Source organism: Myotis yumanensis, unplaced genomic scaffold, assembly GCF_028538775.1.
Source record: "Myotis yumanensis isolate MYYU_CA2020_CCGP unplaced genomic scaffold, mMyoYum1.0.hap1 SCAF_2, whole genome shotgun sequence".
Lineage (NCBI taxonomy): Eukaryota > Metazoa > Chordata > Mammalia > Chiroptera > Vespertilionidae > Myotis > Myotis yumanensis.
The window spans coordinates 86510265-86582353 of record NW_027223753.1 but is presented as its reverse complement, the minus strand read 5'-3'; positions in this window follow the sequence as shown (position 1 = coordinate 86582353).

Here is a 72089-nt window from a genome sequence, read left to right as displayed (position 1 = left end):
CTGATGTCCTTAGGTTTCCAGACAGTTGGCTAAATTAATTCTACTCACCTCATTCTCCACCTCCCCAACTGAATCAGAGTGGTATCCATGGAGAAGAAGCTCCTGCACCATACTGTGCCCATTTTCCAAGTTGTACTAAACTCAAAAGCAACTAGTTACACATTATGCTTCGGTGGATTCCAGACAATATGAAAGTATTCTGAAACTGTGTGTCCAGAATCTAGGGCATCATGTAAACATGATAAATATTGAATGAGAAAAAAACACCAGCTCCTCAATGCATCAGAACTACATTATCAGAGGTCCATTATCTCAGTAAGATGGCTTTCAGCTATGAACAACAAAACGGTCATCCAAAAGTATTGACCAATATGTGCATTTAATTACCTCATGTAAAAGGAACCATGGGATAGGTAGAAAGAGATCATATGCAATGGCTCAACATAATGGGGGGCTGGATGAGTTTCTCTCCTATTTTCTCCCTCTAATGCTACAAAACATCTTCAGAAGCTGCCAGCATCAATGAGTGAGAGGAAACGAGTGCGAGAGTGGTGAGAGGGGATTTCCTTCTTGCTGTATCCCTTTTAAGAGGAAGGGAGCCTTAACCGGTTTGGCTCAGTGGATAGGGCGTCGGCCTGTGGACTGAAGGGTCCCAAGTTTGATTCCAGTCAAGGGCATGTACCTTGGTTGCGGGTGCGTCCCCAGTGGGGGGTGTGCAAGAGGCAGCTGATCGATGTTTCTCTCTCATCGATGTTTCTAACTTTCTATCCCTCTCCCTTCCACTCTGTAAAAAATCAATAAAATATATTTTTTATAAAAAGAGGAAGGGAGCCCAAGCTGGTATCTTCTTATATATCACAGCCAGACTGGGTCCATGACCACCCACAGTGCACGAGAGCCTGGGAAAACACCTACCATTTTCAATCATTGGAGGTGGCATCACCAGCTAGAAAGACAGAAAAGAAGAATGACAGATGCAGTGCCACCAACAATGTCCACACAACATATAACCCTGCTTCTATTGTAAGGGTTAAAGCCTTAAATTAAACTAGGAAATGACAATGGTAAGTAAAGTATGCATTGTCATTTTACTTTTGCAGACATAGATGAAGAAAAAGGTAATGTGATGTTTTTTATTAATGTAGTGGACTACGTGGTCCAGGAAATGGGACCATTAATCAGAGTTTTTATAGCTTCTTATATCTAAATTTAAAGATTACCAGAGAGAAACCCTGGTAGGGAATAATCTTTAAACTGAGTTAATTGATCATCAATAGCACTAGAAAAATTAGACATGAAACTTAAACCCCAGAGGAAACACTATTTAGAAAAATATAACCAAATTAACCTGTATAAGAAATAATAGGTACATGGTCACATACCAAGGCATAAAGACACTAGAGTATAACTGAAAAATCTTCTGAGAGATAGGAGGGAGCATATAGAACATGGGGGGCTATGGGAGATCAATCATAGACATGGCTCATTTCAGCCTCAGGCCTAGAAAAGAAGCAGGTGCAAATTTCAACTGAAAGGCAAACTAGATTGCACTCAATATGCAGTGGTTCATTTTATTGCTGGTGGAGAGACAATTACCCAATACCACCACAAAGAGCAGCAGCCCATCTGATCATCTTCCTATCAGCATAGACAGATGAGGATCCCATGAGCCAGTCCCCATTATTCCTGCCCCTTGGTTTTCATTCTCTATATGACCCTCCTGGAGTGTGGGTGGGACCCATGACTTGCTTCTAGTCAACAGAAAATGGAAAATGTGCAGGGATCAAGTTAATCAAGTGAAAGATTATGCAGGGAGGTCCTGACTTAATCAGGTAAAAGCCATAGGGGTTCTCCCTGAAGTGAGAGACTCCCCGGTGGGCTTCGTAAAGCAGTGGCCATGATGGTGCAGAAGCTCTACTGCATAGGACTACGGGAGGCCTCCAGGAACTGTGGGCAACCTCCAGGCAATAGCAGGCAAAGAGCCTGGCTCTCCATCATACAGCCATAAGGAAATGAGTTGTGACAACAACCCGAATGGGCATGTAGGGAATTCTTCCCTATTAGGCCTCCAGATGAAAACACAGCCCAGCCAATGCCTTGAGTACAACTTTTTAAGATCCTGGCCAGAGAACCAGCCAATCTATGCCCAGACTCCTGACCTATAGAAACTATGGGTTTTTTTAAGTGATATTTTCTGCTACTAAGTTTGTATAACTTGTCATGCAGCAATGGAAAACTAACACATTGTGTTTATTCTTCTTTTTCTACTACTAACATCCTATTTTCTTACTGCAAGTCTTTTAGTTACTGGCAATGTTTCCTGCCCCTACCAAAAACAAACAAACAAGCAAACAAACAAACAGGAAGTTGTTTTAATCATTAAAATAAAGCTGGAAAGCATATAGTTGTGGAGGATAACAGAGCGAAAGAAGCCTCAGTTATAATATTAGCTAGCACCTATTGAGCATTTACTATATGCTATAAGAAGTTCACCGTTACTTTTTTTTTTACATACATATTTGAACTCATGAAAATAAGGTCAGTACTACTAGCTCCATTTTACAAATAAGTATTTTTATAGGAAGGGAGGTAAAAAGAGTTTGAGAAATTTATCTAAGTTTACTCAACTTGTAAATCAGAAAGTTAATTTGTTTGAGTTTAGATATTATGGCCCAGAGCCTGTATTCTTAGTCACCAGGATTTATTCCTTCTCAGTAAAAATAGATGGTCATGCTTTGGCCACAAATAATAAGGTAAAGGTGCCAGTCAATAAATGTGTACTTGTATGTGAATCATTGATAAATAACTTTCAGGGATCTTCCACCATCGCGATTCTGCTCTTATGGGCCATTCTGTGGCTAACTTAGTTAGCTTTCCCCCTCTGTGGCATCTTATCTTTACCCCACATCCATCCAGCTCTCTTAGACATGCAAGAGGAACAAACTTTAAAACATCAGATTTTAAGAACTAAATGCAAAATGCACAAACTAAAGTCTTCAGGTCCATCTAAAGCCAACCAGGAAGGTAGGTATCATGCTGCAGAGGAAAGAGAGCTGGATAGAGATGCAGACAAACTAGTTGAGTGCTGGTATATAAGCCATCTATCCACTCTGAATTTCTGCTGTCTAATCTGTAAAATGAGGTTAATAATATCATATCATAAAGTTGTGGTAAGCACCAAATGAAAAAAGAAAGGTATAGGACGATTAAGAGATTTATAAACTGAAAAATTCTACAAAAATAGATGTGGTTAGCCTATTGTCATGGGAGTGGGCACAGACATTATTTTCTCTGTATTGTGCAAAATAATTCTGAAGGGATAAAGTTGGAGAACTCGGGAAAAACTGTTTAACATAAGGACTTTATATTTAAAATTCCCTGAGAAACAAACAATACTATTGTCCAACCCAGATGAGTAACATTTTATTCTGGGAAGAGTACAGATACAATATTGAAATATTAGATATTTGGGGTTGGTTCCTTGGGAAAACTCTGCCATTCATTTTACAGTTAGGTCTCAGGATATGTTTAAATGATGAAAAGTAAATATATATTTTTGGTGATTGGAACTACCCTTCTGTTTTCTGAGATTGTATGTGCCGATCTATTTAACCCTTAGGAAGGGATATGAAATAAAGGGACCCTGGGTGTATGGTGAGAGTCTTTTCTAAAAGGCAACATTTATTTTCAAGTGTTTAGATTGCTGAGACAGGATTTCTCTCCAACGTACAATTCATCATCCTCCTTACTCACTGTAAAATCAATCTGTTCTGTTTGTATGACATAAACAACAAGTCATTTCTCAGGAATGAGGCAGACCATATGTGAAGGTGTTTTGGAAAAGCACAATAGGGAATACGCCAATCAAAGTAGCATCTGCATTTTATTTCAGCGTCAAATCACATGTGTGTTATAAAAAGAAAAGTGTATCATTTTATTAAAGAACAACTTTCCTGTTGTGATGTTTATGGTTAACTCATACCTTCCCTAAGCAACAAATTCAGGTCGGTCTCATAAATCATTGGCTGAGAACACACAAAGATCTCACTCTGTGTGGCCAGCAACATGTGTGTTTTGCAAACATCTTGGCATCTGCCCACTCCCCACCCCCATGGCAGGAGAAAACACATTAATCCATTATTTGCATTTTCTCAAAAATCAGCACTTTCTCATCATATATTGATAAATACCAAAATAGCTTACAATTGAGACACAAACAGGAAACCATAAAACACTAACTGAGTTCTAGGGAGCATTTATTTTTTATAATTGGGACTGGATTGAGATGGAAAGGAGGTGGGTTCTATGGTTATTTCCATTACTTATTAGTTGTATGACCTAAGGCAAGTCACTTAACTTCTGTAGGTCTCAGTTTTATATGTGTGTAAACCGACAGGGCTGAACGAAATAATCCCCAAGATGCCTTCTTGCTCCAAAAGTGTGTGATTCTCTGGTCGCTTACCCACCCAGTTGTATTTGAATGGTAATGGAAACGTTTTAAGATTGTCTTGTTACTGAACCTTCTCCCCAGTTGGGAGTTAGGTACAACTGAAAAGTATGTTAACTTCTTTAAACCACTGGAGTGATATCTACAGTACGAAGCATTCATTAGCACTACTTCCAGAGGAATTTCACACATAATCTGACTTACTTCTTTAGAGAAGCCACTGTGCAAACATTAAGGTACTGCATTAGGAAAGAGAGAACCCAATTCACTCCACAGGCAAGGAGATCCTATAGTTCTGTTTATCCAAGCAAATGAGTGGTTATTTATGTAAATAACTGAATGGACATTGTAAAATTTCTCACTGAATTTCTTCCCCTCATAGGAAAATAAATTTAAAAAATGTCCCTGTGGACAGTATCTTTTTTACTTAAAATATATGTTCTCATGTAGGCATATAATTTTATCCATATAGACCCATCATTAATGCGAATTTGAGTAATCTCTCTGATGCAGCTTTTATTGGTTTTTCTTTGTATAGAACAGAATACATGTCACCTACAAAGCATCATGAGACTTCTACATCTCTTTGTTTTAAACAGGCAATAAATGAAAAATATCAACAAGAGGAGATAGGGGGAGTAGGAGTGGTAAAAAGAAAGGGTGGCCAGGGCCACAAGGAATATCAACCTAAATCATTCCAGATTAAGACTGTGGAGAGAAGAACGAATTTCTATTGCCAAGTAACAAAATATAAAATTCTGGGATAGGGCTTAGGCAGCCTGGTTTAGTTCATGCCCAGCCCTGAACCAATCATAGTGGTCTTAGAAACTTAATATACATCACAGCCCAAACCCTTGGGATATGTGCTGTGGGTAGGGTGCTCTGTTATCAGAAAAGGGGATGAGGGGAAGAATTCTTAGGGGAGAAACATGCTCACCAGGTAGAAACAACAAGCCCAGTGCAAAAACTAGCCCAAGACATCTAAAGTTAAGTTTTACACCATTGGTCTTTTACCCAGATCTTTCTTCTGAAATGTCAACATTCTTATTTTGCCCCTCACTTTTTAATATATTAATTTAATAAATATTTATTAAGTGCTTGTAATTTATTAATCATTGTAGAGGGTAGATAGACCAGAAAGGACATGACTGACTTAATCTCTGTTCCTGTAAAATGTACAGTTAAACTTACAGTCTGATGAGGAGAGCGGGATACTGAACACCCAATCTTCATATGTTGAGTTGCACACACAAAAAAATATGTGGGTATCATGGGAGCTTAAGACAGATGGAAATAAAGCATCTACTACAAAAGTATTGCGGTATACACTTTTGATAGCTTGTGTTATCTAAAATGTTAGCAAAAGATAGTCATCCTCTATCGCCATTATATATATCTAAAAAAAAATTTAACATCCTTTGGCCCAGAAAAGATGGCTATGATTCCAACTCTACCAGGAACAGCCAAGAGGACCCTTGCCTATGATTACCAGACACTGCTGGCAGCAGGCCCACCCACATAAAATGTTCTGGAATAATGTTCTCATTTACACACTCAGAGGCAACTCAGTTGGGTACCTTACTTTTTTATTGAATTTATTGGGGTGACATAGGTTAATTAAAGTATATAGATTTCAGGTACACAATTCCATAACTCATCATCAGTCTATTATATTGTATGTTCATCACCCCAAGTCAAGTCTCCTTCCATCACCACTTAACCCTCCTTTACCCTCTTCTACCTCCCCCCCGCCCTTTCCCTTGGTAATCATCATACAGCTGTCAGTGTCTGAGAGTTTGTGTTGTTGTGTTTTTTTGGTTTTGGTTTTTTGTTTGTTTGTTTTTTTGTGGTTTTTTTGCATAATCCCTTCACCTTTGTTAAATATAATGAACAAAATAAAATAACAAACAAAATAGAAACAGACTCATAGATACATAGAAGAGACTGACAGCTATCAGGGGAGGGGGTTAGGGGGACTGGGTGAAAAAGGTGAAGGGATTAAGTTGGCTATCCTTTTTGTTGAGAAAATGTGACAGTGTTAAAATTATATTTTGGAAGTGTTTTTTTTATTATTATTTGTAGCTACAAATGAGATAAACTTACATTTGACTAGCTAAAGGTCCTATACTTTTTTTAAAAAAATTGGAATCTATGATTTACTGAATCTTTAGCAGCTTACCAAATTTACCCAAATCAGCAAGTTCAATTCAGACATGTATGGGAGGAGGGTGAAGGGAGGAAATGGACCATATGAGAGAGAGAGAGAGAGAGAGAGAGAGAGAGAGAGAGAGAAAGAAAATGCATGCTTTTAAGTTTGCTGCACTGGAGCACATACTTCCCACACAACATCCTATCTATATCTTTGAAGCTGGGTAGTACAGTATTCTGTGTGAAAAGTATTTTATGGGGATTTGGACAGGATTTCAGTAAGGGATGCCCCAATAAATGATTTACCAGCTCTAATAAAACATCAAGGAAATTGTTCAGATTGTATGTCAGACCATTTAAAACTTGAGTTTATAGAGGTCTCAGTAGCCCCCATATCCTCAAACTTGGTATAAGAAGAAATGTTTCTAGTGGTTAATTATCCCATATTATTTTTTTAATGGTAGCAATCTCAAGAGAAGTAAGAGATTGGAAATAAATAAATAGGTATGACAGCCCAGGGAGTTGAGAAAGAGAGGGAAGCTGACTGGTCACTCAGTCATACTTTATTCATTCCATATTATTTACTGATTTCCTATTATAACCAGCATTCTATAGCGAGGGCACAGAGACCCAGGAGTAAGCAGACAAGACAGGTTCCTGCCTACCTGAAGCTTCTATTTAGTGAGAGAAAACAGAAATAAACAAATAAATAAAATAAATATAAAATTTAATTTAAATTGCGATGAGTACTTTAAAAGAAATAAACAAGGGGATGAGAAAGTAAATAACCAGAAGAGGAGTGGGTACTACTCCATGCAGGTTAGATAGAAAAGGACTCACTGGGGAGGGAAAGTGATGCTGAGATCTGCAATATGTGCAGCTAATCACACCACTGAGAACTGAGGGAACATCCAGAAGAAGGAGGCATCAAATGTGAAGGCCTTTGTGTAATAAAGAGCTTATTGTGTTTGAAGAACAGAGGGGCAGTGGTAGAAAGTGAGAAATCATTCTAGAGTGACCTATGCCCTCTAATTTAACCTTGGAAAATACATTTCCCTCAAAATGTATTATTATTAATGTTATAAAATGGGTTGCCTTTGTTAAAAATCTACATCTTCCAATCACTACACAGGGTACTTTAAATACATTATCTCTCAGCTTTCACAAAAGCTATGAAACAATCCACAATATAGGCATTATTATTCCAGTTTGGTAAGGAACAAAACAGCGTCAGAAAATTTAAGCAAATTGTTCAAGGTTACAGAGCAGTGGCAAAATGAATACTTAGGTCTATCTATGAAGCTGACAGTCTTTCATTTATTTTAGCTTATTTGAGAAATATTTGTTGAACACCATGCTATAAGGTATGCATACAGAAATGAATGAAGCAAAATTCAGTAGGTAATGTTTCAATATATTGAAACCCCCCAATATATTTCTTCCCAACATGCTTATTTGCAATGTCACCTTTCTACTCTGGCATCAAGAGGTAGAATCTATTCCTCCTCTTTCTGACCCTGTGACTTGTTTTGACCTACAGAATATGGTGTAAGTCATTGTGTAACTTTGAAGGCTTGGCTTTAAGATATCTGCAGTTTCCACCTTCTGGGTTTGCAAAATGCCACTTGGAATCCAGGCTCCATGCTGTGAGGAAGCCTAAGCATCAGTGGAGAGAGACCCAGGTGGAAAAGTGAGGATCTCAGTTGACAGCAAACCCAAGGCCCCAGATATATGGTCCCAATTAAAGACCCCAGCTAACCGAGCCACCTTAGCTGAAGCCTCCAACATGGTGGAGCATGAATCTTCCATGATGTATCCTGCCTGAATTCCCAATCCACAGAATTGTGAGCAAATAAGATGGCTGTTTCAAGCCACCAAGCCTTCAGTGATTGATCATGCAGCAATAGAAAACCGAAACACATAAGGAACCTGACCTGGTGAGGGAGACAAGCATATTTATATTTTAAACATAATGTGGGTGTCAGGAGAAAACAGAGAAACATCTAATTCTGTGTAGAGCAACTGTGAGCAAACTTTTTGGTAAAGAGCTAGGCAGTAGACATTCTCGGCTTTGTGGACCACATTGTCACTGCCTTAACTATTTCATTCTGCCATTGTGGGGAAAGAGAGCCAAAGACAATACAACCAAGTGAGTGTGTCTGAGTTCCAATTAAACTCTTTTTTACTAAAACAGATGGAGGATAGAATTTGTCCTTGGAGCTGTACTTGCAGTCCCTAGTCTTGACTTTGAGAATGGGGAAAAGTTTACTAAGAGTAACACCTCAGAGTTGCACCTTAAAGGATCTATCAGAAACCGAATCTCTGAGATCCTTATAAACTCTTAATCTTTTAAATCTATGTGTAAAATAATAATGCTATTGTTAAATTGCATACACTAGGTCATCCCAACCAATGCAGGCCAACAGAGACCTGTGTCATCAGAGAAAACCTAGAGAAGCAACAGGGACAAATGGAGGAGCTAGAAACCTACGAGCTTAATTGAGCTGCTTTGCCAGTCCAGGCAAACCTCAAACAGGGTTCAGGAACTTAACACATGACTGAAAAGAAGCTCCATCTCTCTCATTTGCACACCATAGTCAGTAGCTTGCATCTGCTCTTACTGTTATTTTACTGAATGAAATTTAATGTGTGTGTACTTGTCATCCTCTCCCTAGAAAATATTACAAACCAAGATTTCTTAAGAACAGAGAGATTGTCTTTTTCTTACTTGAAAACTGCATTAATTGTATATGTTTTCATTTTTAGAAGAGACATGCATATTTCTTGTCCTCTAGGCTCTTGGCTCTCCTTCCTGCCTGATATTCCTTAAGCACAGGCCTGCATCTCTTGATCGCAGGAACAACTCACTGTTTAACCTGAAGATCACACTTCAGCTGCTAGAGGAAAGCTTTGGTTAAAATATTTAGACTTTTAAATTTAAGTGAAAACCAGTAGGACTTATAAAAAATGTGACTGGATAAACAAAACTCGAGCTGATACCAGGTCCTCTCAATAGTGGTTCCAGGATGGAAGCGTAAGAGAAAACTCCTTAGGAAGCAAGTCTACCTTATTTATTTATGAGGTAGATAAAAGGCCAATGGAAAAACCATTCAGGGCATGAGTCTTGAGGTGGGCAGTAGTTTAGAACAGAAGATTTTGACTAGCTACTCCCTATTCTCCTTTCCTCCACACATCCCTCACCGATGTTCCTTCCCCAACCACTGATGATTCCCACCATTGTAAAATCCTGTAATCTTTACTTCTGAAAAACTCCATTGCTCAGTCTTTCACATATATTTTCATATTTGTTATATGCATGCTTTCATAGACAGATATACCTGTATACACACCTCTAGGTAAAGAGAGCAATAACTAGGATTTGCTTAGATACACAAGTGAAATCATGTTTACAGCATGTGTCAACCCTAGCCATGCTTTTCAATTCCGTCTCCAGATACTGTCCACACAAAACTGTCGCCATTTCACCACTGTAGTCTTCTCTCCAAGATTTGACTTAAACTTTTTCTGAGAACTTTTCACTATTCTTAAACAATTTGTTGATCATTTTTTCCATGTGTATATGTGACAATATGTGCAATTAAAAAGTAAGATTATCACATCATATTATTGTTTTTAAACATCCATATACTTCATTGGACTATGAACTTTCCCAAGTCACAAATTGTATAGCCTGTAATAAGCATGCAATCAATATTTGTTGAATAAAGGAATACTGAAAGAATAGAATGAGTAAAGATTAATTGAATTCAAAAAATGTAAATTTAAAATAGAAAGATATAGTTACTCATCAAACTGAAAATCTATGTTTGTGCAGTTCCTCTAAGTAAGATATATCCTGTGGATCACCTTCAATTTCTCCAGTTCTCCAAGCAGAATTGTCAGTTAAGCTTTCTCCCTTATCAGTGAAATTTAAAAAATGGGAAAGAACGAAGTATTTTAGGAGATTGAAAGTTTATATTCAGTGATACCTTCCACAGAATGACTTATAGAATCATTGACCATACAGAAACATAATTAGCCATAGTTTCTTGCATTGAAATTATTGCTTTACAATCCAGATTGTCTCACTGAATTCTCACATCTATGATGGCAGCCTGTGTCACGTACATGCTTGTCTTATCTCACATGAAACAACTTCTATAAATGTTGTTAGAACTAAAAAAAACGGGGCCATCGTATTGGTATTAAGTCAAGAATATTGGTTGCAAATAAAGGAATTTCAGCTTGAACTAGTTTTCAGTAAAAAGGAAATTGAAAGGAAGGTTTGAACTACCAACCTATGGAGAAGGCAGGAAGGCAGCTAGATTTCAGGAACATAGGAGCCAGAGAATTGAAGGCTACCAGGACTCCTTGGCAACCTCTGCTCTCTACTTTAACAGGCCTCTTCATTCTAGCACTGCCACCCAAGTTCCTCAGTTTCACAGCCTGTGACTCTCAAAAACATAAATTTAAGCCCAAGACTATACAATGTCTGTGGAGCTAATTTACTGGACCTTGAGAGAATTGTGCGGCCCAGGTTGATGAGTCCAGAAAACACATTGTCCCATTGAAGAAACAGCCCTGCAGTTCTACAAGGGATTCTTGGGAGTCCTGCTACAGTAGGAACAGAGAATTGAGCAGCTAACCTAACTGAGCTTTTCTCCCGCTTCCACCAAAACAGTTCAACTTTCAACTGTTTATATGTTGAGAGTTCCTATAAGATTTTATTACAAAATGCTACTGCAAAATCATTTGAAAACCACTAGCTTGCAGAAGAAGAAAATTAGGCATGACTTGTATTTATAAGATCATTGTGTTAAAACTCTCTCTTTTCTTTACATCCTTCTCAAATGTTTTTAATTATCATTAGCAAGAGGATAGTTGCCTGGAATTCCTTGATATCAGTTCACAGATGATTTTTCACAAAAATGTAGCTGAAATATTTTGAAATTGCAAAATGTTGCTTTGGATTCACAGGCAGGTTATAGCAGTCAGGAAAACCTTAGAGTGAAACACAGGGGAAGTAATGTGTCATGAAATCTCTAGAGCCCGCAACCCAGGCATGTGCCCTTGACTGGAATTGAACCCAAGACACTTGTCCACTGGCCGATGCTCTATCCACTGAGTCAAACTGGCTAGGGCTAGTGTAAGTATTTTTTAAATGGCTTAAGTCACTTTATTTTTCTCGTATAACATTATGTGGTGGCCACAGCTGGAGCCCGGGTCCTCTGCACAAAAACTTTTATTTATTTACTTATTTGGTGTGGATCTTTACAAGATGGTCAGTGAGTTCCTGATAGGGAGACTTAGTGAACATGGTCTCTTTCCAGAGGTCGGGGGTGAGATAGCTGTAGGTCTTGGAGATGGCTTCAAAGGTGGCCTCGGCAAAGTTGCCCAGGGAGGCAGTGCAGCGCCTGGCCGAGGGATAGCAGCTGTGGATACCGGCCAGCAGCAGCAGCTTCTTAGGCACAGGGGCTCAGTGGCTCTGGGGGGAGGGATGAGGCCACCAGCACAGAACCACAGTGGCCAGTCATCTTGCAAGGGACCATGTGGGGCTTGATGATCTTGTTCCCCTGGTTGCCTTCCTGCACAGGGACAACAGAGAGCTTGGCCAGGATGGTGACCAAGCACAGACAGCAGTGACACCCAGACCGACATGTCCATTGTGGTCCCCAGTGACTTGAAACGGGTCCTCTGGCCAGGGTGGGTCTGCTTCTGCATGGGCATAATCTTCTAAACCTCATCCTTGAGCACTGCCCCCAGGAAAAAGTTAATGATCTGATTCCTTGCTGATCAGGGAGGAGACAGATCTCCTCCAAGGACTTGACTTTCATGTCTTTGACCTGGTGGCCCAGCTTGGTGACGGGGATCAATTCTTGTCTCCGGCCTTGCCTCTGAGAGCTCTGTGGCCTTGGCCCTGGCCGTCACTCTGCCTGCAACCTTGGTCAGGATGCCAGCTGCCCAACCTTCATAGAAGCCTCTGTGGCCTCCCATCCCAGGGCCCTGGGGCCTCTGGGCCCTCCCACAGTACCAGTGCCACTGCCGTTTGGTATTTTCTCAGGAAAGAATCCAGTGTTAGTATTTTTAATTATTTGATTCCTGAATAAATAAAAAATTCTTTTAAAATATGAGAGCTTTGAATTGTCTAACTAAATATACTTGATTTACATAGCTTCATGAGTTGTTCAGATACTTTATTCAATACTAGAGGCCTGATGAACAAAACTTGCGCAAGAATAGGCCTTCCTTCCCTCTGGCCGCCTGGGACCCGGACTTCCCTCACAGCCCCGGCCTCTTCCAGAAGGACATCCGGAAGGACATCTGGTCTAATTAGCATATTATACTTTTATTATTATTGATCACTGTATAGAAAATTGAAATTGCCACCGAAAATTGCACCATATATTTGTTTTACCTAAAGTTCCTAATTTGTTAAAGTATAGCTGTTTCATGATAGAGTGCATGAATTTGCTTTCTACTTGTTTCATCTGTGTGTATGTGTCTTTATTATTCATCTAAATTCCTGGTGGAAATGGGATGCAGTATATTTGTCTATCTTTCACAACATTTAAAATGGTAATAAGCATATAATAAATACTCAAAAATAGCTATTAGAGGTATTTCATTAAGTACTTATACCAAAATAACAACAATGAATTCCATCTCCAGTTGCCTAGTCACAAATAAAAACACCTGTGGATTCTAAAATTAGCCAAAATTTTATGAATCTTTTGATTTTTTAAAGAATATCTTAATATGTTAAAAAAAATCCTTCAAATAGATGTTTTAGAAGACATAAAATTATTAAAACTAGTTCATCTCCAAAGAAATGAACCTAAAGAGGAACAAAAACACAAAGAAATGTAAGTTTTTAATCCAAAAAGGAGGTGAATATGTTCAGGAAAATTCTCATGGGAGTCCTGCATGTGGGAGCCTCTTCATGCGAAGTAAAACAATCTGCCAACCACAAACTTCTGTCTTGAATCTACACCTGAGAATAACACTTTAACTAGGACATTGTCAACATTTAAAAGATAGAAAATAGATCCATTAGAATTCTAAGTCCTCTTTATACCCTAAAGCCAAATAAAATCATCATTTAAAAAAACCAGATTATTTCAATAGTACTGTTTTAGAAAAATGAATACCTATATTTAAAAGAGAAATTGGTGGTGCAAATTTTTTCCTGAACGTCACATTTTATATACTATGTCTATGACTGCTCAGAGTCTGACCCACTGAAGAAATCAACAGGAAATATTCAAATGTAAACTGATAAAATTCAGACCATAATTTTCAAGATCATGAACTAAAAACTTGCTTTATGAGGCTTGCCATTATTATACAAAATTGGTAAAAAACAAACAAACCAAAACCAATTAATTAGCACTCTTTTAAACACAACATAAAACGAGAGGCAAGAAGTGTTTTATAATTCTTTGGAAACTAAAGAGTACAGTGTTGCAGTGAAAAGGGCCAATAAGTGATGTTTGGAAGACATGCAAGTCTACTCAGGATTTTTGCAACTTATATTATTTAAAATCCATGAACTTAATTTTTTTATCTGAAAATGAAGATAATATTTTTTTCTACACAGATCATAGGATTTTTATGAGGACAAACTGAAATAATAGCTTCAAAATATTCCTGGGAGTGGGAGTATAGCACTTAATGCTTTAGAATATTAAGGATATAAGTAGCATCTGGTAAAATGCATTGTATGTAACATGGGTGATCAATGGAACATTTAGCATCCTTTCTTGCACATTCATTACAGCATTTCTATGAAGCTGCTAAGTAGTAAACATTGTAAGAAGACAAAATATATTTAGTCTCAAAGCCGTGCATCTCATGACATGATAAGCCCATTTAATTTTGTTGTGCAATAGGAAGCAAAGCCTGGGGTCCCTATCCTGTTCAGAGTTTTTCCCCTTGACCATAATTCTTTCCATGGGCCAATCAGTTAATGAAGAAGAGTGATAATGATGGAACCCATGAGAGGGTAAGTCTTTGTGTGAAGAAAGGCTTGCAGCTCACAGGCCAATGGCAATACAGTGGAAAAGCAATATGGTGCTAGCATAATTAAGCTCCACTTAGCAGTGGCATTTTCCCCAAACTCTTACAGGATCTTTATGCAGGGCTCTGTGGAGCACTGTTCATCTGCCCATCTGGACAGATGAAGAGCAAGGGGATTCTTTCATCAAAAGAGAGAGCCTTAGAAAGAGGAAATAGTGACTAAATGGCTGAATCCTGAGGATTACTTGTGCTTTTGAACTGCCCTGGGAAGATCAGAAGTCAGCAGCATGAAGCTTTAATGCCTGCCCCAGTAATGTGCACTTTAAAAAAAAAAAAAGCACAGGAGGAAGGTTTGGGGTGGGGGTACTCTGCTAAGAAGCTGTGTTAATAAGATCACAGAATTGCACGTCATAGATAACAACAAACACCAGGTGCATCTGAAGTATCAAAGCAAATAAATATGACATCATGTTCAATTCCATCAGTGCTGTTATTATCATCCAAAAAAAAAATCATAGCTCCAAATTAAATCCAGCCTAAATCCTGAGACCATCCAACAAGAATACTAGTTCTTCTTTATTTAATTCATGTCTGATGTGTTTACCAAAGAATTTTTCAGGACAGGCTTTCCATTGCAGTATCCAGAGGTATCATACCCTGTCTGTGTAGCTCAGATTCACCTGGAGAGACTCCTCAAGTAACAACCCTGCTTCTGTTACTGCCCTCTAGGAAAACAACCAGCATTTCTGGAAACTTAGGACCACAAATTCCAATTGTTTTCTGGTCATCCGTTATTTGAAAAACTGATGCTTCATGTGTAAAGTGCATTAACTCTATTTTTTCACAGCCACCCTATGAATTTTCTAGGTTAGAATTTAATATCAATTGAAGATCCAAATTAATTCCTAATACCATGAAAAGATGAAAAAAGGGAAAACACTTAATTGAAATAGGGAGTCTCAGACTTAGATTTAGTAAGCATTATAATCCCCCTAGTCCATAGCACTCAGTTGCTTGTAACTTGAATGTCTTTTTGTCTCTGTCTTCCCATAACAATGAACTTACTGAGATATTCCCAACATGCACAAGCTGATTCCTAAAGAAATTCAGACTTAAGTCACCTTCTCAAAGTGCCTGACTCCCAAGGAAAAGCTTGCTTTTCCAAGCAACTGACTCACATTTAAAATATATGTATATATTATTAAAGATGAAATTAGAAAAGGGAACTCCTTAATTAAACATGTAAACTCAAAAAATAGAGTTTAGGTTTTGTAGTCTCCCTCACCTTACCCACTTTAGCCTTCCTTGTAATCCCAAAGTTTAAGGCCAAAAATTGATATGAAAATTGTACCAAAAAATATTAAAGGCTAATATTAGATCAATAATATCTTAGAGTGTCAAGGAGATATCCTTTCTTTAGTTTCCCAAAGAGTATACATAAAAGTACCTAGTACATAATATGTATAAAGTATGTGAATTTTTTTCCTTCTCATCAAATGGTCCTTTGTTTTCATATGCTAGCCCTTAAATTAATGGTATAAGATCCAAGAAGTAGAAATCATATACCTGGATGAAAGAATAAAGAAATACACAACTCTTTCAAAGTATTATTTCATGATGGGTACACATATGAGCTCTAGAAACAGAAAGGCTGGCTCAATGCCCATCTATATATTTATTAATAAGGTTTTTTTGGCTAATTTAATCCATCTCCCATTCCTTATTTTTTTGTCTGCCGTAAAATAAGGAATGAAAATAATAGTAGTATCTATCCCATTACGTTGTGAGAATAAGATGAGTCATTTGATAGAGAAGACTGAGAGCATAACCTGGCACCTAGTAATTTTCTAGCACTCAATAAATATTATCTTCCATTGTTACAAATTTCACCAAACTTTGGATTTCTAAGTTTTCTTCTTTAATACAGACTACAGTATAGAAACAAACACAGTTGTAAATGCATCTGGACATTAAAAACTCAGTCATTTATTAAATCAGATGGTTGTTCATTATTTAAAGATAAAAACAAAATTTATTTTAAAGATAACAGCATAATACTTGTCTCTATGTTTATTTTTCAGAATAATGGAGAATTAAGATAATGATTCATATCGTTTGTCTTGGAAAGGGAAGGTTGGAGGGCAATCTTTTCACTTTAATTTTCCTTCCAAGCTAAATTTTCTGAATATTTATAACTAAAAGTCACATGGTCTATGTGAATATAGATTTTGGAAATGGTTAGGTATCTAAAAACTGGATACAGAAATACCAGTAAAATTAATTTAACCAGCATTTGGAAGCCCTAGCTATGTAATTTATATAAATTTATCGAGATATTTTCTGTACAGACTTCATGGCAGCCTTGATCATGCCAAACAAAACACAGTACAATCAGCACATTTTCCAATCACCCCGCCCAAGCTGGAAAAAGGAATGTAGACTGATTAATTTTACTAACATCTTCAACAGCTTAAAGAAGTCTGATTCGGATGTAGTAAAAATTTATTGGCACTACTGATTTCATAAGCGTCAGCTGCTTTAGCATGTCCTGCACTTCAAAACCTCCTTTGAAGACCAAATTACATTCTACCTGGTAATATATTTTAAGAAATCATAGTTAATAATCAGGGACTGCTGTTGTCATGATCTTTTCAAAGCCAACTTCTACAGTCTTTATCTTACCTTATTGTGCAATTCCTGGTCCTTTTCTAAGATGCCAAGACTGCAGTCCAAAGGGCAAGAACCAATTTTATTAAAAATGCTTCCTGGGGTTAAAAACAAAAAGTACAAAAATATATTACAGATTTTCACTTCAGAGGATATGTAAGCTTACATTGCTGGAATATAAGTGCTTACATAAGACCTGACAAGTGGGGGTAAAAGAAATGATAATAAGAAGGAGACTTATAGATGTTTTATGCTCCTGGTTTTAATTCAATGTATAAACTTCAAGTAGAAGTCTACTATGGGTCTCACCCCAGCGATGCAATTGATGAGCAACAGCTGTGTCTGATCTGCTTTCCTACCCTCATCCCAGTAAGGTTCTCTATCATTAGCTATATTTCTGGGATCAAATTTTCAAAGAAACTCCTCTGCACCTCCAACCAATGATTCAATATAAAAATTCGAGAGTAAGGAGTTCTGTTCTCTGCCTGTACCCAGTGCATCCCACCTGAGATCCTTTTATTTTTTTCATATTTTGCATGACTTATTTTATATTATAGTTTCCCAACCTCAGCACTATTTACATTTTGGATTGATTGGATTGAATAATTCTTTGTTGTGAGGACAGTCTTGTGTTTTGTTATGTTAGTATGTTTAGCAGCATCCCTGGCTTCTACCCACTAGATGCTATATCACCTTCCACCTAGATCAGAAACTCCTTGCATACAAGGTATCCTGTTTACCTTTGTTTCTCCTATAATCTTGAACACAGAGATCAACAAATGTTTCTTAAATTATAAACAAGTGAAGAGAGCTATCAAAAAAGCAGGTTTTAAGCTTTATGCCTCTTAAGTCATTGACTTGACGACCCCTCATTTAATGAACCCATATGCCAAGGTGTGCCCCAGGGTCTTTTAACAAATAGCCTGGCCCAGAAGCTGCTAGAGATTGGAGTGCCTCCACAGAGCCACAGCTTTGACAAAAAGGTTGCCCCAACATCTTTTTCTTTTTAACGTATGTAAAGAGTTTATTTATTTATTTTAAATTTATCTTTATTGTTGAAAGTATTACAGATGTTTCCCCTTTCATTCCCCTGTTGACCCCCTCCATACTATACCAACCAACCCCCAAGCCTTCACCCTACTATTATCTATGTCCATGGGTCATGCATATATGCATATATATTCTTTGGTTAATTTCTTTCTGCTCCCTCTCCCCCCTTCACTCTGAGATTCATCAATCTGTTCCATGCTTCTATGCCTCTGGTTCTATTTTGTTCAACATATGAGTGAGATGCTATGATATTATTGTCTTTCTCTGACTGGCTTATTTCGTTCAGTTTAATCCCTCTGTACTGTCTCAAAGGGTAAGAGATCCTTCTTTTTTCAGCAGCATAGTATTCCATTGTGTAAATATATCACAGCTTTTTTTATCCACTCATCTACTAATGGGCACTTGGGCTATTTCTAGATCTTAGATGTTATAAACAGTGCTGCTCTGAACATAGTGATACATATATTATTTCTGGTTGGTGTTTTGGAATTTTTAGGATACATTCCTATAAGTGGGATCACTGTGTCAAATGGTAATTCCATTTTTAATTTTTTGAAGAACTCCATTATTGGCTGCACCAGTCTGCATTCCCACTAGCAGTGTACTAGGGTTCCCTTTTCTTCAAATCCTCACCAGCACTTGTCATTTGTTGATTTATTGATGGTAGTCATTCTAGCAGGTGTAAAGTGATATCTCATTGTTGTTTTAATTTGCATCACTCTGATTATTAGTGACTTTGAGTATTTTTTCATAAGTCTCTTGGCCATCTCAATGTCCACTTTGGAGAAGACTATTTAGGTCCTTTGGCCATTTTTTAATTGGATTGTTAGTCTTCCTTTTGTTAAATTGAATGAGTGCTTTATATATTTTGGAAATTAACCCCTTATCAGATGTATCATTGGCAAATATACTCTCCCATTGAATGGGTTCCCTTTTCATTTTATTGATGCTTTGTTTTGCTGTGTAGAAGCTTTTTAGTTTGATGTAGTCCCATTTGTTTATCTTCTCTTTTGTTTCCCTTGCCCTAGGAGACATATTGGCAATATATTTCTAAGAGAAATGTCTGAGATTTTGCTACCTATGGTTTGTTCTAGGATTTTTATGGTTTCACTACTTACATTTAAGTTTTTATCCATTTTGAGTTTATTCTTGTGTATGGTGTATGTTGGTGATCTAGATTCATTTTTTTTTTTTGTATGTACCTGTGCAATTTTCCCAACACCATTTATTGAAGTGACTGTATTTACACCATTGTATGTTCTTGTCAAATATTACTTGAGCGTAACGTCTTGGGTCAATTTCTGGGGTTTCTTTTACAGTACCAGGCTGATTTGATGACAATGGTCTTATAGTATGATTTGATTCTTTGTCTTCCTTTTGTTAAGTTGTATGAGTTCCCTCCTACTTTATTCTTTTTTCTCAAGATTGCTGCAGCAATTCAGGGTCTTTTTTTGGTTCCACACAAATTTTGGGGGTATTTGCTCTAGATTTGTGAAATATGCCAAATATTGGTATTTAAATAGAGATTGCATTGAATCTATAGATTGCTTTGGCTTCTCAAGTGAGTTTTACCAAACATTCAAAGAAGAACTAATACCTACTGTCCGCAAACTATTCCTAAAAATTTAAGAGGAAGAAAGACTCCCAAGCTTTTTATGAGGCCAGTATTATCCCAATTCCAAAACAAGATAAAGACACTACAATGAAAGAAAATTACAGGCCAGTATCCGTGATGAAAATAGATGACAAAATCCTCAACAAAATATTAGCAAATCAGATCCAGCAATATATTAAAAATATTATTCACCTTGTCCTAGTGGGATTTATTCCAGGGATGTAAGGCTGGTACAATATTCACAAATCAATAAATGTGATGCATCACATAAACAAAATGAAAGATAAAAAAATATAATCATATCAATAGATGCAGAAAAAACATTCAACAAAATTCAGCACCCATTTTTTATAAAAAATATTTCAGCAAAGTGGGAACAGAGGGACCATACCTTAACTTAATAAAGGCCATATGTGACAAACCTATAGCCAACATCATACTCAATGGGCAAAAACTAAGTGTTTCCCTTAAGGACAGAATCAAGACAGGAATGTCTGATTTTTACCACTCGCATTCAACAGAGTACTCGAAGTCTTAGCCACAAAGATGAGACAAAAAGTAAAAAGAAAAGCATCCATATTGGAAAGGAGGAAGTAATACTGTCATTATATACAGTTAACATCATATTGTACTTAGAAAGCTCTAAAGACTCCATAAAAAAAAAAACTACTAGATTTAATAAAATAATTTGGCAGTGTAGCAGTATAAAAAAATTAATATCCAGAAATCAGTGGCATTTTTATACACCAATAATAAACTCTCAGAAAGAAAAACTAAAACAAAACAAAAACAATCCTATGTACCATTGCAACAACAACAAAAATAAGATACCTGGGATTAAACTTAACCAAGGAGGTAAAAGACCTGTATTCAGAAAACTGCATAACATTGAAAAAAGAAATAGAGGAAGACACAAACAAATGGAAGAATATACCATGTTCATGGATTAGAAGATTTGACAGCATCAGTATGTCCATACTACCCAACATCTATTTTTTTGTATACATGGGTCATATACCATGAGCAGGTAAAGCCTTGCTTGCCTGCCCTCTTCTCTCCCTCTAGAGTTTGAATGCTGCCAGCCTTTGCCCTTTGGAACGGCCTGTGTGCACATTTTTTCATGATATTGCCAGAACAATATCATAGTCTCCATGTCTTCAAGCTTTTTCTCCCTAAAGGTGACCCAGCCAACCTCTTCTCCCCAGCCAAGTTCTTTATGGATTATTCATTTTGAACATCAAAGGTTTCATTGTATCTTCTGAACCTGATACAGTGCACTGTACCAAACTAAAGTCAGAAACCAAACAATATCCTTCTTTAGGGAAAGTCAAATGTGATAGGTACTGCTTCTTTGAGAAGCCTGACACTTCAGTATTTGAGATTGGGATCATGTAAACCATTGCAAAAAATTCCTTGCTTTGAGTCTAAAACAGAATTCATTGATGGTGCAGTTGATATGGCCAAAATTAAAATGAGAAAGGGAATAGAATAGAAGAAAGAAAAAAATACAAGCAAAATATAAGAAGATCTTTTTTCCCAAACCCTTTGCACCAATGAATCAGCTTTCAACAATTAATTTATAATGTTATTAGATTACCAGTGGCCCGGTGCACAAAATTTATGCATGGGTGGGGGGAGTGTCCCTCAGCCCAGCCTGCACCCTCTCCAATCTGGGACCCCTCTCACAATCCAGGACTGCTGGCTCCTAAACACTCACTAACCTGACTGCCTGATTGCCCCTAACCACTCTGCCTGCCAGCCTGCTCACCCCCAACTGCCCCCCGCCGCCAGCCTGATCGCCCTCCCCACTGGCCTGATCATGCACAACTGCTGTCCCATCTTGACCTGATCACCCACAACTGCTCTCCCTTCTTGGCCCTTAACCGCTTCTACCTCGACCCCGCCACCATGGCTTTGTCCAGAAGAATGTCCGGAAGGTCTCCTAGTCTAATTAGCATATTACCCTCTTATTAGTATAGATAGAGGCCTGGTGCATGGGTAGGAGCTGGCTGATTTGCCCTGAAGGGTGTCCCAGATCAGGTGGGGGTTCCCTTGGGGGGTGGGGCGGCCTGGGTGAGGGGCCTGTGGTGGTTTGCAGGCTGGCCACACCCCCATTGGGGTAGGGGTCCCCACTGGGGACAGTGCCAGCCTCGTTGAGGGGCTGGGGCAGTTTGCAGGACAGCCACGCCTCCGTGGGGTGAGGGTCCCCGCTGGGGGGGCATGGCCAGCCTGAGTGAGGGGCTGAGGGCTGTTTTCAGGCTGGCCATGCCCCCCAGTGGGGACCGTCACCCCATGGGGCATGGCCAGCCTGGGTGAGGGGCTGAGGGCCGTTTGTAGGCCCCTCCCTTGGCAGCCGGCCAGGGCGACCCAGCTTCACCCGCTCAGGCCGGCTCTGTGGCAGCTGCCCACAGGCCCCTCCTTCAGCGGCCAGCCAGGGCAGGAGGGAAGCTTGGCTTCCTCTATCACTGAGGGCAACCCAAGCCTCCCACCTGCTCCAGCTGGCTTCGTGGCTGCCACAATCTTTGTCCTGCTAATTTGCATACTTACTCCTGATTGGCTGGTGGGTGTCACCAAGTGATGGTCAATTTACATATTTCTCTTTTATTAGTGTAGATGGTCAGAAAGGGTTGCTTCTGTTATTGTATTTTGTGTATATTTATAACATTTTAGGTTTTATAGTCAGCTGTTCTGTTATTGGTGCACATAGGTTGTGTCATATATCTTTTCATAAATTATAAATTTACACTAAAATAATGTATTTTTTTACTGCTTAGATTCTTTTAAACCTTAAATACCAACTTACCTGATGTTGACATTATTTCTAAAAAACAGCTTTTATTTTTTTCAAATTTTCTGGTATCACTTAGTTCATCAGTAGGTGTTCAGCTTCTCTTTTTCACTCTTACGTATATTTACTGTAAGCACTATATAGCTGGAATTTCCTTTTAAACTCAGTGTGGCACTGTCTTTTATTGAGGGAATTATCACATTTTATATAAGTATGTTTTACTTTATTGTTTATTTTATTTTTCTACTTCTTCCTTTTCTTTTCTTAGTGTGCTGATTAGCTTGTGATAGTATTCATTTCTCCTTTCATTTCCCTTCTTAATGTTGTGTTCTACTGTGTCTCTCCATTCAGTTATGACTACTTTCTTTCTCTCAGCACTCACAGCCATATATATATATATATATATATATATATATATATATATATACATATATGAGACAAATTTAGAAGTGTACTGCTATATGTGTAGTTCTAACAAAAGAGTGGTAAGAAACCACCAAAGTGAGGGGGATCCCTGATAAAAAGAAGGATATGGAAGGGGAATGTCTAAACAAAGCAGGAAAGCGTTCCATGAAAGAGTCATATTTTAAAAAACCCAACAACTCCTACAATTATGAGAGCACCAGAGAAATAAACCCTTCTCTGCCTTCTCTCCCTGCCCTGCCCCTGATCAAATTCTGTAGGGATCAATAACCATGATTCTCAGGATGGAGAAGCATAGCACTCAGAAATAAATAAGAATCCAACCAAGTTCTGCCCTCCTTCTAATTTTTTTAGGGCCAACATGAAAGAAAGAAGAAAATAAAGACATTGAAAACATTTTTAAAAATTTTTTAGCCCTGATTAGACATATGAACCAATCATTTAAGACTGGAGGCAGGGGTGCTAATAAGAGCAACAGAAGACTGATGGTTCTCCACAAACTCCCTTTACAGATCTCACCTTATCGCTTACACTGTGTATGATATGTTCATGCTAAAAGGTAAGAGCAAGGACCACTTCATTTTTTGCTTGGATTATAAACATTTGTATAGCATCATGATGTCATTGGCAACTTTGCTGCCACACACTCTGCATTTCCCTGGGCTAAATCCAGAATATCTTAATGTATTTTTATTTTTAAAATTAGTGTGTTGAGTTCTAACTCACACTGAATAAAATGTACACATTTTAGTTCAATGAGTTTCAACAAACTGTGTGGCTCCTACTACCAGTAAAAATCTTAAACACTTTGTATAACACCCCCCAAATTTCTCCATGCCTTTAGGAGTTAATTACCCTATCCCTAAAACACACACACTCACACACACACACACACACACACACACACACACACACACACACCTGGCAACCACTCATCTTATTTCTATCATTACAGATTAGAATTCTGTTATAAAATTTCATACATATGTAATAATACAGTATTTACTCTGTTCTTGCTGGTTCCTTCCACTCAGGATAGTATTTTCAGTCTCATCACTTGTTATTGCTAAGTAATATTCCTTTTGAGGAATGCCCTAAAATTCACTTATCAATTCATCTATTAATGGATGTTTCAGTGTATCAAAGTTTTGACTGCTGTGAGGATAGTCACTGTGAACATTTATGCCCACGTGTTTTGTGGACATATGTTTTTATTTCTCATGGAAAACACATAGGAGTGGAATTAATTACTGGGTCATATGATAAGTGTTTAATTTTTAAAACTATAAGATTTCCAAAGTAGTTGTACCATTTTTACTCCTACCAGTAATGTCTGAAAATTTCTGCCAAATCATCATCAGTACTTGATGTTGTTAAGTTTTTTACTTTTAGTATATTAGGGGATGTGAAGTAGTAACACATTATAGTTTTATTTTTGTTTTTTTTAATATTTTTAATTGATTTCAGAGAGGAAGGGAGAGAAAGAGAAACATCAGTGATGAGAGAGAATCATTGGTTAGCTGCCTCCTGCATGCCCCCTGCTGAGGATTGAGCCCTCAACCAGATCCCTTACCTGGAATTGATCCCAGGACCCTTCACTCCACAGGCTGATGTTCTATCCACTGAGTCAAACCAGCTAGGGCACATTATTGTTTTAATTTGCACTTTCTGATGACTAAAGATTGTTAGGCATTATTCATGAATTATTTGGACATTCCATATCTTCTTTTGTGAAACTTCTGTCCAAATCATAACTTTTTAAAAGTGAGCTGTTCTTGTTACTAATGAATTGTAAGAATTGTATAATCTGGATACAAACTTTGTCAGATACAGGTACTCCAGATGGTTTCCCTCAGTTTGTAGCTTGCCTTCTATTTTTTCTAATGGCAACACGAAGAGAAAAGGGTTAATTTTGTTAAACCCAATGTATCACTTGTTCTTTTTTTTTAAAGTAAATAATTTTGTATCCTGTCTAAGAAAACTTTGCCAATATTATGAAGATTTCTCCTATGTTTACTTCTAGAAGTTTTGTTGTTCTGGCTAAGACTCCAAAATATGAAATGATGAGATTAGACATCCTTGCCTTGATATATATTAATCTTCCTCTATTAAACATGTCCTATATTTAAATCTTTTGAAATACATTAAGATCTAATTTCTAACTTACCGTATGATCTGTCTTGCAAGCATTCTATGTTCCCTTGAAAAGAATGTGTATATTGCTGTGTTATATGAAGTGCTTTGTATCAATTAGATCAAGTTAGTTGACAGTATCATTCAGATATTTATATCTTTTTTATTTACTTTTTGTCTCTTTGTTTTATCATTTAATGAAAGGGATGTTAAAATTTCAAAAAATGGTTAAGAATTTATCTAATTTCCCCTTTTTTGCCAGTTTGTGTTTCATAATTTTTGAGGTATAATTGACATATCACATTATATTTGTTTCAGGTGAACAATATAATGATTTAATATATGTGTATATGTTATACAGTCTAGTGAACATCCATAACCACACATAGTTATATATTTTTTCTTGGGATGAGAACTTTTAAGACCTACTTTCTTGGAAACTTTCAAATATGCAAGAGAGTATTATTAACTACAGTCACCAAAGGGCTCATGGGGAAGTCCCTATACTGACTTTGGGTTCTCCTCTGCCTACCTCCCTGCTCTCTCTACTTTGCAGATCCCAGCTGTTTCAGTTGCCCCGAATGCCAAATCTGTCTCCTTAGTTCAGTGGAACTTTCTCCACTTGAATTCCATTCCAATTCACTGCTCTACATTTAGAATACTGTGCCCAGGTAGAGAGCCAGGATTTGTCTCAAAAGTTTCTATTCTTATGCTTTCCAATAACCAATGCCCCCAATCAATTGCTTCATGCATTCTGCCCAGTTTAATGGTGGATTAGAGCAGAAGAGCTAGTCTGGCTCCAGCTATTCTGCCATAGCTAAAATTGGAAGTTGCAATATTGCTTAATTTTTTAATTAAAAAGTGGAAATGGATACATGCATTTGTCATGGACTAACTAGCACCCATGTCTATGTGTTAATAATATAAATATGGATTATTTTGAAAGTCCATTTTATTTCATGTGAACTATTACTCAATTTAATTATCAGATCCTTGTATATTGAGAAAAAGATCAAATAATTACAAATAACAGTAACCTCCTGATGCCTTTGAAATGTGTCAGCGGGGATAACCTAGAAAAATAAATGAAACAATCATATTTTTAATAATGCATGAGGTGCACAAGGAAAACACTTGTCAAAACTAACATTACAGTACCCTACCTATATGTAAATGCATATGTTTATAAAAGTGTGTTTTCCCTGAGTTGTGCTAATCTTTTTACTTGGCATATTTTTAATGGTTTTTCCAAATGACCTTTGTAAAATTAATCGAGGATCTGACACTGTCCTTTGGAGAAATACAAAGAAAGAATGCTGCTTATAATAACTTTTGCACGAAAAAATATTCAGGAAATGACAAAACAGAGAAAACATTCATACTGAAAAAAAATTAAAAGCTTAAAAGTGGAACTGACTTTTTGTCAGCAATATTTTTTGTGGATCATTGAAACTTCATTTTCTCTTTGTTTTCTATACCATTGTCATTATTTGAAATAAGATTTTTCAAAACAAGTAAAATATAGCACTATTTTTCAAGAGCTCTAACGGTGAAAATCATCTCAAATTAAAGATTAATAAAATGTACAGAAAATATGTACACAAATACAAAGACCCTTTAAAAATGCCTGCAATTAGACAAGATGGAAATCTAAAAGGAAATTAAATTTAGTTGAAATCCATTTCCTATTCTTTTCTTTGAGAAAATTACTACTGAAGTGAGGAATTCCCCCCACCCTGTAATTTAAATGTTAAGCTGCCAGATGTGTGTCTCATGCTTGAAGAGTCTAAGCTTTGCATTATTTAGCATATTAAGAATCACAGAATTTTAAAAAGGGCTCCTTTATTGCCTCGAGGTTCTAATTAAGTAAACCTTAGCCTGGTACATTTAAAACTTGCAATACAAGAGATTTTGCTCTTTTTTTCCCCCTGCAGTCAAGTCACATCTATATAATAAATATAGAAAATCTTTAAGATGATATAATTTCTCTTTTCCTTGAAGAATTAAAGCTATATATTATTTTAAGAAGTTTTTAATAGAGGCCAGCAATCTAGAAGACAACTAAGGATTCAAAATACTTTTTAATCAATGTAAGTTGCTTTCCTTATTTATACCAAAGAATATGTGTTTCATAAAGACAGCTCTATACTATCAATCTTCCCCTCTCTTCCTTACTTTCTCTGCCTTTGCTGTGGTCTCTACGGTTCTCCTCTTGTTAGACACAGGCAATTGTAAGAAGCAATGTGATCACAGGTTTTGGATTGATATTATTTTTGTGTGTTTCTCCGTGTGTGTCTGTGTTAGATATCTGACCACACAGCACTAACTAGTTGCCCTTTCAGCAGTTTGTGGAAAGAGTTTTAGTAGCTAAAACAAAAACCATAATCAGATGGAAGTTCTGTAGGCACACAACATTCATAAATCAGACCCTTAAATACAGTTATTTTTGCCATTTTAGAAAATGTCAAAGGTGTCAACTCTGTCCAAATATACCGCTTAACAGTGACTATTTTACTAAATTGACTTGAAATGTATTTAGCTAACTGACAGTCAGAAGCACATAATCTAGTTCACAGTACAAATGAACAGTTGAAAGGCCAAAATGAGCACCAAAGTATGAATTCTCAGTGACATGTTGCAATGACCATGGCTGAAACCACAGACCAAAATCTTAGTCTTGGTTATCTACATCAGAAATAGATGCTCAAAAAAAATTTTTTTAAATGTGATGTTTTACACCTAGTTTCTAGTTTAATAAGCAAAAATGTTTTAATCACTTTCTATACAATGATAGAATTATCTACTTGAACAAACCAGAGTTGATAACATTCTTTGTGATCAGCATGGCTTAAGCTTATAAAAAGTAATGTCTTGGGTGCTGCAAACACAGATGGATAAATGCTTGACATATTATTAGGAAATTCTCTTTTCTACCTGGGAAAAATAAATCAACAACTTGATATTCAAAAATTTAGCTGTTGACAAAGGGCAAGTACTGTATCATAAAGTTGGAGCATAGGTTTGGCTAATATTATTCCTTCCAAAGTCCAAAGTTTTTAGGGAAAAGTAAAGTGCATAAATTGGTTTCTCAGAAGTGTTAAGAAGTTTAATGGTTTCATATCGAGGATGTTTAATATCATTGGCAGCAGGAATGCAATAAAAATATCGCTACTCACACTTCTATCCAAACCACTAAGCCACAATCTGTCTGCATAGAACCTCAAACCTATATGACACTTTGGTGCCACTTATGAATATCACAGTCAGTTTATCAATAGTAACACATAACTTATATAGTACTTTTCAGTTTACAAAAACAGATTTGCATATGTTACTTATTTAATTCAAGATATTTTGAATAACTATTGCCAACAGAGAACTGCAAATATTTTTGCCATCATATTAATCCAGTAGCAATCTCCAAATATTTTGCTTTGTAGGATAAAAACAGATTCATACAAGCATGTCTTGCCTAATAAAATATTGCCTTGTAAGAGCAAAATATACTTGATAATTCTTTCCAAAAATAATTTTAAACATCACCCATAAGAAGATTTTACCCTTTTATGAAAGTCAGTTTCTTTTTCCTTATTCTTAACAAATATTAAACTCTCCATCTTAAGCACAATGAAAGAATTCAGAAATTGTAATATGCTGCTCATGAGCATTCTTGGTTATCATCATTTTAAGAGTTTCACTGAATTTAGAACATCCAAAGCTATTTAGAATAGTAAATTATTTTACCTAGTAGTAAGTCCTATTGCTAAGAGAAAATTACAGGTAAGGAAAAAGAGAGTCATTGACCAATACCGCAGTTAAGCAGGATATATCCAAGTGTGTCTAACATTATGGTGATTAACTCCATAACACAGGAGTGATTTAGTAAGCAGCTACTACATCTTGTATGAAACTTTACATACATAAATTATCACTACTCTACAAATAGGGCCTGTTATTTTCATCTATAGGTGAAGTAACAAAGACTAAGAGATTAAAAACCTTGACAAAAGACACTAAATGATAAGAGTCAAGATCTGATTTTTTTTAAAAAAATCTTTATTGTTGAAAGTATTACATATGTTCCCTTTTCCCCTTATTGACTGCCTCCAGCCCGCCCTCGCCCATGCCCCCCATCACAGGCCTTCTCTAACCCTATTGTCTGTGTCCATGTGTTATACATATATGCATACACGTTCTTTGGTTGATTACCTCCCACCTACCCTCCCCTGCCTTCCCTCTGAAATTCCACACTCAGTTCCATGTTTCCATGTCTCTGGATCCACTCCACTCATCAGTTTATTTTGTTCATTAGATTCCACATATCAGTGAGATCATGTGATACTTGTCTTTCTCTGACTGACTTATTTCACTTAGCATGATACTCTCCAAATCCCTCCATGCTGTCTCAAAGGGTAAGAGATTCTTCTTTTTACTGCTGCATAGTATTCCAGGGTAGATGTACCACAGCTTTTTTGTCCACTCATCTACTCACTTGGGCTGTTTCCAGATCATAGCTATTGTAAATTGTGCTTCTATGAACATAGGGATGCATACATTCTTTCTGATTGGTGTTTCAGGTTTCTTTAGATATGTTCCTAGAAGTGGGGTCACTAGGTAAAATGGCAGCTCCATATTTAATTTTTTGAAGAAACTTCATACTGTTTTTCATAATGGCTACACCACTCATTTCCACTAGCAGGGTTCCCTTTTCTCCACATCCTCGCCAGCACTTGTCATTTATTGATTTGTTGATGGTAGCCATTCTGATAGGTGTGAGGTAATACCTCATTGTCATTTTAATTTGCATCTCTCTGATGATCAATTACTTTGAGCATTTGTTCATATGTCTCTTGGCCTCCTGTATGTCCACTTTGGAGAAGTGTCTATTTAGGTCCTTTGCACATTTTTAAATTGGATTATTTGTTTGTATGAGTTCCTTATATATTTTGGATCAAATGTATCATTGCCAAATATGTTCTCTCATACAGTGGGCTCCCTTTTAATATTGTTGATGATTTCTTTTGCTGTACAGAAGCTTTTTAGTTTGATGTAGCTCCATTTGTTTATTTTCTCTCTAGTGTCTTTTTCCCTAGGAGATGTATCCATAAACATATTGCTACAAGAGATGCCTGAGATTTTGCTGCCTATGATTTGTTCTAGGATTTTTATGGTTTCATGACTTACATTTAAGGTTTTTATCCATTTTGAGTTTATTCTTGTGTATGGTGTAAGTTGGTGGTCTAATTTCATTTTTTTGCATGTATCCGTCCAATTTTCCCAACACCATTTATTGAAGAGACTGTCTTGACTCCATTGTATGCTCTTGCCTCCTTTGTCAAATATTAATTGAGCATAATGGCTTGGGTCTATCTCTGGGGTCTCTGTTCTGTTCCATTGATCTGTATTCCTGTTCCTGTGCCAGTACCAGGATGTTTTGATTACAGTGACTTTGTAGTATAACTTGATATCTGGTATTGTGATTCCCTCCAATTTTGTTTTCTTTCTCAAGATTGCTGCAGCTATTAGGGGTCTTTTTTGGTTCCATATCAATTTTTGGAGTATTTATTCTAGATCTGTGAAATAGGCTGTAGGTATTTTAATAGAGATTGCATTGAATCTGTAGATTGCCTTGGGGAGTATGGACATTTTAATAATGTTAATTTTACCAATCCAGGAACACGGTACATTTTCTCACTTTTTTATATCTACCTCTACCTCTTTTTTCAGTGTCCTATAGTTTTCTGAGTAGAGGCCTTTTACCTCCTTGGTTTAGTTTATTCCCAAGTATCTTAATTTTTTTTGTTGCAGTGGTAAATGGGATTGTTTGTTTAGTTTCTCTTTCTGAGAATTCATTATTGGTGCATAAAAGAGCCATCAATTTTTGGGTGTTGATTTTGTATCCTGCTACATTGCCAAATTGATTTATTAAATCGTGTAGTTTTTTCGGTGGTGTCTTTAAGGTTTTCTATGTACATTATCATGTCATCTGAGAATAATGAAAATTTTGCTTTCTCCTTTCCATTTTGAATACCTTTTATTTCTTCTTCTTGTCTGATTGCTGTGGCTAGGACTTCCAGTACTATGTTGAATAAGAGTGGTGAAAGCAGACATCCTTGTCTTGTTCCTGTTCTTAGGGGAAATGGTTTTAGTTTTTGCCCATTCAGTATGATGTTGGCTGTAGGTTTGTTATATATGGCTTTTATCATATTGAGATATGCTCCCTCTATTTCCACTTTGCTGAGAGTTTTTATCAAAAATGGTTATTTGATTTTGTCGAATGCTTTCTCTGAAACTATTGATATGATCATGTGATTTTTGTCTCTCAATTTGTTTTTGTGATGTGTCAGGTTTATTGATTTGCGAATATTGTATCAGCCTTGCATCCCTGGAATAAATCCCACTTGATCATGGTGTATGATCTTTTTACTGTATTGCTAGATCTGATTTGCTAATATTTTGCTGAAGATTTTAGCATCTATGTTCATCAGGAATATTGGCCTATAATTGTCTTTCTTTGTAGTGTCTTTATCTGGTTTTGGAAGTAGGATAATGTTGGCTTCATAAAATAGATTGGAAGTGTTCCTCCCTCTTGTATTTTTTGGAATAGTTTGAGGAGTATACGTGTTAGTTCTTTGAATGTTTGGTAAAACTCCCCTGTAAAGCTGTCCAGACCCAGGATTTTGTTTGCTGGGGATTTTTTTATTACTGCTTCTATTTCATTAGCTGTTATCAGCCTATTCAGATTTTCTGATTCTTCCTAATTCAATGTTGGGAGATTGTATTTTTGTACAAATTTTTCCATTTCATCCACATTGTCCAGTTTGTTGGGATATAGTTATTCTTAGTATTTTCTTATAATCCTTTGTATTTCTGTGGTGTCAGTGCTTACTTCTCCACTTTTTTTCTGATTTAATTTATTTGGGTCCTCACTCTTTGTGTCTTGATGCGTCTGGCTAATGGTTCACCCATCTTGTTTATCTTTTCAAAAAACCAGTTCTCAGTTAAATTTATATTTTGCATTGTTTTTTAGTCTCTATCTCATTTATTTTTGCTCTATTCTTTATTATTTCATTTCCTCTACTTACTCTGGGCTTTTCTTGTTATTCTCTTTCTAATTCTTTAAGTTGTATGGTTAAATTGTTCATTATTAATTTTTCCTGTTTTTTTGAGGTAGGCCTATAGTACCATGAACTTTCTTCTCAGCACTGCTTTTGCTGTGTCCCAGAGATTTTGAGTTGTTTTATGTTCATCTTCATTTGTTTCCAGGAAGTTTTTTATTTCTTTCTTGATCTTATTGGTAACCCATTTACTGTTTAATAGCATGCTATTTACCCTCCATGCGTTTAACTGTTTTGGGGTGTTTTTACTGGTTGATTTCTAATTTTATTCCACTGTGATGTGAGAAGATTCTTGATATGATTTCAAACTTCTTGAAATGTAGAGACATGTTCTGTGTCCTAACATGTGGTCTATCTTTGTGAATGACCCATGTGCACTTGAGAAGAATGTGTATTCTGCAGCTTTGGGGTGAAATGTTCTATAAATGTCAATTAAATTAATCTGATCCAGTGTGTCCTTTAGAGTCACTATTTCCTTGTACACCTGTCTAATTTCTGTATGCAAGTTCCCACTAAATTTGCACTATCTGATTTCTCCCTATTAATTATTTTGTTGCATATTTCCAGTAGCAGACAGGCATTAGGGCTAGTTGTCACAAAAAGAAACAAAAACAGAACTGTGCTCAACATCCTAACTTCTGACTATTAGTTATTTGTGCTAGGGAGAAAAGGAATAATAAAATCCAGAAGAAAATAATAGTAATTAGCTAATATTGTTGAATTCATACTATATACCAGGCTTTATAAGCTTTAAAGTCCCAAATTGGCTACTAATTTTAAACTCTTCCCCTCAAAACTGTTTTGAAGAACTTCAATAATTAACAAATGTTACCAATTCAAATTTTACCTCCTTCTTTAAGACATTGCGCTAAGTGAATTTAGCCAATCACTAAAGGATTAACCCTGTATGACTCCACTTCAATGAGATACTTAGAATAGTCAAATTCATAGAGACAAAAAGTAGGATGGTGGTAACTAGGGGCTGAGAGAGGGGGCATATGGTGAATTATTGTTTAATGGGTATAATTTCAGTTTGGGAAAATGAAAACGTTTTGTAGATGGATCGAGGTAATGGTTGCACAATAGAAATGTACTAAATACCACTGAATGTACACTTAAAAGTAGTTAAAATGGTAAGTTTTATGTTATCTATATTTTGGCACAATTAAAATATTTTTTACTTCCATGTTCCTCTAATCCTAAGTGAAATGTTAACAAACTTTTAAAGTGCTTTAGGGCCCTACAAAAAGGAGGGGGGACGTTTAGTTGTTACCACAGGCATAGACTCATTTATCTCTTCTCCTTCCCTCTATGTTTAACTATATACCCTGGAAGTGGAGTGGAAGCAACCAAAGGGGGATTCTGGAAGGTATAAAGAGGAACCCCAGCATTGGAGTGACAATAAAGAGCAGGGGATCTTCTATCCACCCTCACCCCTCCCAACAAAAGAAATTAAGCCAGACCCAGCATCTCTGATCCCATCCTAACAGTAGATAATGGTCCAGGTAGGCTCATTTGTCTACCCACCAAAAGGACGTTCCAACAATATCAGGTGAGTCCAGCATCACTGGAGAGGAAGACAAACCAGGAGCCCAACTAAATTATTCAGAGAATGTTCTCTTCTTCCCTGCTGGAGGACATAGTCCTCCCCCACAAGAACCAGAGGGAGATCCCACCACAGCTAGTGCCTGATCTAGGAAGCTTCCTAATACCTTGGGGCTGGAGACTCCCTTCCTCACTCAGAAACACCAAGTGTCCAGGCATGGGAAGCTCCTCTGTCCTCTCAGGCATCACCAGCAGGGTCCAGTGGGAGCCCCAGATGCACAAGCTGCCTTGTGCAAACCAAAATAGCACACTTTTCAAGTACTGAAAGAAAAAAATTGTCAACAACAAATTCTGCATCCAGTGACTACCCTTTAGGAATGAAAGAAAAATACAGTCTCAGATAAAGGAAAACTAAAGAATTATCACTAAAAGACCTATCCTTAAAGAATGACTCTAGAACCCTGACCAGTTTGGCTCAGTGGATAGAGCATCTGCCTGTGGAATGAAGGGTCCCAGGTTCGATTCCAGTCAAGGGCATGTACCTTGGTTGCGGGCACATCCCCAGTGGGGGGTGTGCAGGAGGCAGCTGATCGATGTTTCTCTCCCATCGATGTTTCTAACTCTCTATCCCTCTCCCTTCCTCTCTGTAAAAAGTCAATAAAATAAATATTTTTTTAAAAAGAATGACTCTAGAAAATAAAATTTCAAACATAAAGAAAATGATAAAAGAAGGGATCTTGGAGTATCTAAAAGGAAAAAGGAAAAGAGCATCAGATGTGAGTATATACAAAACACTCTTCTTTCCTCTATGGGATTTATAAATCACATTTGATGATTGGAACAAAAACTATAGTACCATGTGTTACTCAATAAAATGATATTTAAAAGTGGGGAAGGTAAAGGGACTGAAATGGAAGTAAGATATTAATTCATACTTGACTCAATGTGGCAAAATGTTGAGACCAGTAAACTGTAATAAGTCACCTATGTATGTTGCTATGCCTAGAGAAACTACTATGAAAACTACACAAAAAGATATGCTCAAAAACTACAAACACACCAAGATGGAATCCTGAAAAATATTCAAGTAATGTACAAGAAGCCAAGAGGAACAGAGGGAAGAGAAACAGAGGACACAATGAAAAAACAAATATTAAAATGATTGACTTAAGCTTTAATGTATCAGTAACTACCTTAAATATAAATGGTCTAACTATACCAATTAATAGGCAGATATTGGCAAAGCAAATTTTAAAAATGATCTAACTATGTGCTATTTATAAAAAAATGTACTGAGCCCTAGCCAGTTTGGCTCAGTGGATAGAGCGTCGGCCTGCTGACTGAAGGGTCCCAGGTTCGATTTCGGTCAAGGGCATGTACCTTGGTTGAGGGCACATCCCCAGTGGGAGGTGTGCAGGAGGTAGCTGATCGATGTTTCTCTCTCTTGATGTTTCTGGCTCTCTATCCCTCTCCCTTCCTCTCTGTAGAAAATAAATAAAATATATATATTTTTAAATGTACTGAAAATTTAATGACATAAATTAAAAGTTTTAAAAATATACCATGTAGACATTAATTTAAAGGTAAGGTTGGCTATAATATTATTAGATTAAATACAAATCATAGCAAAGAAATTACCATACAGGTAGGAACATTACGTAATGATTAAAAAATCAATATACTAGTAAAACATACTAATCTTAAATACATATGCACCAAACAGCTGAGCTTCAAAAGACATGAAGTAAAAACTCATAGAACTGAAAGAAAACAATTCTAAAATCCCAGTGGTAGTTAAGGACTGTAACACTCCCTTCACATCAAATAATAGTACTACTAGAAACAAAATCAGCAAGGATATGGAAGATCTAAATAGCACAATTAAGAAAGAAAACCAAATTTAAATACACATACAAGTAAAACATTTCACCAAATAGCTCAGCATACATTTTTTTCCAAGTGATCATAGATTATTCACAAATATCATATCCTGAGCCATAAAAAAATTGCAACAAATTGAAAAAAAATTCAAATAATACAGAGTATGTTCTGTGAAAAAAACTAGCAATCAATAATAGGAAAATGAGAGGAAATCTTTAAAGTCTTAGAAATTAAACAAAACACTTCTCAATGATCTGTAGGCCAAAGAAGAAGTCTCAAAGGAAATATAGAACATAACTGAATAAAATGAAAATACAACATATCAACATTTCAGAGATGCAGCTAAAGAAATGCTGAGAGGGAAATTTATAGCACTAAATGCTTCCATCAGAAAAAAAAAATCAGCAATCTAATACTTCATGTCAAAAACCTAGAAAAAGAGAAAAATAAACCCAAAGCATGTAGGTGAAAAACATGATGAATAAAACCAGAAATCAATGAAATTGAAACAGGAAATCAATACAGAAAAAAAAAAACCTGATTCCTAGAAAAAATCAATAAAACTCTAGCAAGACTGAAAAAGAAAAAGAGAGAAGCAGCAACTCATTAATATCAGGAATGAAACAGAATATCATTGTAGAAACTACAGCCATTAAAAAGGAAACCAAAGGAATTCCTGGAATAACTTTAGGCTGCTACATTCAACAACTTAAAAGAAATAGACCAACTCCTCAAATACTATAAATAACCAGCACTCAACCAAAATGAAATAGATAATCTAAATAGTCCTATAGCCATTTTAGAACTATTATTAATTTTCAAATCCCAGGCTTAGGGGACTTCCCTAAAAAATGCTGCCAAAATTTACCAGAGAACTAACACAAATTTTACATGATCTTTTCTGGATAATAGAGGAAACATTTCCTACTCATTTTACGAGGCCATTATAACTCTGACAAGAAAACCAGAGAATGCCAGTTTATGGAGCAAAACTACAGATTATTATCTCTCAGAAACTTAGATGCAAAAATACTCAACATAATATTAGTAAATTGATTCCAACAATATATGAAAAGAATTATACAGCCTTAATGTGCAGCTACAGTAATCAAGACTGTGTGATATTGGCAGAGAGACAGATGTATAAATCAATGGAAGGGAATCAAGAAGCCAGAAACAGGTCCAGAAAATTATGCATAACTGCTGATTTTTAAGAAAGTTGCAAAAGCAAGTCAGTGGAGGGAAGGTAGCTCTTCAACAAATTGTATTAGAGAAATTGAACATCTATAAGCCAAAAAAAAAGCAAATAAAATGAAATAAAAATTTACCTAAACCTCACTCTTTATATAAAATGTAACTCAAAATGGATCAGTTTTTGAAAAAAATAAACAGATGAGAATATTTGCTGTATAGAGCTAGGCATAAAATTCTTAGACTCACACCAAAAAGAGATCCAATAAAGAAAAAATTGATAAATTTAGCTTCATTAAAATTAAAAATCTTTACGCTGTGAAAAACCCTGTTAAGAAGATAGGAAAGCAAGATGCAGACTGAGAGAAATTATTTGCAAACCATATATCCAACAACTACTATTTTTATCAAACATGACCTGTTCTATAGAATTTTTTTTGATCAAGAGGATCAACTCCTATTCTCTCCAACAACTAGTTCACCACACTTGGTTAAAAGTATATTTCATGGCAATTATTCACACACATGATGCCTAATATCAGCAAGTCGGAAAAAAGGAAAAAAAATGTTTTATTATAAGTCTAGATGAAGGTATAAGGAGATATAATTAATTATGCTTCAAAAAGAAAATGCTTACACCTTTTAAATATTTGGCCTGAGGAAGTTTTATGTGTGATTAATATCATTTTAAAGCTGGAGAAGACAGCTTTTAAAACAGTATACTGGCCTAACTAAACAAAAACTAATGAATAAATCTGTTTGGAGAAAGAGGGTGATATAATGAAAGAAGAAATTTAGTGTTTTAGGGCTCTTTATTGTTTTTCACTAAATTATTTTTCCACAACTATTTATCTAAACTACATTACATGAGCTATCAATGTCTTTAAAACTAGCACTATTTCCTTTATATTATTATTTCTATGTAAGTCAGAAATAATACAGGATTTTTTCACTAAAACTTCAAACCTGCAAAATTCTAATTGCTCAAATTCTGGTAAAATAGTTAAGCTCCAGTGTTCATTGAATTTTTAAATTCAGTGTAAAATAAAAATATAGCAAATAAGCTTAACAAAAATAGCAGTGATTTTACAAATAAAAGTGGGTCAAACTTGTTGACTAGTAATACAAAATATTCAAAAACAATGAGTCATGTGTTGGTGCTACAAAGCCCCAATACCCTATGTCCCTCATTGACAAGGTGTGAGCTTTCAAGAACAGACTGATTTCTCTAAGAAAATGAATAGAATTCCAAAAGAGACTAATTTTCTCCTATCTCATGCCAAAGGAAATAGTTAACTGTTTAACTCAAAATCCTTTTTTTCCTAATTTATATTTCCTTTTTCATTTGCACCATCTATTTAGAGTGAATGAATCATTCCAGATAAAAATGCTGTCATTTTCTGCCAATTTTTATTTCAATTATTTCCACATTGAACACAGTTAATCACATACTTATACCATGTTAGAAACCGGAAGAAAGGTAACAAATCAGTCATACTATTAAAGTTTTGAAAGCCAGCCTCATGTTTAGAAAGAGTAAATGAACCCATTTATTTTTTATTCCCACTTATAATTTTATCAGTTGACAAGGACCATACTTAACTAATGGAAATGCTACCCCGCTAAAGACTTGTCAAACTCATAGAATCAGAATAGAATGGTGGTGGCCAAGGGCTGGGGGAAAAGAAATTAGTTGCTAATAGAAAGGCATAAAGTCTCACTTCTGCAAGATGAATATGTTCTGGAGATCTGCTGGACAACAGATTTAACAATACTGTGGTGTACAATTAAAATTTTGTTAAGAAGGTAGATCTCATGTTAAGTATTATTATCACAGCAAAATAAAAATTAAAAGAGTCCTAGTGAACACCAATGCTATACACTAGAACAATTGGAGAGCTAGGCTGCTGCTTTGTCACATCTAAGGAGTAAATTCTTCCCACTCAAGCATAAAAATCACATATTATAAATAAGGAATAGAAGAACATTATCTCTATAGTTTCTTGTTTCCAACTTATCCAAACTGTGCATTTAACTATGGGTACTTCTAGAAATGTTCTGGTTGAACAGTGGGGCCAAAGATAAGTCCATCTTGTCACAGGTCCTCAGTAACTTTTTCTAAACCACGGTTCTGGAAGCTGTTTGGATATGTTGGCATTTTCCTAACCTGTTGGGTCACTTGTAGTGTCTCATATCCAGTCAATATCCACTTCTACAGTATTATTGTGTGAGAACATTTGTCAAATATTGAGGCACTGGGTATCCACAGATTAAATGAGATTGGCTGAGAACAAAAGAAATTCTTTGCATGGATATTACATCTGTTTGAACAATTGCTGAATATACATGGCATGCTTGTGTTTCTTAACATGTTCACCACAATAGATTTAGGAACATACACACACACCCACAACCACATCTACAAAACAAGGTGGGGGTGGGGAGTAAGTATTTACTACCCCTGCATTAAAGCCCACATTCAGAAAAGTATGCATCCTGAAAAAGGTTTTGAAGTATTTGAAAAAGAGAAGGAAGTACTTTCAAAACTGACTTTATGAGTGTCTCCTAAAATATTGATCATGGAGGGTTTTTTTAAATGGTCTATGTTGATTCACTGGAAAGAAAGGTAAACCAGTTTGAATGATAATACACCCAATTGTCTTCTTATGTTCCTTACTGCACTGTTTAATAGCACAGATGCAGGGGAAAATTGACTGTGATGAATATATGAGAGCAAATAAAATGTTAAGGGTGTAAAATGGCCTGAAAACACGAGCTGTAATCTGATGTGTGGATCTAATCCACACACACTCGGTAATTAGAAACACACTGGAAGAAAGCAGTATACACACCTTTGGACCTTTCCCTCAAACCTTTGTTTTGATCATTCACATGTGACACATTCATTTTTATTGCCATTTCCACTTTAAAAAAAAAGATTTTGAAATGTAGCTTTTAAAAACCTCATAATGTTTTAAACCCTTCCAAATAATTTTTCAGTCTTCTTTCAAGAACGGAAACAACACAGCAGAAGATTCTAACCTGCTGGAAACGTTTTAAGCCCATCTCATCTCTCTGTCCCCCAGATCCTTTGACACACCCTCCTCCCTCCTTTCTTAGTGTTAAACTGCTTCTCCACTTCCTTTACATCAGTGGGAACACTTCCCTTATGGGTGTCAGGATCTCTCGGAGGGGTCAGGGGCTGCCCTGCAGAGGAAATGACAAGCTGTGAAATGTAAAAGAACAATTCCTTCCACATGTTCCTCTGCTCCTGGAGCAGTGAGGGGCTGTCAGCTAGCATCACTCTGGAACCAAACAGGACTTTGCATCGTAGTTCTGTCAGAACTAATTTACAATTAAAGACCTGCATGACTGTTTAAAGCTTTTTCAATTCCAGCAGTTGTCTGAAATGACTTTGAGATCCAAGTGGATCAAAACAGATGACCTACTTGAATCTTGTTGTTGTAATTAACCATAATAGATGATGAAGAAGTTCACAAAACAAGACAATGCTTAAAACAAATCATATTTTTTTAAATAAATCACTTAATGGCACAATCCTTACTACCTCCAATTAACGTCTGTGTGGACATTTTCCAGTTGAGGCCTAATTTGGTGAATTTAATGTTGCAGCTATTGGAAGTCTTATTCAGTTTGTAAATGAAGTTACAAGGTGATAACTTCATTGATCTAAAAGGGAGGGAGGAAAGGAAGGAAGAAGGAAGAGAAGAAGGAAGGAAGGAAGGAAGGAAGGAAGGAAGGAAGGAAGGCAGGGAGGGAGGAAGGAAGAAAGGGATTTTCCTTGAACAATTGATGCTTTTTAAAAAATATTTTTAAAACTTTAAAGTATTTTGATACTTTTTCATGACATATTAAAATAAGGCATTTAAAAATTGCAGGTATTTAGCTTTTGTGCAGATTGATAACTTTGAAACATACCATGGTTCCCTCAGGCTGAATTTTGCATTCAGATAACTGACAGATCCATTTATGCTGTTTGAGAATTTAAGAAATCTAAGAAAACAAATGCTATCTCTAAAAATTGCCCCAACTTTTCACCTAATGGTGACTCTGAAGTGGCCATTCCAAATTCTTAAAATCTTATATATATATTTTTATAGAAATACTCATTACTTACAAGCTATCTGAAAGTAATTAGACATAATAGGAAATTATTTCAGATCATCTCTCCACAAATTCAACTCCAACTGTCAAAAGCAAAGTCATATCTTATATTTTCAAATATCAAATTCATAATTCCTCCATAGAAGCAGGGTAACAACTGACTCACAAATTATTCACTAAAAGTATGCCTCAGTATGATGAAGGTAATTATTAGCATCTGAAAATTGCTTTTCTTATCTCCTATATGAGGAAATGGGGGCCTAAGGACTTCAGGCAACACGGTGTGGTGGCTTGTCTAAAACTGGCCACATATACTCACACAGATCTCTTAATGAATGCACATCAATGAAACTCTAACCAGCCTGTCCATTGCTTCCTGTTCTAAGTTTTACGGGCCTTCAACTCTTCTCCGTCTGAGCTTCTACTGCTCCCACTGCTACTAATTAGTTTGTCTTCTGTTCTCTCCAGAACTTAGAGTGGCCACAGCCTTCTCACCAGGCCACCCAATAAGTCCCCGAGATGGAACCACATATGTATGGCCAATTGATTTTTGGCAAAGGTACAAAGCAACTCAGTGGTGAAAGAATAGCACTTTCAACAAATGGTGCAAAAACAAAAAACAAAAAACTTCATCCTTAACCTCAGCTTTATTCAAAGGCTAAGTCCAAGTGGATCATCAATCTAAATATAAAGTATAAAACAATAGAACTTTCAGAAAACCAGAAGAGAAAACCCTAAGATATAGGGTTAGGCAAAAAGTTCACATACATGATATCAAAAGTATAATCTATCTAAAAATGATTAGTTGGACTTAATCAAAATGCAAAACTTTTGCTCTGTGGAAGACAGGGTTAAAAAATAGAAAAGCAAACTCCTGTTAGAGAAAACGTTTTATAAACTACATATTTAACAAAGGATTTGTATCCAGAATGTATAAACTCTCAAAACTCAACAGTAAAACAAACAAGCAAACAATCTATGAAAATTAATAAACAAACTTCATTTAAAATGGAGTCAGGCCCAGCTGGTGTGGCTCAAGGGTTCATTGTCACTATATGAACAAGGAGGTAATGGTTTGATGCCAGGTCAGGGCACATGCCCTAGTTGGGGGCTCAATCCCCAGTGTGGGGTGTGCAGGAGGCAGCCAATCAACGATTTCTCTCTCATCATTGATGTTCCTATCTCTCTCTCCCTTTCCCTTCCTCTCTGAAATCAATAAAAAAATTTTTTTAAAGAGTGTATCATCTACAGCAAGACTGCAATTTGCATATAACTAGGCCAGCTCTTACCTTGCTAATAATCTTTAGGAATCAAAACGAGAGAGGACCCAGAATTTCTGCTTGCAACAGAGAGCAGTTTCAGGTAACACAATATCATCAAACTAATTTGAAAATGAATGGATCACTTTAACATTTATTATCTTATTTTATTCTCCCATAAAACTGAAAGTAAAAAATTCAGCTATCACCATTCATAATTCTCATGCATTGAAAACTTTCTCACAGAGGTTTCACAAATATTAAGTAGTCAACTGGTGATTCATACTGGTTTTCTGAATTCAAGTCTATTCCTTTCTATTTACTGGCTTTGATAATCTACAACTCATTTCTTTTTAAGTTTTCTTTGATAATTTACTCATTTATTCAACAAATCTTTATTGAGCAATCCTATGTGCCAGGCACAATAGTGAAATAAGCAGCTCTGGTCCCTACCCTCATGAGTCATGTAGTCTAGATGGGGAAACATACAAATGGGAAATACTAGTACACAATTGCTCTGAAGGAAACGAACATTGGGGTAAGTCACCGGAGGCACTGATAGGGATTTTCTGAAAAGGAAGTTGCAAGCTAGATTATAAAGGATGAAAAGTTCATGTCAGTAAAAGACCCTTCCAGATAGAGGACACAGCATGAAAGAATACCAGAAAGTAGAAACCCATTGCTATAATTTAAGGAATTGAAGAAAACCAGAGCCATCAACAGCTGCACATCAGTGTTTCTCAACTTTGGCTGCACATTAGAATCACAGGAGGTTTGGGGGTTTTTTTTGCTTTGTTTCTTTGTTTTGTTTTTAGAATAATAATGTCCACGTCCTGTCCCCAGAGAATTTGATATATTTGTTCTGGGGCAGAGCCCAGACATGAGTATTTGTTCTAAGCTTCACAGACGATTCAAGAAGCACCGTTTCATTAAGTTTGTTGAATGATAGACACAGGCAAATTTATATCTAAGTATGAACATACTTCTTTCAGAATTTATTAACATTTTGGTTGATTTTGAGTGAAACTTAACATTTTTTTTTAATCAGTTAAGTTGGATAGTTTGTTTTTACACTAAAAAACCACATAATATTAATTCATTTCAATGTGTGGTACATGATATAATAACCAATGACTCTTTGTTTCCTATTATGTATGATACTATATACATTATAAGCAATGGCAAGGAATCTCTAGCGAAAAAAGAGATCATGGCATCATCAAATATCTATACTCCAAACAAAATAAACTTACAAAAGTGGGTGAATGTCCTAATGGCAAAGGAATATGGCTTGCATAGAGTACCAACATGGGATCACTAGCTGAAGCAGAAAATCATCATATACCAAAGTTAAGGTATGTTATTTCATAGGTCCTTTGAATTGGGCTTCCTGGATACATGGTACCCTTCTTATGGGAGTCTCAGAGTGTGTATATTTGACCTGTGTATCACTGAGACATCTGCAAGCAGTAAAACCCAGTCCCAAATTTTCTTAATAATGTTAGATGAAAAGAGAGTGCCAAAACTCTCATGCTCTGAGTAAGTGCTTTTCTGCAGTTGGGTGGCTCAGCCCTTCCAGAGGTCTCAGCCTGATTTCTGCATCCTTATTTTGTCCTCAAGCCAAAACCTATAGCAAATGTGAAAGCAATAGCTTATCTTCAGAGGGACCAGAAGGGAAACTATTTAATAATATTAAGACATTTAAAATTAGAATTCCAAACTACATGATTGTTCTTTAGTGATTTATGATTTTTCCTGAGTTTCACAAAGGTGTTTTCTTTTTAAGTTTTCTATTGTTGCTTAATTTTAAAAACATTCTCTTGCATAGAAAACATTGGAGGGGATTTTTAAAATCTATTCTGCATTATTTTCTCTTTTATTCTTACCTCAGAAGAAGAATTATTCTTTCTCCTTCCCAATACTCACCTGTCTCCTCTATCTTGTTTATGGTGGAAACTCATCCCAACAATTTCCCTCTTTCTCTTTTGTTCTCAATCTTGCCTCCTCCAGGTCTTCCCCCTTTGTTTATGAGTGAGAGGTAAGTGTCCATCCTAAAATATACAGCAAACTTCCCTCAATTCATGACTCCATTAAGCTTGCTCTTGAAAATCTCTCCTTCATCTCATATTCAAGAGCTCCCCCTATATGCACTGCCTTTGTTTCCTCTTTCTTCCTCCCTCCTGTGGCCATTACAGTTTGGTTTTGTTACTGGAGAATTAAACTCCCCGGTCACTCATGGGAGGTTCTTGGGGTACCACCGAAATAAGCATTTTCAGAAGCCCCCACAGGAGGATGGGATATAGAAGGTTTTATTTGCATGGAGTCACATGTCTCAGGTTGCAATGTCCCATTTCCCCCAAGCCAGTCCTGACAGGGGGGCAGGTGGGAGTTCAGCATTCAGGCCAGATGAAAGTTTATTAGTCTATGTGTGGAGTCCATCATGGCCGTGTGCCATGTGGGCACAGGGGAGTGTGCCCTGCAATAGGAGTCATGGGAGCCAGGCACCCTGGAGCCAAGACCAGAGAGAGCTTTCTCTGTTTTGAAGTTATATATTTACTAGAGGCCCGGTACACAAAAATTTGTGCACTGGGAGTGGAGGGGGTCCCTCAGCCCAGCCTGCCACCTATCACATACTGGGAGCCCTCAGGGGATGTCCTACTGACGGCTTAGGCCTGCTCCCTGCTCCCTGCTCCCCTAAGCCACAGTCTGGCCTCTCTTTGTGGGAGGCTACCAGGCTGATCAGGGGAAGGCACCAGCCCCATCATCCCGCTGTTGCAGCCACTGCCAGTCACCGCAGCCACCAAGGTTTTTCATCAACACAGACTCCAGTCCCTTCACCATGAAAAAATGACAACTTTCTTTAGGCATTTTCAAGATGTGTCTTTCATAAGCTATGACATTTCTTTCTTTCTTTCTTTTTTTTATCCTCGCCTGAGGATATGTTTCCATTGATTTTTAGAGAATGTGGAAGAGAAAGGGAAAGACAGAGAGAAACCTCAAAGTGAGAGGAACACTTTGATTGGTTGCCTCCTGCATGAGCCCTGACCTGGGCCTGGGCCAGGGAGGAGCCTGCAACCTAGGTACATGCCCTTAGTCAGAATTGAACCCAGACCCTGCAGTGGGTAGGCTGAGGCATTATCCACTGAGCAAAACCAGCTAGGGCAGGATATGACATTTCTTAGCCCTCCAGCAGTGGACCTTCATTTTTTTTCTCCAGGAGTGTGGTGGAAAAACCCTAGATCACCTTATTGGATTCTTATTACCCAAGTTACTAAGAATATTACCAGTGGCATAGAGGGAGCTTAGCCAATGAGCAGTCAGAAAAGGTGTTTCCTCTGTAGTTCACACCAATTGCTGGCTTGGCCCCTGCCCAGGCCTAACGCCTCTGGCCAAGTCATTAGGCCTGGGCAGAGGACCCCCAGCTCCCCCTGATCGCTGGCTCTGCCCCTGCTCACCGCCATCACCGCCCCCCCCCCCCGCTCCCCACCATCGCTGGCTCTGCCCCTGCCCAGGCCTAACACTTCTGACTGAGGTGTTAGGCCTGGGCAGGGGACCCCCCCAGCTCCCCGCTGTCACCAACTCTGCCCCTGCTCCCTGCCATCACCGGCTCCACCCCTGCCCAGGCCTAACTCCTCAAGGCGTTAGGCCTGGGCAGGGGAACCCTCAGCTCTGATTGCAAGTTCCGATCCCGGCAAGGTGCCTATGTATGCAAATTAACCTCCATCTTTGTTTGGTTAATTTGCATACTCATCCAATTGGCTGGTGGGTGTAGCGAAGGTACGGTCAATTTGCATGTTTGTCTATTATTAGGTAAGAAAGAAGATTTAGATTTTGTGAGCTTCTACTGGCCATGCCCATCCTGGCCAATTACCTATTTCCAGGTGTGTGTGATGGGCAAGCATTTTTCCGCAACACTCATACTTTGCTGGGCATGCATCTAAACTGCCTTTATCTAGTCCCTTCCCCCATCAATCAGTGGGGAGCAGAGTTGGAGAATGTTAAATGCAGCTTTTTTGCAAAGCTGTATCAACTGCATGCCTATATTATCTGGCCTCCCCTTTCGTTCCTTTCCTGTTAAATAATAACCAGGTTTTGTGCCCTCGTTTCTTACTATTCTCTCAAAGAGTATCAACATTCACTTTATTGTCAAAGCAAACAATGCTTTCATCTTTATCCTAGTCAATATTTCCAGAGCCTTGCTAAGGCAAAATGAGGTTCATACACCAGCAGCACATGGACCTGCACCCCTTGGAAACTTTAGGATTGAAACCCTATCTCAGACCTGCTGAATCCGCATTTTCATTTCGCCTAAATAGTTGGGTGATTTGTATGCATGTAAAGTGTGAGTAGCACTGCTACAGAATATTTTGCTGATGTAACCACCCTCTCTCTACTTGAGACTTAAAATCCCATGATGTCATAAAAACCTCTATGATGTCATACCTCCTGATTTTTCTCCTACTTGTTTGGATTGCTCATTTGCAATTTACTTTGTTCTTTCTCTCATTTATTCCTTAAATAAAGATCTCCTACACTTTTCTCACACTTCCTTGGTAAACTCACCCATTCCTATTGCTTTAGTCTCCCCCTTTATCAGGATAAGATCATATGGTTCTTCTGAGCTTTAAGTCCATTTTCTTAACTCCACGCTAGTAATTGTCTTTTTAATTCCACCAACACTTTAAACTCAATTTGACCCAAACCATTGGTAAACATTTATCTGAAACCAGCTCCTTTAAGTACCTCATCTCTGATAAGGGTAGTAGTATTTTTCTTGCCTGAGATAGAAATACTCTTGACTATAATTTCATGTGTTTTTTTTTTATTATTATGACATAACTATTCACCTACCAAATCCTGTTGATTCAATTTTAACATATCTCTTAAATTTTCTTAATTGCATTATCTTATATTACTCTAATTCAGGCCCCACCCATCTCTTCTTTGAGCTAATGTAATGTACTGGACTTCTTGCCTTAAAGTTATCCTTGCCCAAATCCATCCCTTCATGTATGCTAGAATCCAATGGTTCCTAACAGTTACTCAAAGATACTTGGTGCCATTCTGACTTCCTAATTTTTCTCATGACTTTTTTTTCCCATTGTGTTCGCCTTTGGAACTACATGTTATCTTTGTACAAAGCACAAACTAGTCTTGTCCTTGTCTTTTGGGTAAAAAGACGCAGGTTTTTACCCAAAAGAATTTCCATCTATGTTTGCCTTTCCCTAGGACATGATTGTGAAATTGACATACAGTTCCCCAGATCTTACCAATATAGGATTTAAATTGGGGTTAGATTACAAAGAATTTCAGGCAAATTTCAACTGCCCTCAAAAGCTCACTCATTTGTTTCTGGGTATCTGCCAACCTCTCTCATATGAGCTCATAATCTACTCATTTATACTGTCCCACTGTGGCCTCTGTAACTGTAATTATATATATAGTATGCCTTATTGTCTCATAGGATAGTATAGACTATAACAGTATACTTCCTGTCTTATAGAAATTCAATGAGAAGGTTTTCTCTTTTAGCAGGTTAGAGAGTGTTTTCATGCAGTTCCATTCTCCTGGGGAATCCCACACTGAAATGGTGAAATAGAAAACAAATCTGATAGACAGCATGCATTTCCCACAACCTCCCCTCTCACCTAACAACTAAATTTTTGCTACTTAGCACTTATACCTGCTTCACTCCTTCGGTCTCTCCCACAAAGCTTTCTGGTCCTGCATGTGAATAAAGTGCTGGTAGGCCCTCCCATCATCTAGTCAGCATGTGGACATGTACAGATCTCAGTGGTGGAGTGGGCATGGGATCAAGTGAACCCCTGGAGGCCAGGGATTTCATGTTATTTTGGTTAATAATCTCACATCATTTAGAAACATGCTTTGCTGATAGTGGTAGCATGATAAAACTCTCCTGAATTAAATTCTACATCACAAAACACATAGATCTTGCCAGAGACCATTGTTAATGCAATGTAGGCACATACAAAACAAAATTATCAAGCATAACAAATAATTCCCTAGTTTGCTTCCTAAAAAGTAAGACAGCCTAAAAATGGTAATAACCCAAAAGTTATATCATAGCTCTTTTCTTCCAGCATTTCATAATTATTTTTGGCCTTAGGCATCCACCTCTTTGCAAAGCTGATCAGCACTTTAAACATCAACTACCGGATTAAATTCAGAATCTTCTTGAGGTGTGTGCATGTGTGTGCTGTGTGTGTGAGAGCACATGCATGCACATGTGTATTTAGAAGTGAACATTAAAGTCACTTTTTTTCCATGATTTGGGGGCTGTAGTAGATTCAGCAGATTACATCTGGAGCCTATCAATGTGGGACAGCTTGTGGAAGATCATAAACATATTTTTCAGAGGGAAATGTTGCAGCCATGAACGCACACCACGTGGTCACCCCTTCCCTAAGGTCTGTTCCTTTAATTGTAAATAGCCAGAAAGCCATCAAGCCAGAGTTTAATAAACTTTTAATTTGAAATGAATTACCACATGTTGTGTTTGTTTACCCATTATTAAATCTCTTAGCAACATATCAGTGGCAGAAACAGCATACTGTATCACAGTCCTGATATATTAGAAAACAAACCCATGGGGGATATTAACTGCTAATAATATGTTTAGGAATCCTCCAAGAAAAATAAATAAATATAAGCAATGTAGCAGACATACATTCAAAGATATTTTATGTTTTATTTTTGCGTAAATTTATTCCGAATTGGAACAAAACGTCCCTGCGCAGTCTTTCAATGTGAGGCTTCAATCAATCCCTGAGCTCAGAGCAGAGAAAATTAAAATCAGCCTTTTCCAAAGCATTTTTCTAAAGCATAAAACATTCTTCCTCTCATGGTATGTAGTGCCCTCTTATTCAACATGTCAGTATTCATGTTTCTTGGGTGTTACCTATCTTCCTTTTAGGGGAACTGGGATCTGCATTCTAGAAGCCAAGTTCACAGCAAAGTGCAATAGGTTTAGAAGATATAGACACAGTGCCCTGAGGAAAAACTAGAAAACAAGAATGATCTGGTAAAAAATGGTCTAAAAGTAATTGACATAGTACTGGAAGTGCTAACTATAGCAATTAGACAAGAAGAAGAAATAAAAGGTATGCAAATTGGAAAAGAAGACATAAAACTGTCATTATTCACAGATGACATATACTCTACATAGAAAACCCTAAAGACTCCATCAAAAAATTATTAGACTTAATAAATGAATTTGGCAATGTAGCAGGATACAAATATAAGGCCCAGAAATCTATGGCATTTCTATACACCAATGGTGAACTTACAGAAAGAGATTAAAAAACAATCCCATTTACCATTGCACCAAAAAAATTAAGATACCTAGAAATAAACTTAACTAAGGAGGTAAAAGACCTGTACTCAGAAAACTACAAGACACTGAAAAAAGAGATAGAGAAAGACATAAACAGATGGAAGAACATACTGTGTTCATGGATTGGTAGAATCAACATCATTAAAATGTCCATACTACCCAAAGTAATCTATAGATTCAATGCACTCCCCATTAAAAATACCAATGGCATATTTCATAGACTTAGAATGAACTCTCCAAAAATTCATCTGGTATAAAAAAAGACTCCAAATAGCCACAACAATCCTGAGAAAGAAGAACAAAGTAGGAGGTATCTCATACCAGATATCAAGCTGTATTACAAAGCCACTATTTTCAAAACTACCTGATACTGACACAAGAACAGACATATAGATCAATGGATTAGAACAGAGAACCCATAAATTGGCCCAAACCACTATGCTCAATTAATATTTGACAAAAGAGGCAAGAGCATACAATAGAGTCAAGACAGTCTCTTTAATAAATGGTGTTTGGAAAATTGGACAGATACATGCAAAAAAATGAAACTAGACCACCAACTTACACCATATACAAAAATAAACTCAAAATGGATAAAGGACTTAAATGTAAGATGGGAAACCATAAAATCCTAGAGGAATCCACAGGCAGCAAAATCTCAGACATATGCCGAAGCAATTTCTTCACCGATACAGCCTCTAGGGCAATAGAAACCAAAGAAAAAATAAACAAATGGGACTACATAAAAATAAAAAGCTTCTGCCCAGCAAAAGCAACCATCAGCAAAACAACAAGAAAGCCCACTGCATGGGAGAACATATTTGCCAATGTTATCTCTGATAAGCGTTTAATCTCCAACATTTACAGGGAATTCATACAACTTAACAAAAGGAAGATAAACAACCCAATCAAAAAATGGGCAACAGACCTAAATAGATACTTTCTGAAAGAGGACATAAGGAAGGCCAAGTGACCTATGAAAACATGCTCAAAGTCACTAATCATCCGAGAGATGTACATAAAAACAACAATGAGGTACCGTCTCACACCTGTCAGAATGGCCATCATCAACAAATCAACAAACGACAAGTGCTGGAGAGGATGCGGAGAAAAAGAAACCCTTGTGCACTGCTGGTGGGAATGCAGACTGGTGCAGCCACTGTGGAGAACAGTATGGAGTTCCCTCAAAAAAATAAAAATGGAACTCCCATTCGACCCAGTGATCCCACTTCTAGGAATATATCCCAAGAAACTAGAAACACCAATCAGAAAGGATACATGCGCCCCTATGTTTATAGCAGCATAATTTACAATAGCTCAGATTTGGAAACAGCCTAAGTGCCCATCAGCAGAGAGTGGATTAGAAAACTGTGGTACATCTACACAATGGAATACTACGCTGCGGTAAAAAAGAAGGAATTCTTACCATTTGCAACATCATGGATGGAACTGGAGAGCATTATGCTAAGTGAAATAAGTCAGTTGGAGAAAGATAAATACCATATGATCTCACTCATTTGTGGAATATAATGAACAACATAAACTGATGAACCAAAACAGATCCAAAGACAGGAAAGCATTGATCAGACCATCAAACTTCCGAGGGAAGGTAGGGGAGGGTGAGGGTAAAGGGGAGAGATCAACCAAAGGGCTTGTATGCATGCATATAAGATAACCAATGGACACAGACATCAGGGGGGTGAGGGCATGAGCTGGGGAGGGGGGACAATGGGGGGATAAGGACACATATAATACCTTAATCAATAAAGAAAATAAAAAATAAAATAAAAATACATCTAATTTGTAAAATAAAATTTAAAAAGTTAGTAAAAGTAATTGCTTCTCATCTTCTCAGTATCCTAACACTAGGTTAAAATGTCTATCGCTGAAATAACATTACTAAGTCAGAACCTACTTTCTCAAAGTTAAAAATTCCAAAATAAGATTTTTAGTTCCATGCTTAAATCTAAAACATTAAATGAATAAAAAAGAAAGTAATAAATGAAGAAAACCACATTGCAAATGCCCGTTTTAAGTGTCCCACATGGTGTCTTCAGAGTTGACAGGACATTTAAACTTAATATTTTAAACAAAAAATCAACTGTGATAGTTTTCTATCTTTTTGTCTAGTGAGACCATAATCATTTCTTTTACTGTCTTGATTTATTAATTATGTCTTAAGAATATGATCTGCAACTAACAGAAAATGTTTAGATTTGTTCTTTGCCTTCTACATCTCAAATTCCCAGGTTACAGAGATTATATTCTACTGTTAAAGTATATTTTTTTCACAGAATAAGGGCATCCTAATCTGATTCAACATAAATACATGAAAGACACTGGGTAAAAGCTATTCTTCTGCAGACACACTAGTGAGTCTTAACCACAACATCCACTACGTCCTCAACAGAGCTGCCCGAGTAGTAATGTGGAATGAGGCTCACTTTCCTATGGGCTGGCCTTTTATGCACTACTAGATGCCCGGTGTACGAAATCTGTACACTCGGGGGGGGGAGGGGAGGGACATCCCTCAGCCTGGCCTGTGCCTTCTTGCAGTCCAGGATCCCTCAGGGTATATCCAACTTATGGCTTAGGCCCACTCCCGGGAACGGGCCTAAGCCAGCAGTAGGACATCCCGCCACCGCTGTTGCATTCGCCAGCCATGAGCCCGGCTTCTGGCTGAGCAGTGCTCCCCCTGTGGAAGCACACTGACCACCAGGGGGCAGCTCCTGTGTTGAGCATCTCCCGCCTTTTGGTCAGTGCACATCATAGCAACTGGTCATTCTGCCATCAGGTCGAAACTGGCTCTCCAACATCCCCCGAGAGGTCCCAGATTGCGAGAGGTTGCAGGCCAGGCCGAGGGACCCCACCGGTGCATGATCGGGGCCAGAAGGGACACGGGAGGTTGGCCAGCCAGGGAGGGACCGCAGGAGGGCTCCAAGGCATGTCCAGCCTGTCTCGTTCAGTCCTGATCGGCGGAACCCCAGCAGCAAGCTAACCTACTGACCGGATCATCTGTCCCCTTGTGGTCAGTGCACATCATAGCAAGTGGTTGAGCATCCTTAGCATATCATTAGCATGTTACACTTTGATTGGTTGAAGGGTTGACTGGACTACTGGATGCTTAGCATATTAGGCTTTTATTATATGGAATCTGCTCTTTCCCAAACTGCCAGTACCATAGGCTCATTGTACCCCCTTCCCCCCAGCTCCTCACTTTCCCTTTATGCACACAAAGCATATTGACAACAGCACACATATTGTTATCCACTTAGGATATTTGCATCTAAAAATAGAAAATTAAAGCCTTAAATCTATTAAATTCTAACAGAGAATGCTTAAAATCGTACTTTTTGAGGACTGATATCTCTATTCATTATCCTCCAAAATCAGACTATGATGTGGGTCACCTCTTACCTTCTCTGCCTATAAGTAAAGAAAATCCAAGTTCTCAAGTGTAAGAAACAATACACTTTAATTAAGTTGCTTTATAAGTTGGCATTTATTACCTAGCTTCATTACATATTTCATTTCCAATTTATTTTCACAAATATTTGTTTAAAGCCAATTGGCATAATTTGATATATATGAATTCTGTGTATAAAATTTCAACATTTTCAGGTATACACAACTCTAAAAGTCACTTTTAGTTGTCAGGAGGTGGTTGCATTTTAGTAATCATTAGCTGATAATAATGGTTTACTCAAAGGCAACCAGGTCAGGTATGGATACCAAAGCTCAGGGTTTTGCCCAAGGGCTCTAGAAATTGAGCTTAGGAATCAGTGGAGCTTGTATTTGACCCAACAAGGCATAATCACTAAGAGATTTGGAAAGCCCCAGCCACAGTGTAAGAAAAAATTATCACTGGAGATTGAACATGAAGCTCTGTGTTGCCCAGCTCATAGGCAGAACAAGACAGAAAGGCAGATGTCACCTAAAAAGTCAGTGTAGGTTTTGAGTCTGACCATTATGGTAGAAACCCCAACATCCTTACACAAAACACTGCCGTTTCCTTGAACTATGCCCTCAACCCAACACTTCTATCACTCTACATTCCTTCCCTGGTTGAACTCAACCACTCCAGCTGTAGTCTGTGTGTTTATGCCTCTGTAATATACTGATTCTCCTTCTCTACTCTCCAGTTCTCTTCTGAGCTTCACCTACACATTCCCAATGGTCTCTTGAACATTTTATTTAAATACAATATAATAACAGTAGGTCCAAAATCAAGCTCATGGATTTTTTTCTAATCTTATCCCTCCCTCTTTTATCATCTGCTGTTTGATATCCACAACTATCCATGATAAAAAATTAGGAATCATCCTTAATTGTCTCTCACTATCCATATCTAATTAATCAACAGGAACATTCTTATCCTTAGTTCTATGATCAGTTCTACTGCACCTCTTTAATATTTTATAAATGCATACTCTCTTCTACAACTTTATATCTCTGCCCTAATTCAGGTCCTTATCTGTTAACTAAACTAATCTAAATCTTTTCTAATTGATCTACTTCTAGATATGTCCTCTTCAAATAAACTCTCCTAAACATTATGAGAGGGATCTGCCTAAAATAGAAATGGAAATACATAATTTCCCTTCTTAAGATTCTATAGTCTTTCCTCAATACCAATTTCTCATCAGCCACAATAGACACAAAAAGAAAATAGATAAAATAGTGAGAAAAAACTATTACTGTCCTAAAATTTTATACATGGGTAATGTATCAAAAGTGAGATAAAATGATGATTTTTGAGGCTTACAGTGGCTATGATAGTTTACCACTCACAGATCCAAACTAAATGACTTACTAAAAATTTATTTCAGAATTCAGAAAAAGAAAACCAGAGTGAAGACATGCTATATTAAAAATATTTTGAAACATAGATATCGATCAAGAATGTCAGTAAGTTAATTTTCTATAGAGAATAAAAATGTAATTACACTAGAGGCCCGGTACACAAAATTTGTGCACTGGGGGGTGTCCCTAAGTCCGGCCTGCACCCTCTCGCATGCCAGGACCCCTCGCTCCTTACTGCCCACCTGCTCTCTGCTTCTTACCGCTCAGCTCGCTGCTCATTAGCCCTGCTGTGGAGGTGGAGAGACTCCTGCCATTGCCACTGTGCTCACCAGCCATGAGCCCGGCTTCTGGCTGAGCAGCACTCCCCCTGTGGGAGCACACTGACCACCAGGGGGCAGCTCCTGCATTGAGTGTCTGCCCCCTGGTGGTCAGTGCACATCATAGTGATCAGTCATTCTGGTTGTTCACCTTAACAGTTGTTTTTATTATATAGATTTTTTTTTGCTTAATTAAGAAAAACTGAAAGCCTAGCTATTACTAATGTAAGAGTAGATGGAGGTGTTTAACGGGTAGCTAAAGCATACCATAAGTTCTTGTCTCATCCAGCAAGAGAAGAGAAGTACTGGATAAACCTAGATTTTAAAGATAATTTATAGTTAAATGTGTAGATAAGAAAATTAAGTATAATGTTTAAAATAGCTAACAAAAAAGGCTATAGATTTTAAACAACAGAAGATAAGTAAAATAAAGAAAATTATTTTGAATTAAAAAGAAATTAATATAAAAGGTAACTTTTTAAAAAGCAGAAAAATAGAAGACAAAAATGAAAACTAAAATGTTATCAATAAGTACAAATATAACAGAAAGCAATAATTATAAAAACTTAAATGTACCTACTAAAAAGCACATTATCTACTTGTCTAGAACACACACACACAAAAATCTAGCTTTATGGTGCTAAGACATATCCCAAACAGCATGATAATGAGTTTTATTTTTAAAAAATCTATATATATAAAAAGCCAGGGGCTGTGATGACCAAAACAACTGGATGACCGAACAGCAAGCTGTGTGGGGCAACCAGGCCGGCAGGGGTGGGGTGGGGGGGCAATGAGGGGCAACCAAATGACCAAACAGCAGGCTGCATGGGGCAACCAGGAAGGCGAGGGGGCAGGGAGGGGCAACCAGGCTGGCAGGGGGGGCAGTTAGGGGCAATTGGGCAGGCAGGCAGGTGAGCAGTTAGGAGCCAGCAGTCCAGGATTGTGAGAGGGATGTCGGACTGCCGGTTTAAACTGGCAGTCGGACATCCCCCAAGGGGTCCTAGGTTGGAGAGCATACAGGCTGGGCTGAGGGGACCCCCACCTGGACAAATTTTGTGCACCAGGCCTCTAGTATAGTTTATGAAAATAATATATGCCATGAAAATATTTATCAAGAAAATTCAGATTGTAGTATTAATAATAGAAGAACTACAATATAAATCCAAAAGCATTCATAGATATATAGAAGGAGACTACATCTATATGAAAGAAATAATAACACCACAAAACTATAACAATTATAAACTGGAATGTACTTAAAACTAGATTTAAAATATATAAAGCAATATCTGACAAAATTACAGGGAAAAATGGATAGATCATATCATAATTGGTGATTTCACCCATAACTATCAGGCAATTAAAAACTGAAGATAAATGAGTTAAACTTTCACATCAAGGAGATTAAAAAGTAACCACAAATAAAACCTAAAGAATACAGTAGTAAGGAATTAATAAAGCTAAGAATATAAATACATAGAAAACAAAAAATTAATGAAAAGTCTTAATAGAGGCAAATGAGCAGTTTTATTATTTTTTATTTTAAAAAAATCTTTATTGTTGAGAATATTACAGATGTATCCAATTTTCCCCTCACTGCCCCTCTCTTCCTTGTTGCTACCCCACCCCAGGCCTTCACCACCCTATTGATTGTGTCTATTATAAAATGCATATATGCATATAAATTCTTGGTTAATCTCTTTCCACCCTGTCCCCCCTGCCCTCTGAAATTTGTCACTCTGTTCCATGTCTCCATGTCTCTGGTTCTATTTTATTCATCAGTTTATTTTGTTCATTAGATTCCCTGTTTATTTATTTTGATTGTTAGATGCAATTGTTGATAGATATGTATTTATTGCAATTTTATTATATTTTTTAAAAATGAAGAAAAATGTAAAAATCAGGACATCTATTACTTCATAGTGGTAATAAAAAGAATAATATAACTATAAATTCAGTAGTATTTCAAAATTATAATAGCACTTTATATGTGTTTTTATACATACATATTTATTAAATAATACACAGAGCCAATAAAACTATACACTTAGCAAATAAAACTATAACAAAAGGAAATAAATTTTTAAAAGATAACATAATACTATGACTAACTAATACAATAAGTTTTTAATTGAATTAATAATTGAATAATTGAATGATCAATGACAATCAAAAATTGAATGAGAAATCAAGTATTTCCCACTGTTCATTCCACTAGGGAGAGGGGGGCAAATACACCAGGATACATACAAATTATGAGGAGAAAAAGTGGACACAGCATAGGAGCAGACAATTCACAAAATATAACCTAGTTGTCAACAAAAATATATGGGAAAAATGTTCAAACTTACTTATATTCTAGAAAATTCTCATTAAAATAAATGGATATAATTTCATTTCAGTTGAACTGGAAAAACTGATATTAACAAGGATTGATAGAATATGAGCCAAAGAAACTCACCTACACAGCTATTAGCAACTAAATTGACACAACTACTTTGGATGGCAATGAGTCACTCTGCTATAAATTTAAGAAGTGTGTGCCCTGTGATTCAGTGTTCTTCTCCTTGATCAATATACTATAGTGAAATTAATACCCACATGCACAAGGAGCACAAGTCCAAGAAGAATCATTGGAGCCTTGTTAGCAATAGAGTAAAACTGGAAACAATATGGATAATAAGAATAAACAGAGAACCAAGATGGTGGTGCAGGCCCACACAGGAGCCCACCTAGAGTGTCCAGCTCAGGTGACTAGGGAGGCTGAGCCACTGGGCCCTACAGGACACCTATTATACAAGGCCACTCTACCAATTTCAGGACACATAGCAGTTCTTCTTAATACATAGAAACAAATACAGGGAAGCAGCCAAAATGCAGAGACAAAGAAACATGTCACAAATGAAAAAAATGAAGAAATCTCCAGAAAAAAATCTAAATGAAATGGAAGCAAACTACTAGATACAGAGTTCAAAACAATGATTACAAGGATGCTCAAGTATCTTAATGAGAGCTTCAAGGGGCTTTATGAGAATTTATCTTAGTGAGAACTTCAAAGACATGAAAAAGACAAGTCAGAAATTAAGTATACACTAACTGAAATAAAGACTAATTTACAGGGATTAAACAGTAGAAAAGAGGATTTTGAGAATCAAATCAATGATTTGGAATATGAGGAACCAAAAAACATCCAATCAGAAAAGCAAAAGAAAAAATAATAAAAAAAATATGAAGATAGTGTAAGGAGCCTCTAGGACAACTTTAAGCATACAAACATTTGCATTATGAGGGTGCCAGAAGGAGAAGAGAGAAAGCAAGATATTGAAAATCTATTTGAAGAAATAATGACAGAAAACTTCACCTACCTGATGAAAGAAAAGACTCGCAAGCCCAAAAGCATAGAGAGTCCCAAACAAGAGAAACCCAAAGATGTCCATACCAAGACATCATAAATAAAATGCCAAAGGTTAAAGACAAAGAGAGAACGTTAAAAGCAGCAAGAGAAAACCAGTTAGTTAACTACAAAGGAATTCCCATATGGCTGTCAGCTGATTTCTCCACAGAAACTTTGCAGGCCAGAAGGGATTGGCAAGAAATATTAAAAGTGATGAATAGCAAGGACCTACAACCAAGATTACTGTACCCAACAAAGCTATTATTTATAATTGAAGGTCAGATAAAGAACTTCACAGACAAGAAAAAGCTGAAGGAGTTTATCACCAACAAATCAGTGTTACATGAAGTGTTGAAGGGTATTCTTTAAGAAAAGGAGGAGAAGAGGGAGGAGAAAGAGGAAGAAGAAGAAGAAGAAGCAAGAGATAAAAAACATGAACAATAAAATGGCAAATGGCAGTGAATATATATCTATTGACAATTGGATCTAAAAAGCAAAATAAGTAAACAAGGAATCTAATGGACAAAATAAACTGATAAATAAAATAAAATCACAGGCATGGAAACATGGAACAGACCAATGAATCTCAGAGGGAAGGGGAAAGGAGGGGGGAGGAGGACATGAGAAGAGATTAACCAAAGAACTTATATGCATAGCCCATGGACATAGATAATAAAGTGATAAAGACCTGGGGAGGGGCAGGAACTGGGTGGAAGGGGGCAATGGGATGGGGAGAAACAGGGACATCTGTAATACTCTCAACAATAAAGATATATATCCTATATAATAAAGAGGGAATATGATAATAGACCCTCACACTGTTGCAAAGATGACGGCGCCCACAGCCAATAAGGAGGGAATATGCTAAATGACTGTCACACCCTCAAAGATGGGGGCACCTAGTCCTCTCAGCCCCACTGGGGCGGCAGGTGCGCGGCAGGTGCGCCGCTCTGGATGCCTGCCTCCAGAGTCCTCCAGTCCCCTCAGCCCCCCAACCACCCATGGCTGACCCGAGGTGCAGGCAAGCCTCGGATGGCAGCTGCCCAGCCACCCAGGGCTGGCCTGAGGCACAGGCAAACCTCCAATGTCAGCTGCCCAGCCACCCAGGGCAGGCCCAAGGCATAGGCAAGACTCATATGGCGGCTGCCTAACCACCCAGGGCCACCCAAGGCTCAAGTAACCAGGGCCGGCCGAATCTTGTGCTGCCGGCAGTGGCAGCAGCAGAGGTGTGATGGGGGTGTCACCTTCCCCTGATTGCCAGGTTGCCCTCCACCCCTGAGGGTTCCCGGACTGTGAGAGGGGGCAGGCCAGGCTGAGGGACCCCCCCCTCCAGTGCATGAATTTTCATGCACCAGGCCTCTAGCATATCTACACTAATAAAAGAGAAACATGGTAATTAGCATACGACCGCTACCCTTTTCATTGGCTAATAAGTGAGTATACGCAAATTAACTGTCAGCCAAGATGGCGGCCGGCAGCCAGGCAGCTGGAAGCGAACATGAGGCTTGCTTGCTGCAGTGAAGGAGGACTCCAACGTTCCCCGCCTCACTTGCCGGCCTCTGAGCTACAACTCTAAGCAACTATGTACTATGTTGCAAATAAGAAGATAAACAAAACTCCAGAAACCAGCTGGACTGAAAGACAGGCGGATCGAAACTTTGTATCAATGTTTTCAGCAGCGAGGCCTCAGAGCTAAAGCTGGCCCAGAATAAAAAAAAAAAAAAAGAAAACAAGGAGCGGTTGGAAGCTTCAGTCACTCGCTTCTGGAAAACAGCCCTCAGCCCCTCACCCAGACTGGCCAGGCGCCCCAGTGGGGACGCCCACCCTGATCCAGGACACCCTTCAGGGCAAACCAGCTGGCCCCCAGGTCTCTGTCCTATATAGTAAAAGGGTAATATGCCTCCCAGCACCGGGATTAGCGGAGCAGCGAGGCTCCCGGCACCGGGATCAGCGTGACAGGGGCCAGCGCCCAAACCCCCTGATCACCCTGCGGCTCTGTGTGTGACAGGGGGCGCGGCCACAACCTCCCTATCTGCCCTGCTCTGTTCGTGACAGGGGAAGGCGCCCCAACCCCCTGATCAGCCCTGCTCTGTGCCTGATAGGAGGGAGCTCCCCAATCCCCTGATTGCCCTGCAGCTCTGTGTGTGACAGGGTGCAGTGCACCAACCCCCTGATCGGCCCTGCTCTGTGTGTGACAGGGTAGAGCCATAACCTCCCCATTGGCCCTGCCCTGAGTGTGACAGGGTGCAGCGCCCCAACCCCCTGCTCTGTGTGTGATAGGGGGCGGTGCCCCAACTCCCCTATCAGCCCTACTCTGTGAGTGACAGCGGGGAGCTCCTCAACCCCCTGATCGGCCCTGCCCTGTGCGTGACAGGGTACGGAGCCCCAACACCCCTGATGGGCCCTGCTCTGTGCGTGACAGGGGGCAGTGCCCCAATCCCCTGATTGGCCCTGCTCTGTGCGTGACAGGGGGTGGTGCCGCAATCTCCCCATCGACCCTGCCTTGAGTGTGACAGGGGGCGGTGCCCCAACCCCCCAATCGGCCCTACCCTGAGTGTGACTGAGGGTGGCATCGCAACCTCCTGATCCGCCCTGCTCTGTGCATGACAGGGTGGTGCCCCAACTCCCCAATCGGCCCTGCTCTGAGCCTGACCAGGGGCTGCACCTAGGGATTGGGCCTGCCCTCTGCCACCTGGAAGCAGGTCGTTATCTCCCGAGGGGTTCCAGACTCCTAGAGGGCACAGGCCAGGCTGGGGGACCCCCCCCCCGAGTGCACAAATTTTTGTGCACCAGGCCTCTAGTCTACTAATAATAGACTAATATGTGAATTGACAGTCCCTCCATGAATCCCACAGCCAATCAGGAGTGAGTATGCAAATTAACCCAAGAAAGATGGTGGGCCTGTGGGCAGCATGCACACACAAAGGTGCCAAGCAGCCAGGGGCGGGGCTGGAGAGAGAGCAGAGAGTGGGTGGCTTGTGGGGCTTGGCTCCCTGGGTCACTCCCAGGGACCCAGGGAGCCAAACCCCACAAGCCACCAGACAGAGAGCAGAGTGGGAGAGTGAGCGGAGAGCAAACAGCTTGGGGGTCTTGGCAAGGTGAGAGAGCGGACGGAGAGTGGGTGGCTTGTGGGCCTTGGCTCCCTTGGTCATCCCAGCTTCCTCATCGCAGCTGTGGAGACTGACAGTAGGGAGGAGGAAGTCCCACCCCCACAGAATTAACCCTTGGTCAGACAGCTCTCCGTGGCCAGTGGAGTGTCTGGTCCTGTCAGCCTGGCCTGGGGGCAGCTGAAGTTCCCAGTCCTTTTGGTTTCTGTAGCCCCTGGACCTGAAGTGGAAACCAAGAGCACGGGGAGCACCAGGAATTCTGGGAATCATAGTGCTGGTGGCATAAGCATTGTGGGATCTCCTAGACACTAGAGCAGCGGTTCTCATCCTGTAGGTCAAGACCCCTTTGGCGGTTGAACGACCCTTTCACAGGGGTCACCTAAGACCATCCTGCATATCCGATATTTACATTATGATTCATAACAGTAGCAACATTGCAGTTACGAAGTAGCAACGAAAATAATTTTATGGTTGGATCACAACATGAGGAACTGTATTTAAAGGGCCAGAAGGTTGAGAACCACTGCACTAGAGTAAAGTGAGCCTGGAGCAAGTTACTGTTGTGGGTGGGGGATGGAGGTAAAGCAAAGGTGAGAGACATAAGTAAAGTCAGTGTAGAGGAAAAATTAAAAGGAAGATATCCTGCAACTTCTACGAAATCTCCACCAATAAAGCAAAGAACAAAAAAGACCTCTATTATTCTGTGAGCACCAAACCAAACTGGGTTGGGGGTCTCAGACAATTTGCACATATGATTGTAAAGGCAGACAGAAACTCCAGGATTGGAGAGGGCTCCTCTGAGGGCTTCCAGATTGGAGAGGGTGCAGGTCGGGCTGAGGGACCCATCCCCCATGCACAAATTTCATGCACCAGGCCCCTAAAAAAAAATATATATATATATATATATATATATATAGAGAGAGAGAGAGAGAGAGAGAGAGAGAGAGAGAGAAACTGATTTTCCAGGTAATACTTAAGAATGTGGGTATGTTTGATATACACTCTAATTTATTGCCAATGCTTTCACTTGAACCACAATTAAGTTAGTGAATTCCTAATTTAAAAAAGAATAAACAAATTTTGCTATAATCATGCAAAAAAATCTATACAGCAATTAAATCATTAAACCAGAAATGAATATATTATGTGTATTTAAATTTCAAAGATAACATTGAAAGAAAATGAAGTAGCAGAAGAAGATGTAGTGTGACATATTTATTTAAATGTTTAATACATAGAAAAGATATGTATTGTTTACAATTTCATACATATTTAGGATGTGTATTAAAATATCATGAAAATAATAAGTCAGGGCTGAGAATAGAATCAAGCTTCAGTTCACATAGGGCTTTAATTACATGTAAATTGTTACTTTTTAAAAGAAAAGATATGAAGCAAAATATGGCGAAATAGCAAGAATGGACAAAGCTGGGTACTAGGTACTAGTGTATGTTATGTTATTTTCTGTGAAGTATGTTTAAAATATTTGATAATTTCAAAAAATAAAAATAAGCCACTTACAGTGCCTGGCACATTAAAAATATGTAATGCATGTGATTTTTATTACTGGTAATTCTTCTAGTGTTAGTATTATGCTGATAATACTATTCTTGCTATTATTATTGCAACTACTATCAATCAATCCCCTACAATTATTACTACTAATAAAAATAATTCTTTTGCAAAAAATAATTGAAACTTGTTACACTGAATATTTCTAAGAACATTATTTGCTTATTTAGCCCTTGATTAAACCGACCTTTAAAAACAGAGGCTTATAAATAAAATATTATTTGAGAACCTTTTTCTAAGAATATTTTCTCTTTTATAGCCATTTTTTGGTTACCATTCCTGTGAGCATGCCAAAAAAAAATTAAAATATAGAATAGGCAAAAATGTCAAATTGTTCCCCAGAAAAATTAAAAAGTATATTAGAGCAATAAGGCCATAGAGAAAAATTTGTTTCCATGAAGTAGTTTCATATTTAATTATGTGATTAATAGGTAATGCAATATGAAAACTAATCTATAAAAATAAAAGCATAATATGCTAATTAGACCGGACAGCCAAACAGCCTTCCGGACATCATTCTGGACGGCCTTCTGGATGAAGCTGAGGTGGCAGGGACTGAGGCAGAAGCAGTTAGGGGCGATAAGGCAGGCAGGCAGAGAGTTAGGGGTGATCAGGCAGGCAGGCAGGTGGGCAGTTAGGAGCCAGCGGTCCCAGATTGCGAGAGGTATGTCCGACTGTCGTTTTATGCCCAATCCTGCTGTGGGATCGGGCCTAAAACAGCAGTCGCACATCCCCCAAGCAGTCCCAGATTGCGAGAGGGTGCAGGCCAGGCTGAAAGACTCCCACCCACCCCCTGTGCAAGAATTTTGTGCACCAGGCAAATCGACCGAATGGCGGAATGACCAGTCGCTATGACATGCACTGACCACCAGGGGGCAGGCGCTCAATGCAAGAGCGCTAAGGATGTCCTCTCCTGCCTCTATGGGGAGTGGGCCTAAGCTGTCAGTCAGAGATCCCCCAAGGGCTCTTGGACTGTGAGAGGGCCCTGGCTGGGCTGAGGAGACTCCCCCACACACCAAATGCCCAGATTTCATGCACTGGGCCTCTAGTATTGTTAAAGATGATTACCTTTTCCTTAAACAGAATGGTATAGAAAGAAATGCATTAATGATTAAAACATATTACCTAGTTTTGTGTACTATAACAAAACTTGAAATATTATTCATAGAATGCTAAAGAAAATAGTCAACTAACCCTGAGAAGAGTGTAATGAGGATTTAGCTTCATGACCCATTGATGCACAGATGTTTTTCTCTTTTTCTACCTTGAAAGTCCAGTTATAGTTTCCATATCTGATTCCACTTTCTCTGCTTCAGCCATTAAACAAACTGGAAATTCAGTGGGAAGCTGAGTATGTTTTACATGGGCTTTTGGATCATCCAAACAGAAAGGAAGTTTAATTACCTATTAAGAAGTAAATCTGTTATCTAAACTATTACATATGCAGGTAATTTTCTCTGGAACAATGATACCATTTGAAAAATTGAAAAGGTCAATCATGAACTCGGTTTACCAAAGCTTTTTATTTGCTTTTGTTTGCTTGCTTTAAAAGAATAAATTTTTTATCCTGGCCAGATGGCTCAGTTGGTTGCAGCATCCTCCTGTACACCAAAAGGTTGTGAAATGAATTCCCTGTCAGGGCACATACCTAGGTTGTGGGTTCACTCTCTGGTCAGGTGCATACAAAAGGCAACCAGTCAATGTTGTTCTCTCACATCGATGTTTCTCTCCTCCTTTCTCCCTCTTAAAAAGTCAATTAAAAAAATGAACATATCCTCAGGTGAGGATTAAAAGAATAAATAAATAAACTTTTTTATATTAACAGATTTACATAATTGTTTCAGATATTGCCATTATTTTATATGTTCATTAGTTTTTTTATTTTTTTATTTTATACTCTAATTTTTTATTCCAAATAACTGTCTAATATTTGCATTGAGATGGAATTAGCAAATATTCATTCACTATTAATTATACCTCCAAAACATTTAGAAATTAAGTTATAAAATAAGTAACAAGAATAAGTAATAAGTAAAGAATCTAGTGGCAAATATATGGGTTTTTACTGCAACTTTTCTCTATGTTTAATATTTGAATAATAAAATACTTTGAGGAAATAATGACACAGGAAATAAAATATTCAGAAAAGTGATAGAAAAGGTTTTATAGGAAAAAGTAAAAGGCTATCTTGCTTGCATAAATTTCTCTCTTATATTTTTTCTGCACATGCTATGGGGGCTGAATCAAATAGTTCTCCAATCTCCTCCTGCATGTTCAGGGTTGTTAGCCTGAATTTTACCCCTGATAACACCATGGTAGAACATGTGAGATCATGGCTAAGCACATGTCCTGGTTCTGCCAACCCCTCCCTGAGAGGAAGTCTCCTTCTCATAACAGACACAGGAGAGAAAATATCAGGATTGATTTGACTATATTTGTTTCCTTTAATCTAAGGCTTCATTGCAAGTACTATTTTTCTGTTCCAAATCTATTTTACTCTCCCCCATATAAAAACCCATATATTTGCCACTACTCTTTTTCTGAGTAACTCCAAAAGGAGTACTCATATTTACATTTATTTGTTCAGAAATGTTTGCATTTAGGAAAACTCACATTAGGAAAATCCACATCCAGTCTTGCTCCACATAACAACATTTAATTCAATACTGGACAATACATATGATGATATGTAGATTATAATGGAGCTGAAAAATTCCTATCACCTAGGGATGTCATATCTGTTGGAAGGTTGTAGTGCAACACATTACTCACATGTTGTGGTGATGCTGGTGTAAACAAACCTACTGCGCTACCAGTTGTATGAAAGTATAACACATACAGTTAAATACAGTACATAATATGTGATAATGATAACAAATGACTGTTACTATTTTATGTATTTACTACTCTACAGTTTTTGTCATTATTTTAGAGTATATTCTTTCTATTTATTAAAAAATTGCTGTAATACAGTATGCCAGGGTATGCCAGCAGCAGTGTCATACATCTTGTGTTTACCATGTTGGTTGGTTACATCATTTTATCTTGTGCTTCATTTAATCTTATACTATTCTGTAGAATAATGTGCTGTACAGGTTTGTAGTCTAAGAGCAATAGGCTATACCATAAGCCTAGGTGTGTAGTAGGCTATATCATCTAGGTTTGTATAAGTACACTCTATGATGTTTGAAGGATGAAATTGTCTGACAACAAGTTTTTTTTACAATGTACCCCCATTGTTAAATGGAACATGACTGTATTTCAGAATTGTCAATAGGAGGAAAATAGGGTTTCAAGATGAGAATTTTTTTGTTTTCATCTTAATGAAACAGAAAAATCTACATTTCTATATATTCTGTCTTATAATCAGAAAATAATGTCTCGCATAATCATTAAAAAGACTCACTCACTATCTCCTATAACAGTGATGGCGAACCTTTTGAGCTCGGAGTGTCAGCATTTTGAAAAACCCTAACTTAACTCTGGTGCCATGTCACATAGAGAAAGTTTTTCATATTTGCAACCGTAGTAAAACAAAGACTTATATTTTTGATATTTATTTTATATATTTAATGCCATTTAACAAAGAAAAATCAACCAAAAAAATGAGTTCGCGTGTCATAGGTTCGCCATCACTGGCCTATAAGTTTACAGAGGGAGGACATTCCTGTTATTCCCTTTCATATAAGAACGTTAGTGGACAATTATGTCCATCTGTAATGGTTAATGGCTAGTGGGGTCTGAAAATAAATCATTACTTTTTCACAAAGTATTTTTTAAGTACGGCATCAAAGATAAAAGAAAGAAAAAATTTAGTAATGTGTTAAAAATCAAGTAAATTTTAGTGAAATCAAGTTATTCTAATGTTGTTTATCAAACAGCTACTTTTCTTGACTTTGTAAATTTTAAACATCACTTCTTGATTTTATCTTAAACATAAGATACGTATCTCTTTATGATCATCTAGAGGCTGGGTGCACAAAATTGGTGCACAGTGCAGGGGCAGGGGGGTTCCCCCAGCCCGACCTGCACCCTCTCCAATCCAGGACCCCTCGGGGGATGTCCAACTGCCAGTTTAGACAGTCAGATATTCCTCTTGCAATCCGGACTGCTGGCTTCTAACTGCTATATTGCTTGCCTGCCTGATTGCCCCTAACCAGCCTGCCCGCCTGCCTGATTTCCCCTAACCACTCTGCCTGCCTGCCTGATGCCCTCAACTGCTCCACTGCTGGCCTGATCACCCTTAACTGTTCTCCCCTGCCAGCCTTATCACACTTAACTGCTCTCCCCTGCCTGCCTGATCCCCCTAACTGCTCTGTCTTGCCAGCCTGATCGCCCCTAACCACCTCTGCCTTGGCCTCTGCCACTGTGGCTTTGTCCAGAAGGACATCTGGAAGACATCTGGTCTATCCGGTCTAATTAGCATATTACCCTTTTATTAGTATAGGTAACTTTACTATATAAATTATGTTTTACAAAAAAAGTTACTGATAATTTTTCATGCCATAATTTATAGAACACAGAATTTTAAGTACCAATTAATGAAAAAGTTAGAGGAAATTTATAGATACCTTTCACATTAGCTAATAATCTATACCACAATCTATTTCCTTTTATGGTTATATTTTCATTTTTATCTCTTGGTACAGTATTTAAGTCACTGATTTGTTCAATATTTTCTGTAACTTTTCTATAGTTTTCTTCAAATTTTGGGTGATTTTTCAATACTCCCTTGAATTCATATGAGTTGGTTCCTTAATAGCATACCTAGACTACCCCCAAAAGATATTTAAGCTAATCATTATAATGGAATTAGCTAAAAGAAAAAATTGCTAGTGAGTTAAACTTAAAATAAGTAGAAAACAAGAAAGCCATCACATAAGAAGGATATCAAACTGCTAAGTTTTAGACCAAGACCATGTGTTTCCTGGAAATGTCCATGTTTAACAATTCCATCAGTTAGAGTTGAGAGGAGAAGGGGGTAGAGACTGAAAACATAAAATATTAGGTAAGGAAGAAAATATCACAATCAGGAAGAACATATTTGGACATATTGGACAAAAATAAACTAAAGTTTTGTTGGAATGATTTATACTTAAGTATGCTATTATTTTCTCTTTTGGATCCTCCATGGTGTTTGCCTTGAATAATTTTATGTAATGGCATTTCTGCTAAAAGACTTGGTTAGAAAATAGAATTCCAAATATATATAAACTAGAGGCTGGTACGAATTCATGCACCAGTGGGGTCCCTTGGCCTGGACTGTGGGATTGGCTGAAACTGGCTCTCTGACATCCCCCAAGGAGTCCCGGATTTCAAGAGGGTGCAGGCCAGGCTGAGGGACCCCACTAGTGCATGATCAGGGCCAAGGAGGGACATGGGAGGTTGGCCAGCTGGGGAAGAACCATGGGAGAGCTCCAGGGCATGTCTGGCCCATCTTGCTCATCCCTGATTGGCCGGACTCCAGCAGCAAGCTAACCTACTGGTCAGAGTGTCTGCCCCCTGCTGGTCAGTGCACGTCATAGCAAGCAGTTGAATGGCCTTAGCATATCATTAGCATATTATGCTTTGATTGGATGAATGGATGAACGGGCACTTAGCATATAGGTTTTTATTATATAGGATAAATGGCATGTGCCCAAGTTTTTCTTTTTTTGTTTGTTGTTCTTTGTTTGATTTGAGGTAAACAAGAGAGCTTGCTTTGAAATGATATGTATGACAAAGGGAGCTTTTTGATGTCCACTCACATGCTATAGAAATGTATGAACATTTTGTATGAACACATGTATGTCTCATCAAATAAACGGCAAGTAACTTGAAGGCAGAAACCAGGTCTTTTCTCTTTTGTATTTTGAGAACAATCAATGACCAACACACAACTGAAGCTCAAAAAGCACTTTTGATAAGGAAACATACCTTAACTCTGTCCTCAGGAGACTCTAAACTGAAAATCAGGGGCTTGAATGGCTATCCTAGGCCATTCTTTTATTATATATATATATATATATATATATATATATATATATATATATAATATTTATTACCAAAGTCAGAGGTGAAGAAGAACTGTTATAATAAACTATTTAAAATAATCAGGATTTCTTAAACCAGTGTGAAAGGAATATCTGTATATTTTTCTTTATTGATTAAGGTATTACATATTTGTCCTTATCCCCCCATTGCCCCCCATCCCTATCCCCAACAAGCCCTCACCCCACTGTTGTATGTGTCCATTGGTTAGACTTATATGCATGCATACAAGTCCTTTGGTTGAACTCTCCCCCTTACCCCCACCCTCCCCTACCTTCCCTCTGAGGTTTGATGGTCTGATTGATGCTTCTCTGTCTCTGGATCTGTTTTTGTTCATCAGTTTATGTTGTTCATTATATTCCATAAATGAATGAGATCATATGATATTTATCTTTCTCTGACTGGCTTATTTCTCTTTTTAATATACTTTTATTGATTTTATTGAGGAAAGGAGGAGAGAGATAGAAACATCAATGATGAGAGAAAATCATTGATTGGCTATCTCTTGCACTCCCCACACTGGGGATTGAGCCCGCAACCCAGGCATGTGCCCTTGACTGGAATCGAACCTGAGACTCTTCAGTCCACAGGCCAATGCTCTTTCCACTAAGCCAAACTAGCTAGGGCACTTAGCCCATTCTTAACATAGAAGTCTGGGTTAAATTATCTTTAAGATTCCCGCTAACTCTAGAATTGCATTCCTTATTTGTAGACTAAATTTAATCTGCATTATCATAAATCAGCATTAAAATATAATTACTTTTAAAGGCTTATGATTATTTGTTGAAATTTTCAATAGCATGAAAGGAAGCTAAAGACTTGAGAGAAGCAGCTTTAGAAAAATCTTAAATTATTTTTCTACTTACAAAATCATACTACAAACCTGAAAATAGAGATTGCACAGCCAGTGCTCCAAACCAAGACAAATCAAATCTTCAGTTTTCCTGAAGCTGTTGAGTTCCTGGTCATAATGTCCTTGGAGAAAGGGACACTTGAGTTTTCCCTCCACTATATCAAAGTTGTTATCACACAAAGGGAAGGCTGACCAGTTCACAACACAATCAAGTCAGACATACTTCCCATGAAGGAGAAAGAGTTCAAATAAGAATGCCATGCCAGGTTTCACATCTTTCTTAGGAGGAAGAACCTAGGAAAGGTATTAAGACAAGGAGAGATTGGGAGGCTTGGATTTAGAAGGACGCATATTCAGGGATGTCACAGACAATTTAAAATAAAGTAAAAGGATAGTTTGTACTTTTATTTTTTGCCCTTAAAAACTTTCCATTGAATGCATTCATGTATATAACCTATCCGCCCCAAGATATTGAGCAACCATAGCACAATGAAAATGAAACTCATATAACAAAATTTGACCTTGCCAGTTCAATTTCTGTGCTTTATGATCTTCAGGAATCAAACTTGTAATGCTAGTACATTAGCCAACATGGTATATTATACTTTCCAGTCCTTTTTGCTTGAACTGGTACCTCTATTGTATAATTGTTCCTATATTTTGTCATAGTCATTGTTTTACTTGCCTGTCATTCATCTTTGCATAAGTGCTTGACGCAGAAGACATACTTTTTTAAAAAGATGGTTGCATATCACACTCCAGAGAAAGTAATCGTAGGCATAACAATAGCTTGAATTACTATTACAAGGTCTTCCTCTTCAAGGAAAAATAGTGTCCCATTTAATTTTGGGACTATTCTGTTTATTTCAGTTGACACAATAACGCACATCATTGTATAAGCAATTTGTCGGTGCTAAATAAATATTGTGAGTCATAAAGATGGATGAAATGATCAAATTGACCAAGTCATTGCCCAGGGTCCCAGATGTAGAGATGGGGCCTACCCTTGGGCCCTTATAAAAAATTCTTTGAAATGTGCAAGACATAAGTAGTCTTTTTAAAAAATAGAGCATAGTATAGGATTTTTAAAAATTCTATGTAAATAATTATGAATGGGCAAAGATAAGGACTTGCCTACAACTATTTTATAACAATATATTTAGCCAAAAGTGTATAGGCATATTTTATATGATTTATGTAAATATTCCAAGACTTAGTTTATGTTTAAAATGAAACAGAAGCATCTGTTGAAAAATGCCATAACCCTGTGGCAGCTGCTATTAAACCATTAACAGGATCAGGTTTCATTTAAACCAGATTTACCATTTTCTACAACAGCCCATGGGAAAGCTAAAAACATTAGGCACAAATTACTTGACAAGAGAGATTCTTAATCAAGCCATACTTTTCATTTGGCTAGTTGGCTGTGAGTAACCTCTGTGATAAGAAAATAAAAGCTAAATGAGGAAGAGAAGAAAAACTGGAACCAAAAACCTATTTTGAACTATCGTTTAAAAATAAAGCTGAACTGATGCTATTTCAATATTTTTATCCCTATTTTTAAGAGTGAAAACTAAGGTTTCTTTTATACTAACCTTATCTTAGTGGATGTGTTTACTAAATAAAATAGATATAAGAATTTGACTGGTACGTATCCAACTCTATAATGAATTGTCTTATGCTTTTGGATGTCACTTTTCTTTTTGTTTCCACTCAAGTTTCTTCATCACAGAGTTGATGAATTGTGAACTTGTATAATAAATATAAATATAAAAGTGTCCATAAACTATAAAATGCACATAACTATTATTTATTTTAAGATTTTATCCCAACTATTTCTAAAATAACTTAGATTGAAGTTTATTTTAATAAAGAAGAAAATAACCTATTAAAGTTTAAGCTCATCTATAAACATGTAAAACACCAGTATCATTGTGTGCATGACAAACATAACCTAGTACACCACACTGCTTTGTGTTACCTGTAACGATGTAAAAAATAAGTCAGTGCTCATGCACAAAAGAAACTTCACTTCAACCTGTTTTACAAGATAGAGAGGTCATGGGCAAATACCTTGACAGCTCCCAAATAAATTATATGAACAAGAATAAACCTAGGCATTGATATTGACTGAAAAGGAGGAGAAGAGCCATATGTTATCAAATAAAGGACTTTATTTAACAACAGTTGTCTTAACTTATTTATTCTTTTAGTACCTTTCCCTAGCTGCATATCATAGGAGAGATCTTT